Raw genomic sequence first — 72,089 nt, 5'->3', positions numbered from 1 at the left:
CTGGGTTTCTGAAAACTTGATGTAGCTTGGTTGGTTTTGTGTAATCTCTGGATTTTTAAGTTCCCTTTCGTACATCTTGTGCTAGAGGGGTTTACTTTAGTTTTTTAATATATTCGTTCGATTAGGCTTTTCAAAAAAATAATCAAAAGACAAAGCTAAATATTTTCATGAACCAAATTATGTTAAAATTAAATTTGATTTTAATTAATTCTACCAAAAACATATTAGAATTTATTTTTTAAAATTAAATAAAATATTTAGTGGATAGATCAAACTAATATATATGTAGTTTGTTGAGATGCTTATTCCAAATAAAATATTGTTTTAAAAAACAGGAAAAGAATAAAATGAACTAAGAAAATAAAATCAGGAATGAAAAAAATTTGTTAGATATAATGTAAATTTATGTCTAGTTTGTAGAGATATTTATACTACCTAAAAAACATTTTTTTTTACTTTAAAAATGGTTAATGTGTTATTAGCACATATCAGACATTATAAAAAAACAATTAAATAATTTGTGAAAAACTATAAAAATAAAAACCTATTGAGTCAAATTATGTTAAAATTTAATTAGACATTAATTATTTCTATGAAAAAAATTAGAAATGAATTAAAATAATTAAATAATATATTTAGTGGATAAGATCAAAGTAATATATGTAGTTTTTTTTGGAGATATTTATGCCAAAATAATTAAAAATAGAAAGAATAAAAACATTTAAAATTAGAAAAATAAAATCAGAGTTTTTGACAATTGTCTGTTATGGGAGAGAGATGACCCATTAATTTTATTGAAGAGATAGCGTATGTAAAAATATAGGAGCTTATTGAAGAGAAGAATAATGCATGACAATTTTTGTTACAGGAGAAAAAAATTAGAATAATGCTTATTGAGTTTGAGGGATTTTATCCTTTATCAAACGAATGAATTTTTTTGAAATCACATTGTAATACTGAATAAATGGATATCTTCTAATGAATGGATGGATGATTTGGGGAGGAGAAAATTATAGATTTAAAAAAAGCTTTATATGATTATTAATATTTGTTGTGAAAATGTTTTTTTTTTTAATTGGAGGGAAGTTAGGTGCATAAGAGGATATCACTTGTTTTGTATTGTCAAAAGAAAAAAGAAAAAACAAAGATGATATTACCTGTGAATTGTTGTACTAAGAATAATCTTACTTTACAATGGAAGTGTTTTTTTTTTAAAATTTATTTCTACGAATAATTTTTATAGGAATATAAGGAGGACAATTTTATTAGAAGGTATTTTAAAGAAAAAAAAATGTTAGGTTAGCATTATAATATTTCTGAAAATCTATAATATAGGGAGGTTCATAAGTAATTTTTTTTTTACTAAAGGTTAATATGTAGCTCTATATAAATTTATTTTTCATCTTCATGGAATATTATTCTCATCCGGAAATAAAATTTACTAATTGTAACAAACATGAAAATATATATCACTATTTTGTTCCTAAAAATTTACTAACACTTTGTTGAGAGTTTGGAGGGGAGGGTAAAGGAATGAAAGACTTTGGGGGTGAGAAATACATAGAAAAATGGAGAAATCTTTCACATTTTTTTAAAGAGTATTTTTTTTAGAGAATGATAAATCAGTGTTAATGATTCATATATTTTTAATTTTTTTTTTTTGAAGAAGCTAAACAAAATTTTATTAAAGAAACAGACAGCTCCTCAAGCACAAGGTGTGCTTACGAGAAGTTGTTAAATAGAAATTACACCAATGTTAAGTCAGAACCAGCCAAGAACAGAATAAAAAATTACAGTAAAGCTTGAATACAACATAAAGGATTTAGCCTCCAATAGGAATACTCAAAATCGAACAAGGCATAGTGCAATTTCAGCCACCAGAACGTTTGGAGTTTCACCTTTTCTGCAAGAGTCTCAAGCTGACCGGATTTGTTTTGGAAAATCCTATTATTACGGTCTTTCCAAACAACAAAAATCACCGAAATCCATAAAATAGTATACACTGTCTTTGAATTTTTGGAAAAACCTCCAAGACTACAAAACTGATGAGAGTGAGTACAAGTGGTGCCATTAAAAACTGAATCAATTCCTAACCATTTTGAAACCGAAAGCCAAATGCGACCGTACACATCACACAGAAATAACAAGTGATCTATGTCTTCTAAATCACCACACAGGGCCACACATGATAGTTGAGCAGCATCAATAGCACCACGCCTATACAGATTATCCTTGGTAGGTAGTCTGTTCAAGAAGAGTCACCAAACAAAAAGATTCACCTTCAAAGGAACTGCTTTAAGCCACAATAAACTATCAAAACATTCATTTAGATTGACATCAGACGCCGTGAAAAAAGAGTATGCTGATTTAACTGTGTAACACTACGATGTATGGAGTTTCCACACCCACCTATCGACCGTGCCAACCTGCAAAATATAAGAAGACACCCGCTCCACACACTCCAAGACCATCCCCTCCTCCCACACAAATAACCTCCTACGCCACTTCCACGCTTCACCTCCAACCCCCCACCCTAACTCAAACATCTCTGACACCGTAGCTAATTTATTGTCCGCAAGAGCGTAAAGACGACCAAAAGTTCTTGCTAGAGGACAAGCCACGGGTCCAACCAAAACAAAGTATCCCGACCATCACCCACCCTACGAGTAATGTTATCTACCAACCACCTAGAATCGACAAGACCCACACCCGACCTGATTTGGTTTAGGTTGCGCCACCAAACCGATCCTACTCCCTCCCTAAATCGAACCCTGCCCCCTCCTCACCATACTTTGCTCGCATAACAACATTCCACAAACTCTCCCTCTCCTCCAACAACCTCCACACCCACTTACCTAAAAGAGAAATATTAAATTCCTTCAACCTCTTTACCCCCAGACCTCCATTCTCTGTTTGTAAACAAATTTTATCCCATTTAATCCAAGAAATTTTCCTCACCTCCTCACTACCCCCTCAAAAAAAAAATAGAAAAAATAGAATCAAGTGAAGAAATAATACCTGAGGGAGCCTTGAAGAAGGAAAGGAAATAAACCAGAACGGACTTGAGCAGAACCAACCGACCACCCAAACATAAATGTTTACACTTCCATCCAGACAACCGTTTATGGATCCTATCAACCAACGTATACCAAAACTGAAGCTTCCACGGATCACCACCAATAGGCAGCCCCAGATAAACAAATGGTAGGCGCCCATGCTTACACCTCAAAACTGAAGATGCTTCATGCAGCCAAGATTCATTCACATTAACACCAAAAAGCATACTTTTATTAAAATTGACTTTCAGTCCCGAGATGGATTCAAATAAAACTAACACCGCCTTCAAAGCTCGGACATTAGATGAACTATTAACCCCAACCAACAAGGTATCGTCGGCAAACTGAAGATGAGAAACAGGCACAACAAACTGCATCCCAATGCTATACGGAGAAAAAATACGATTTGCCACCATAGCATTCATCATAACATTAAGACCCTCGGAGGCCAACAGAAACAAAAAAGGGGAGAGAGGGTCCCCTTGACGCAAGCCTCTTTCAAAACAAAACTCGTCTGTCGGACACCCATTTACCAACACTGAAGTTGTTGCTGTCGTTACGCACTCCATAATCCAGGAACGCCATAATATCGGAAATTCATTTTAGACATCACTTCATCAAGGTACCCCCAATCCACCGAGTCGTATGCCTTCTCAAAATCAACTTTAAAAAGAAGAATATCTTTATTAGACTTTTTAGCATCATCAACAATCTCATTTGCTATCAATATGCCATCCAAAATTTTCATACCCTTAATGAATGCCGACTGAGTTGTGGATACAACATTACCGACCACATTTCTCAACCTGTTAGCCAGCACTTTGGAAAGAATTTTATAAACACTGCTCACTAGAGAAATTGTACGAAAATCAGCCACCCGTTGCGGATTATCAACCTTTGGAATTAATGCTATAAAAGTTGAGTTGAGACCTTTAGTAAGCTTACCGTGATGGTAAAACTACGCAAAAAAATTCATCAAATCAATCTTCAACAAATCCCAAAACTCTTTAAAAAATACAAAATTAATACCATCAGGTCCCGGACATTTGAAGCTATCACAGTCCCAGATTGCTGCCTTTATTTCTTCCAACAAAAAGGGTTTAATTAGGTCTGCCCCTTCCACCGCAGATAACGTTATGAACATCAACCTGTAACGCCCTATTTTATTATTTATTTATTTTATTGAGTTTAGAGTCTTTTTTATAATTTAATCGATTTATTTTGATAAGTGATATTTTTGTTGTGCAATAATATTTATTAGTAGCCTTATTTTATTATTTAGTGGAGAAATATAATTAAAATAGAATTATAAGGCTTTGGGGCAGAATTGGAAATAAGGGAAAATAAGTAGGTTAACGATTTATATAAAGGGAAGAGTCAGAATTGGAAAAATTAGAATACGTGCAAACTGTTTTTTTGGGAGAAAAGGGAGAAAGAGGGGTTTAACATGTTGTTGTTTTGTTAGTTTTGATGTTATAGAAATTAGGGTTAATTGCAAAATTGGTTGTTGAAAGAGTAGGTAAACAATCGAATTAACGTAAGGGTGGGATTAACTTTCTCTAATTTTTGGTTGTATAATTTTGAAATTGAGTTTAGCATGTTGTTGTTTGTGAATTTGCGAATTTGAGAATTAGGTTTTCAAGTCGTAATTGAAGTCGTAATTGGTTGTTAATAGAGCAGAAAATCCAATGAATTTGTGGTTATTGAAACTTGAATTTTTCTATACATTATGATAGTGCTAAGTGCCAGAAACATGTGGGTGAAAACGGCATCGAAAACAGATTAACGGATTGATTTTTATGTGCGAAAACGTGAAGGTTGAAAATCTGATGCTGTCTATCAAGCTATGATCGTGCCACGATGCGGGACCAACGTGCCACGATTTTGATCAGGATTTTAGTTTTTCTGATCCTGGAAAAATTGTGCCACGATGGGAGACCAACGTGCCACGATTATATCAGACAAGAAACCTTAAAAATGCAATTTTCTTTAATCCAATTGTTTCCAAACTTATTCCTAAGTGTCGGGACTTTATCCTAACCATCTAGGGGGTGATTTTATGAAAGAAATAATTTGTACAAAGGGTCTAATGAGTTCTTGTGTTGCTTGACTCTAAATAAAGTAATTATGATACGAATCTTGCAAAACTTTGAAATTTAAGTGAGTTGGCCTATGAGACATTGATGTATACACTACTGCACTCATATGTGATTTGTGTATATACTTAGTTGAGATATGATGAAAATACTCCAAGGAGGTCTTAGTGAAATTTTATGAAAATTCCGCATAACTATTTCTAAGTCAACCCAAAACTTATGGATTGTCTCCAAACTTCAAAGCTTGTGTACTGTGAGTTCTATTAAGGTGTTTAAGAGTATTTAACCTATGTTGTGATGAATATAACTTGGTTTGACGTGAATATCTTTGATTGATGAATTATGATATTATGATGCAAAGTCGTTGTTGTTGTCGTTGTCGCTGTTGTCGTCAATGTCGTTAAAGTTGTAAGTTGTTGTCGATGTCGTTGAAGTTGTTGGTTGTTGTTGTATTTGTTGCTGAGTCCATGCATGATCATTCATATAAAGTTGGGGGCTTGAAGCCCTGTTGAATGTATAATCATTCATATAAAGTTGGGGGCTTGATGCCCTGTTGAATGCTTGATCATTCATACCACGTTGAGAGCATATGCTCTATAAGTTGGGGGCTTGATGCCCTGATTGGTACCACATGCATAGTGCATTGTCAAGTTGATGTTGTTGTCGTTGCATTGTCGTTGATGTCAAGTTGTCGGTGTTGTCGTCGTATTGTCAAGTTGTCGAAATAATTAATGAGTTGTTATTGAGAAATTATGTGAAGCATTAACATTGTTTAATTGTTGTTGTTTATGTTGTTAAATTCTGTTGATGAATTATATGCTTATTATTATTGAATTTGAATCTCGCCCCTTCTGTTTGAATGTTGCCACTACGTGGGTAACGTGCAGATAACCAGGATTAGCTGCTGATGTGAGTTGCCTCTCTCACGCGTCGTCTTAGGGTCGCTCTGATACGTAACGGGATGGGGATATTTGTATTGTTTTCTATTTGTTACGTATTATTATGAATTATGTTGATGAACCATTTGAAATGTAATTTTTAAGAAGTTGTTTATGTTGAGGCCGTAGTGTCATTTTGTTGAATAATGAAATGTTTTTCCGCTGCGATGTAATTTGAATTATTGATAAAAGATGTTTAAATAAATAGTAATTTTACTCTATTTATCTTTTAAAGAAGTGTGACATCCTGTTTAAGTTGAATACTCTGATTATTATGTATTATTTTGCATGTTGGGAAATCGGGGTGTTACACCAATGTCTAGTCGCTGATTAGATGTCCTTTTAAAATGATCTCTAAAATGTTGGTAAACTGTATGACGCACCTCAGATACTCCTTCAATTGAAACCCCGTCAACAGATAAAGAAACTAGCGCATTAGAGCGCCTACGAGAAGACATGATACCGTGAAAAAATTATGTGTTTGCATCACCTTCTGTCAACCAGGTGACTCGCGACTTCTGCCACATAATACTAGCTTGTAATTTTGAGAAAGCCAAGATGTCTGCAGGTAAACAATGTAACTCGATCTCCTCTTCACTGCCCAAACCGTGGCTCTCCCGAATCACATCTAACTCCGCCAACCGATTTTTTGCTTCCCAAATTTTGCTATCAAGGTTCGAAGTGTGATTCAAATGCCAACTCCTCAACTCCGCCTTCAACCTCTTCAATTTTTCCTTAAGAATAAAGCTACTCCAGCCATGTACTTTAATAGATTTCCATTTCTCTTTTACAAAATCAGAATACCCATGAATATCTGACCAATATTTCAGCATTTTAAGAGGTTTTGGTCCCCGATTTTGATCATCGAGTGTTAGCATGATCGGGAAATGATCTGACAGCCTCCTTGGAAGAGCCGATTGAATACAATTAGGAAACAACAAAAACCAAGCTTCTGATAATAAAAAACGGTCTAGACGGTGTAACACCCCGTTTTCCCAACATAAAAATTTCATAAACATTTATCAGAGTAAACAACGTATAACGGAATGTCACACTCCTTTTCTTAAAATCATAAACTGAATAAATAACTATTTATCCTTTAAAATTCAATAACAAAATTTTTAATACTTCGCAGCGGAATTTATTCAATAATTAAAACAGTCTTTGGCACAAAGGCCTCATCAATAAATATCTCATAAAATCCAATCTAAAAACATAGTCATAAATCTTCTTAAAACAATACGTAAGGAATAGAAAGACAACAATAAAATTCTCATCCCGTTACGTATCAGAGCACCTAAAGACACACATGAGAGCTAATCCACTCACGACAGCAATCTAACAACAACTTAAACTCGATCACCTGCAAGTTACTCATATGAAGAGCAACATCTCCAAGCAGAAGGGGTGAGATTTCACAAAACAATAATATCAAGCATATAATTCAATAATTATATTTAACAACATAAATAACTTCATCTATTAGTAATAATAATTCTTCATGTAATAATTCTTAATAGTTCAACCAACTTCTAATTTATCATTTACTTCATATTCATCACATTATAAACATCATCATATAACACATAATAACCAAATCATAACCAACATAGATCATCACATCATAATCATAGTTCATATACAACATAACAACATCTTAATCATAATTCATATACAACATAACAACATCTTAATCCTAATTCATATACAACATAACAACATCATTAATTCGTAATAACATTTCTCCACCAAGCATCTCATTAGCAACTCATGAATAGAAGACAACTTAGCAACTATACGTAACATCATCAATTCATAATAATAATTATTCATCAAACATCTCATTATCAATTCATGAATAAAAGACAACTTATCAATTATACGTAACATCATCAAGTACATTTAACAACTCATAGATAACATCATGTAATCATCATCACTAATAACTTAAACAACACAATAGAATCATCATCTCATAATAACTTAGACCACACAATATAATCATCACTTAATAATAATAATAATAATCATATATAATACAACATAATAATAATCATATACAATACAACATAATCATCACTTAATAATAATAATTATATACATCACAACATAAACATCATCTTATAACAACATATTCATCATTTTATAATAATATAACAACAACATATTCATCATCTTATAAAAATATAACAACAACATATTCATCATTTTATAATAATATAACAACAACATAACATAACCATCACTTATAAACAACATCATAAACAACCTGACAACGTCATGAACATCGTATAATCTTCATAGGTACTTCTTTAACAACACATGGGTAGAAGACAACTCAACAACTCATAGATGATAATTCATCAACAACGACTTTGACTCGACAAATGCGACTCCAACTCGACTATGCAACTTAGACCTCTTATATGCATGTGGTACCAATTCAGGGCATGAGCCCCCATCGTTATTTGAGTATTAATATACTTCCAGGGCATAAGCCCCCATCGCTAATTTGAGCTAATGCTCCATCGTGGTGAGTACAAAGCTCCAGGGCATGAGCCCCCAACAAATGTATGTTAATGCATAGACTCGACTTCTTAAACAACTTAATTCGACAACCTCTTATATTAGTCCAATAATTTGGAACATCATTATCTTCAAAAACTTAGACAACATCAACAACTTAAGACTCCAATACTTTGGAACGACAACTTACAACTTTACAACTTAGACCAACACCTGCAACTTGATCAATATTCAACAGCAACAGAAACAGCACAAGCAATTCACAACATAACAATATTAATGAGAAGCATCAACAACTTAAACATCATACATTTTCCACATAAGGCATATAAATATTTGACATAACCAACAACAGCAACATAGGCAGCACCTAAACATCTCAAGATATAACAACATCAAATGATAATCAACAACAACTTAAACATCTTATATAATTCACATAATGCATATACAAATATATTACATTACCATCAAATCATATCATATTCAAGTACCATTCAAGTAATGCATAATATATTATATCACATCATAATCAACAACAACACACCTTAAACAGCTTCACAGATTATAATTAACCTCTTCATTAAGTCTTAATACTACTCAAAGGTTCATCTCTCAACAACTCGTGCAACAAAGGTCGCAAAGTATCACAAGGCACTCTATTTCCGGGTCACTCGCGAGGCGAGAGCCTCTGCTCGCCATGGTGAGTTCAGGTCAGAATCCCACAAGTTTAATTTCAGGTTCAATCTCGTCCTACATTCTTTCCTAATCAATATTAGACATGTTCAGGCACTCAAACGCATCTAAAGTTCAACTCAAAAGTCAAAAATACGAAATTTTGCATGCTCTCTGGTCTAGCTCGCTAGGCGAGTTCATCTGTTCGTTGTGGCGAGCTGCGACGTGCACCTCGCGAGGCGAGGGAAAATGGTTCGCGTGGCGAGCGATGAACTTCATCACTCACGAGGCGAGGATCATCGTTCGCGAGGGCGAGCAATGAGTGTAGGCTCGGGCAGAAGTGCAGTTTCTACGAAAATTCATCTTTTCTCATGGTTTTAAGCCTAACATCGATTCCAGAATTCATCCTACACATTATCTAAGGTCTAGGATCAGTCTCTATATCAATCTAACAACTTTTCACCGTTTAATCATCAATTCACTCAATTTGACCTAATTTTCGATTCTTCTTAAACTCATCTTAATTCATGTTAAATGTAACCATTGATTCATAGACTTAATAAGATTGCAAAGTTAGTCTCACCCTTACCTTAATAATCAAAATCGCAGCTTCCTAGGTCTTCTCCCTAAACTAGGTCTCTCCTATTTATAAAAATCCTTAATCTACTTATTTTTCTCTTAAATCCAAATCTTAATATTCTATTCTAATATATATATATATATAATATTTATATAACAAATAACAAATATATCTCTATAACATATATATATTTCCACACTAAATAAAATATATTTCTACAACAAATCATATATATTTCTATAACAGATCATATATATTTCTATAACAAATTATATATATTTATACAACAAATAATATATATATATATATATATTATACTGATAAATATATATTATACTAATAAATATTAACATATAACATAACAAAATACCACTCATCAAAATAAATCATATAAATCATACAAATCATATAAGTATATTCTAAACTCATTAAAATAATCAAATAATTAGAGAGGGCGTTATAGACGGCTCATTGACAAACCATCTCCACGACACCAAGTAAAATTGCGACCACAGAGAGGCAAATCGACAAGAAAATTACCATCAATAAAGTGATTGAAAGGAGCAAAATCATCATTATTATTGTTCACTGACCGACTTCTCCGCTCTACATTAGATCGAATAGCGCTGAAATCACCAAGAACACACCATGCACTCGAATTATGCATCTGAAGAATACCTCCAAACGCATGTCATAAGCCCTGAGGACCTCTATTATCACACGGAGCATAAACATTTGCCAACCCAAAATCAACATTATTTGTAAGAAACTTCCCTTTAACAATCAAAGAGTTAGGTAAAACCATCCACATCCATATATCAACCACATTAGGATTCCACATCGTAAGAACACCCCCCCGAGGCTCCAACTAACGGTTTAAAAGAATAAGCTACATCAACAGACCCCCATAAAGACCGACACAAAACATCATCCACAACCTCCATTTTTGTTTCTTGAATACAAAACACATCCGGACTCTTCTCCAAAATCAACCTCCTAATCTCTGTCCTCTTCTCTACTGACCTTAACCCACGAATATTAAAAAAAAAAAATCTTCATTTCAAACCCCCACCCCTTCCACCTCCCTCCTGACACCCTCACTCTCTATTTTTTTTCCTCCGTTCCTCGTCTCCAACATCCTCTCACCCCCACTCTCTACCGCCCCTCCTTTAACACCCCTTCTAGATAACACTTGAAAACTATTTTTACACTTAACATCGATAATCTTACCCACATCTAAAATATCAGCCTCCACCCCCTTAGCATCACCATGAACAGACACCCAATTTTTCCAATCATTAGAATTAGTAGAAGGTCCCGATCCTGCAGACAAAGATACACCTTCTTCTTCTTTTTTGAACTCTTCAGAGAGCGAATTAAATCATTTCTATCCGTTGCTGATAATCTTGCAATTCTTTTTAAACCAGTCATCGAAGGAACTACCTTTCTCCTCTTTTTAGAATGTTGGCTATTGATTGAGATGTTGCACGGATTTGACTTTGTTGTTCCCTCAATGCATTTGGCCACATGTTGTACAATAGGGTTACTAGAATTTTCTTTCACCTCCCTTTCAAACGAAACTGGCTGACATGACGAAGAGTGTTGATGAACAGTAACACTATTAGCCTTCTGATCTTCTTTTGCTTTCGTAACCCAATCATCTTGCAACTGTTGAACAAGAGTATCCACAATTGGATCCTCTTCTTGGAAACCTTCCGAAACTGAACACTGAGAATTATTATCATCTTCGGCAAAACCAAACTCGAAATCTTCAATAATACGAATAGGAAACATCCGACCGTCAATCCACACCTTTTCAATAACATTAATTTCTTTCAAAGAAGGAGTAGAGATTAACAAACAAGCATAATCCAACCTATCCTTATTAGTAGTACAATCATCAATTTTTAAAAGTCGGCCTTGTGTTGCCGCCAACTCCAGAAAGAAAATGTCATTCCATACATGAAGAGGCACTCCATAACATCTCACCCATGCTCCCCTCTCATAGTTCACAATAGAATCCAACATCCAGGGTCTACAATCATCCAAAAAATTACCAATAAAATCAGCCGCCGCCTTGAAAAGTTCCATAGCATCACCTTCGACACCCGGATGCAAAACAACATTGTCTTCACCCAAAGAAATAAGCTTGAAATCCACAAACCCCACATCAACGAAAGCTTGTTGAACAATATACAAGCAAAAGTCATTTTTAAGTCTTGCTAAAATACTCTTGGATGCCCAAGTAATGTCATCTGTGAACGGCATGAATTTACACATCACTTTCTTTTCAACATCAGCGCCATTAACTAGCTCCTTCACCATCACTTTCTTTGAATTTATACATCAATCTATTAGGAAAATTTGTAATGTAATACACAGCAGATACCTGAGTTGACACTGCTGGAGCGTTGCCACTCTCATCTTCAGCAGTTGTGGTTTTTGACAGTTTTGAGCCTATGCCTGCATTGCTTATACACGAGTCTCCCTCTTGCCTGTACTGATCCTCCCTCGATTCGATAACACCCTCCCTCGTACCCAAAAACGGACGATCACGACGGTGTGTCAATGACCATCCACGTCCATACTCATGCAAAACCCTAACCCTGGGCAATTGATCAACACGCAAACTGACCCTACTGCGAGGCCTGCTGTCAAACCTGTCGGTGCCATACCTCTGAAATCACCGTCCATTGAAATGCTTGAACCTCCGTATCCGTTGCCCTGCCGCTGTCCGTTATGTCCGCTCCCCCCCCCCCCCCCCCCCCCCCCCCCCCCAATTTGTGCCTCCCTGGCATATGGCCCCACCCCACCCTGATGACTCTCTACCGGCGAAAGGATCCGGCACGGTGGTTTCCAGCTGAACCGTTTGCCACCGCCTCTCTCAGTTCTCACAATCGCTCTCGCGCTCATCCCTCTATATCTCAGTTCTTATCATATATTTTTAATATTAAGAATATTATAACGACATATATTAAATTTGAAGAATTATGTAACCAATTTTTTTTATTTTTAAGAATTTATATAAACCATCCAAATACTCTCATTCAATACAATTTTTAGTTCCCCGAATGATGAGGGTTTTGTATTATGAAGAAAAATTAACCCCCAAATCATTCCGTTTAAATGTCTTTTATTTCTTCCACTTCCTCATTCATTTTTCCAAAACTCTACTTACTTTCTCCTCAAACTCGCAAACAAAGTATTAGGTAATAACTTTAATGTGATAATTTGATTTTTTTTTTTTTTCTTCCTGAAGGGATATGCGATAATTTGACTTAACGAAGATATTTGATGGTTGCCTGATTCCCTACCGACGTGGAAAGTGATCCAGCCTTTATGTTCCAACCATGTGATAGTATAAATTTGTACCATACAAGTCACCCTAAGCCCATGTTTAGTGTGATAATTATCTCCATAACATAAATTATTCCCATGAGTGATTAATTTAACCCTTGTTGATGTTGATTAAATAATAACTGACTCAGATCATACAATGACATAATCATGTACGCAAGTCTGATTTCAATCTTAAACTGATTTTTTTTCTAATCAGCAAAATTTTATTCAAAAGCTACATCAACACATAAGGTGTGCAATCGTTGTATTTAGGTTCAAGAGGTTTAAATTATAAACTAACAATAAGTTGAGTACATACAAATGAATTTCTTACTCGAATTGAACGATCAAAGAGTATATTATGAATTTGCACAATCAACAATTCTTTTAGAATCAAGAGTGAAATCTACATTGTCGAGAGATTTGGCACCCATTCCAAAGTTGTACGTAACCCGGTAGTCCCCCTCACATCTATGTAACACAAAGGAGCAAACGAGTCCGTTTTTGCAAGAAAAAATTACCAGCATCATCTCTAAGACACATTCTCAAACCAACCCTATTAACTGCTCGATTATATTTAATATTTGACTTCATATCTTAAAAAAAAAAGTATAAATGTAATTAGTAATTTGAATGAACACAAATATTTAGAAGAAAAAAACTTTTTTTTCCCAAATTTTTTATAATTAGGGATGGAGGGAGAGTAATAATCCAAACTAGTTTCATACATATATATCACAAGCTCCACCATTTCTGGCGGTATACATTTCCAGTTAATGGGTAGGTATATGAGCATGCAACAATCCTTTAAAAAGTGAGACAAAGAATTGGCCAATGAAAGCTTTAATATCTTGGAGTTCATCATAGGAAGGTTCTATTTCTATTCGATTCCAATTGGAGTAAACAAATGAAAACAGAAAACAAAAGCATACAATACAGCTGTTGAAATGCATTGTGTTTATAAAGCAACCAATAGCAAGTGACATATACCAATCTAGTCATCATGAAAGCATATAATTGGCAAGTAGCAGCTACTTAGTGATATTATAGGGTCACCCCCTCTCATGTAACTATCACGTAGTAGTCCCTCCCTTCCTCCTCAGGTCATAAGTCATAAGTTGCTTTTGTTGACTAAATTACTAGTAGTAATCTATGCATCCAATTGGAATTGGTCACCATTTAGCCAATTTGGCTTCACAAAATACTCCCTCCGATCATATTTATAAGAAATATTTGACTTTTTTGATTTATTGTATAAATAATGTATTTGATCTATATTTTAGACAAGATACATTAATTACACAATGAATCTAAAAAATCAAATTTTTCTTATAAATAAAACTGGAAGAAATATCATATAATTGGGCCCGTTGTACCCTGTGTGCCACATAACTACTGCAATTGGTTGAGAGGACTATGTCGGATACAGCTGGCCTTTATGGGGTGGGGTTATTACTATTAGCCATTAGGGTTATAATAACAAATGTCCCTGTAACGATGAAACTTAAAGGATCTATCTGAAACGTTAAAAATTTAAAGGACCTATCTAAAATAAATATAAAACTTAAAGTATCTGGGGATGTATTTGGCCTATATTAAATATACAATTTTAAGATAAAATTTTCATTTTAAACTTTTTAACAAGTATCCTTAGCCCTAATGACATTATTAGTATTTCCCTTACTATTAATATAATAGAATGAAGAGGCAAGGCGAGTATTTTCTCCGTTTTCTTTCAACAAAGACGGAGGAAAATGTGTGAATTATATAACTTCATAAGGGACCTAGATATTCTCTTCTTTTTTTTCAATGGACACTTTTCAAGTTTCCATGGTTTTAGACTTTAATCCATAGATTTCATTTGATAGGGTCTCAATTTGTTTGACTTTATCAAAGGGAATCATTCTCCATCTTCAATTGACTGTCAGAAACAGCAAGACATTCATTTACTAATGTTAATGTACAGAATATGGAAGAAAAAAAGTTACATGTGTGTAGTGTAAAAGCATTTCATGGAAGTATATATGATTTCCTCTTCTTTTTCAATTGTTGTTTGACGTTTTTTTACACAAGGCAACAAATAAACTTTGTTACTTTTAAGAGTGATATTTATCTTTTTCCTATAATATTCTTAATTATTTATTGTATTATTTCATCTACTTCTCTATACAATAAATAACCAAACGTAGTATTGACAAAACAATGATTAATGTTGTTTTATATTTTGAATACGACAAGTAATATATGAACAATTTTTTCTTATGTAGTAAGGACAATAAAAAAGGAACACATAGAGAGTATCTTTTTTGTTTCACATAGGTTTCCTCTACTCGAGTCCGGAGGTAATCATATTCCTCGTTTGTTCAGCACTAAATTGTTGATGCATCTTTCAAGCTGGTTTGAAATATTGGTTTTCTATTTTGTGGGAGTTTAGTTCATTCGACTAAACTCAACGCCGTTGGTTTTCGTTGAAGTATTTAATTGACTAAAATATCCAAGTATGTAAATAAAAATTGGACGTATATAAATGAAGAAAAAAAAAGTATTATTTAAGAAACTATCCATTATTTGTAATTTTCCTGACAACAATTTATTTTAATTTTATTGAAATTCTTATTGATGTAGAAAAATATGATTCTGCAATAAGTTTCCACAGTGTTTTTGTTCGTTCTAAGAAGTTTCATATACATAGGAATACGTGGCTAAGATATTTGAACACATCAAGCTAATTTTTTTTTTTAACAAGCAAAAATGAATTATAGTAACTTGCTGAAGCAGTCTCCTCAGCACAAGATGTACCAAAAATACCATTAAAAATTACAAGCAGTCAAGAAGTATGTACCAAAAGTGGATTAGCCAATGCCTAAACACGACAAAGGACTCATCCACCACAAATGATCACTAATTACAAAAGTAGTTTTTTAGCTTTCGGCCACCACATGGAATAAAACTTTACTTTGTCTGGAAGTTGAATGATGCTTTCTTTGTTATTAAATAACATGTTATTACGTTCATTCCACAAAATTCAAACAGCAAGGAGCCAAAAAAGCTGGAGAAAAGACCGACGCGATTTTAGATCACCATGTGGAAAAAATAAACTGAGTAAAGTGATCTGAAATATTCTGATGGTTTGCCCCGTCGAGTCCAATCCACGACCGCAATAAAGGCCAAAGAGAGACAAATAAGGTGCATGATAGAAACAAACGTCGAGCGTCCTCCACCTGACCACAACTAGACACGCACATACACGCTTATGAGGAGAGGATACCTCGATTCGCAAAATTTGATTTTGTAGGTAGACGGTCTCGAAGCAGGCGCCACGCATAAATGAAAACCTTCAACGATACCTATTTATGCCAAATCAGATCTAAATCATACCGAACCTACTAACTCTCCTGGGATGTCAGCATCTCAAAAACACCCCGAACTGAATAACCACCTGAAGGGTCCGGAAGCCATTGCCACACATCAGAAGAAGAAATCTGCAAAGAAACATCATTGAGTAATAACCTACAATCCTCTAATAACTCCTCCTCCTGCACCCACAAACTCCTACGCCACTTCCACGCCTCCCCCCTCTTCCTCCCAACTTTGGGAAAACATGGTATTAACCGTAACTTATTTATTCTCAGCTAAGTCAAATATCTGACTAAAGCGCACACGAAAAGGAACATCACCACATCATGGGTCATGCAAAATAAAGTGTCAGTCCCGTCACCTATCTGTCGCGCCACACACCCCTCGAACCAGCAGCGAAGCTAGAAAAAGTTTATGCGTGGGCCCACTATAAAAAATAATAATTTAAAACCAACATATTAAATTGAAAGATAAGTATGTTTTTAGTCTCATAGATTATAATTTTTAAGGTTTAGTACATTTTGTGCAATTTTTGTCTCAATTTTTTAAAATTTTACAAAAAAAAAAGTTTTAGTCTTGCATTTAATTTCTATAGCAAAAAAATTAAAGACTAAAATCAAACAAAACCTTTTAATTTGATTATGACTATTGTCTTGATAACTTTTATTGTTGAAAAGTTTTCTCTATAATTGTTTTTTTTTTAAGAAATCAAAATGGAATTAAATCACCATAGGTGATTCATCTCGCACAAGGTGTGCAAAAGAGAATCACCAAACAAATTACAAGGTTAAAGTCTGGTGCCAAAACTCTATAATTGTTATTGAGATTGAAAGTATCAAACCAATATAAATATATCTATCAATCATGTAGTAATATTTTTACTTTCTTATTTATCTTAATTTTCGACAACTAAACTTGTTTGGGGTAGCTCAATATTTTTTATTTGGGGTAGCCGAATATAAATACATACCGACCGATTGAAAAATATTTATTTTTTTGGGTAGCCAAAGCTACCGCTCCTATATACAAGGAACCGCCCCTGCTTTGAACCACCCATCATCCCTCCACCATGAAGAACAACTCGTGGAAGTCGTCTGAAAAATTGTGGAAGAACATTGTTTTTGCAAATAGTTTTAAATGAGATGATTTTTTTAGCAGACTTGAAGTCTGGGTCAAATCGCAAAAGTCAACAAGCTATAAAATAATCCTTAGGATTTTTCAACAAAAATATAATCCAACTGGGTTTGCAATAAATAAAGATGTAATAATAAGTTTTTCTAACAAGAAGATGTAATAATAATATGTTAATGACTTGAAATTTAAGGGAGGCTTGTGTTGGAAATCAATTATTATTTGCAAACAACATAATCAATATTAATCAAATGGTGTAAAAAAAAAATAAGATACACATTTCAATTGGTGAAATGATGTGTTTTGATGGTGTTGTGAATGGTATAAAAATTGAGTAGTGTTATTTGAACATCAATTTGCTTGATAATTAAATGGACAACCACATTTTTACAAAGAAAAGTATGTATTGGCACAAATATCAAAGTAATAGAGAGAGAAAGTAAAAATATAATGTGAGTATGAGAGAGAAAGTTGTCACAAAAGTTGTTAGAAAATGGTTGTACAAATATCATTTCTCATTAAAATTTAAGATACACATTTCAATTGGTGAAATGATGTGTTTTGATTGTGTTGTGAATTTGATCTCTAATACCACATCAATGTGTGACACAATGTATCAATGACAACCGATAACCAAAACATTTTAAGTAACAACAATAAATTTAACAACAGCGTAACACATTCACAATCGAAGCAAAAAACATCAAGGTAAAAGAGTAAAGGAACAACGCATTAATATTTGTTTACTCAATTCAATCCAAATTTGACCTATATTTGGGGGAGAGAACACCTCTCTAATCCACTATCAATGAGTTTTTTACAAATAGATACAAGGGTTATAAGAAATTAACTTCAACAAATTCTCCAAGAACAACCCTAATTTCTACCCTTTTTCGGACTCGTGACCAAGAGACTCGATGATTTCTATACCCCTAATTTCTACCCTTAGGGATCTCCTCTTTTGGTCTCCAAAATTCACCCAAGTTGCATACAAATCTCTCATCGTCTCATGTGTTTCCACCCCATGAATCCCTCCTCAAAAGTCACCAACTCTTTTTTCAAAAGTCTCCACTTTTGGTTTCCAAATATTTGTATTTTTTGCTCGGAAAACTAATGCAGAATACATACTTTATAGAACAGGTCACAGTCGTGCACCTTGAAATCCTTTTATGTGCATTTATACTTACTTAATTTTATGGATAATTACTCATATACATGTCCTCATACTCGGGTAGCACTTGAATGACATTGTAGTTGGTGACATTGGTCAACTACAATGTCACAAATAACTTTTCTTCTTTATCTTTTACATGATTTTTTTATTTTTTATACACTTGTAACACCAACCAGAATATCACCTAAGTATTATCCCCTCGTACTCAAACTCAGGTTTCTAACTCTTTTTTATGAGGTTATTGTTTACAAATATATATATATTAGGTATGCGTTGAATTTTCATCCCTAAATTTGTTAGATAATATCTACTCAATCTATTATTATTCAAGTGCATGGTTGAGATATGAGAGAGAGGAATATGAGCACCTTGCTCGGTACGTGTTGCATTCACCATAGCACACTCATTTTTCGCATTCAAACGTTCACGTACTCGCCATCTATTATTATGATCAAATAATTGTTCAAATTGCAATTATATTATTTTATGAAATAAAATAAAGTTAAATAAACCATTGATATATTTCATCTATGAAGAAAAAAATTATGTATAATGTATTTTGGAGGAGACTTTTTGGAGGGCAACTTGAACTGGCCATGGAAATCGAGGTCAACCAAGTCAACTTATTTGTCCATTTCTAACATTACAATCGACTTGAGATTGATGCGATATATGAATATGAATTAATTAGTATAAAAATATAGGGTGATTAATTTATCAGAGACTTTCTTGATCATCTTATGCAAATTTGAATCCATGTGTATTATTAAATAAAAGACGAATTCTATAAGTCCTAACTCAACTGATTAAAATGTCAAAATTGTTAGATCAGATATCATGATCGGATTCGAATCTTGATATCTTCACTTTGTGTTTGAGGTTTATAATGATTTTGCCATCTCATCTATCTAAATAAAAAAGACAAATAATTAAACTTCAACAATTTTGATGGCTTTTGTTGATGTAATAAAACAAAGTTGATATAATAAAACAAAATAAATGGTCAAAATTTAAAATTATTATACTAGTGGTGATGTGATCATGTGTTAACATCTGCAACAAAGTTTGTCAGTTGAAATAGTCGTTGTTATTTTGTTTCCTCTCGATCATTACATCACTAATGACATATGCAACCATTATTATGTTTTCCATAGCAACGTGTCATTAAAATTAAGTATTCGGTCGACCAAAATTTTCATGCTAAATTATTTCATACAAATTATGAAAAAATATATGACAAATGTTAGTTCTAATGTTAATGAATTTAACTGAGAAAAATTGTTAAAAGTCATACGTTAAAACTAGTGAAAATCAAAACCTTATTTTTTTCTTTCAATACAAAATTACTAATTTTAGTTTCATTAACGTATCTTAGGGTATAAATGAACAAAAATATATTATAAATGAATGTAAGAAAATTATAATTATATTAAATTAACTTTATATTAACCTTATTCAAAAAAATTTACCTTATTTATTACTAATTTATTTTTAGTATCAAAAAGGTAATGTGGGAAAACATATTTTTGAAATAATGTTCATAGTATTGATTAGAGTATGCAAAAAAAAAAAAAAAAAAAAACCTTTTTGCAAACGCTTAGGGTGTGTTTGTTTCAAGGCAATAAATTATATTTCTTTTTTTTTGAACAATCAAAAATGGAATTATATAAACAACCAGAGTCTCATTAGCACAAGGCGTGCCACCCAGACTACTAATCTTTGTTGTTTCTTGAGGAGTACTCCTCAAGAAACAACAAAGATCAGTAGTCTATACACCAACAAAACCAAATTAGCCAATACCCAGACATTGTAAAGGGCTTGACCACCAACTATTAGTGTCAAACAAAAGAGTAGCTTTTCTAGCTTTCAACCAACCTAAAGACAAATATTTTACTTTGTCGAGCAACCTGGACAAAGGAATAATAGAATTATTGAAACACCTATTGTTACGTTCAGTCCATAAAACCCAAACACAAAGAAGCCAAATAAGCTGGAGAAAAGACTTTGTAGCCTTACTGCCACCTGTTGAATGAACAAACTGAACAAAGTGGTCAGACAAAACATTAGTGTCCACTCCAACAAAACCAATCGAATCACGAACCATTGGCCAAAGTGAAGCAAACGAAGAGCACGAAAGAAACAAATGTTGCGCCGATTCCAAAGCACCGCAACCAGAAATACACAAACCAGCTTCTGGTGAAATGACACCTCTGTAAATCAGATTCGATTTGGTAGGCAAACGGTCACGAAGAAGCCGCCAAGCGAAAACTGAAACCTTCATAGGAACCCGTCTGTGCCAAATCATCTCCGTCGCTGAGTCCACCAGAGGTAAATCTTTAGAAGTCAACACGAAATACGCCCCCCGAACAGAGTAACCCTGCGTGGGGTCCGGGATCCACAACCACTGATCTGAAACATTAACATGTAAAGAAACATCAAGCAGAAGAGCCCTAAACTCCTCTAACAACTCCTCCTCCCACGCCCACAATCTCCGCCTCCACAGCCACGCCTCACCCCCCCCCCCCCCCCCCCCCCCCTCTATACCAAGAGAAAACAACTCTGCCACTGTAACATATTTATTTTCATAAAGCTCAAACAACCTACGAAAACGAACACAAAAAGGGACCGAACCCAACCAAGTATCAAACCAAAAAAGAGTATCACTCCCATCCCCCACCTTCTTAGCAACACATTCCTGAAACCAAACTCCCCCATCACCGACGTCCCCATCCCTAATTCTCCCCACCTCCCGCCACCACGAAGAACAACTTCGGCCCCCATCCTCCAACCTCCCACAAACCTCGCCATAACGAGCGACTAAAACTCTATACCAAAAACCACCCCTATCCACTAACATCCTCCAACACCACTTCCCTAGTAAAGCAATATTAAACTCCTTCAACTGTCTAACCCCTAACCCTCCAAACTCCTTTTGGAGACAAACAGAAGACCAGCCTATCCAAGATATTTTCCTGTGTTCCTCACCCCCACCCCAAAAAAAAATTATTAAATAAAGATTCAATGGCAGAGATTATACCTGACGGAGCTTTGAAGAAGGAAAGAGCATAGACAGGCAAAGAAGTCAAGACAGCTTTGAGAAGAACCAAATGGCCACCAAAAGAGAGGAAACGACTATTCCAACCCGACAGTCTAGCTTTAATACGATTCACAACAGGATCCCAGAAACACAAACGTCGAGGATTACCACCAATCGGCATACCCAAGTATAAGAAAGGAACCTTACCCACTTTACAATTTAGCACCGACGCAACCTCATTTAACCATGAAGGGGCGATGTTAACCCCAACCACCGAGCTCTTATGGAATTTTACTTTCAAACCTGACATTGCCTCAAAGATAACAAGAGCCGCCCTCATAGCCCGCACATTGGCCCAACTTTTCGTACCCAACAGTAAAGTATCATCAGCAAATTGGAGGTGAGACACAACCACCGGATTGACTTCCCCAATGCTATAACCCGCAAACAACTGAGTCTCAACAAGTGACCTCATCAAAACATTAAGGCCCTCTGCCGCCAATAAAAACTGGAAAGGAGACAACGGGTCCCCTTGCCTCAAACCTCTCTTTAACAGAAACTCATCAGTGGGGCTGCCATTCACCAGGACAGAAGCTGAATTCTTGGAGTGACATTCCTATGAATAACATTCATACCTTGGGTAAAAATTTAAATTTCCTTTGAATGTTTTAGAAATTAATTAATTAAAAAAATAAAAATGAAAATAAATGTTAGTGGTAGTAAGAATTTATAGCAAGTTGAGTTTTATTCCGATGGGAATGTCAGATTCTCATCCTTTAAGCATGAGAATAACAATAGGAAAAAAAATCATGTTTAAACAACATTCCTGAGAATATAACATTCATGGGAACAAATTTTCAAAACTTGAAAAAAACATGGAAATATTGTATTTTCAATCTCACATTCCCGGGAATAATATTACAAACCTTGAAACAAACACACATCTAAGATAGTGTATACTTTTGAAGTAATGTTCTTACTTTTTTTTTTGCTTATCATTGTGAGAAGATGAAGTATTTTTCATTAGTCAAATTATGTTAAGATTAAAATACTCGTTTTAATTAGAATGAATTATGATAAAAGTATTAATATGATTAGGTAAACTATAAATAAATAAGATTATTGATGAAAAATGTCGATAGATAATTTCTTGATAATAAACAATGCCTAATAATTTGAGATGAACAAGTATTTTAAATATGATACTTATAATATAATGAGACAAAATGTAACACTGGTAAGTAGTATGTTATAATGTCCTATTTTTTTTTTTTTTTATAAAAGTATCTAATAATGTCCTTTCAACCGAGAGCAGAAAAATAATTCACAATTTTTTAGAGTCCACATTTATTTTGTTTAATGATGTTCTTTTTTAGCTTTTATTTCATCTATATATAATGCTAAAAAAAAAAAAAAAAAATCATCTATATCTAAATGCTTATGTGCATGCGCGTAAATATGATTCAACTTGATTAGAGATATTGCATGCGGAAGATCAAATGTATACAAAAAAATAAAAAATTAGTTGACAAATTATTTTAAGTTAGGTAATCGTTGAATTAATTATTAGTTGACCCTTACTTCTATTTAGGTAGTGGTTCAAATAACTTGATAATTTATTTTTTGTAAATTAACCAGATATTGCATTAAAAGGCTTCCGCTACTTTTCCACATTCATATGAGATAATGAATTGTTAAAAGGCTTATAGTATAGTTTGAAATGATTCTCTAAAGTTTATTGCTAATGTATATGGTTTTGTATCTACCATGTACCATCCCACAAACCATGAAATGAAATTGGTCAACATGAATTTTTTTTTTTTTTTATCCTCATCGTCATTTTTCACTGCTGTAGGATTCCCTCAACTAATTAGTTTGTTTTATAGCTGGCTTCCAAGCTGTCCATTTTTACGTATCATAGCTGACTGACTCACTTGCCTTTTGTGGCCTTTCAAGCTCTTGGTCAAATTAAAAGATCAATATGGTCCAATAATAATAATAAGAAAAAAAAAATATTCACTTTTTAGATTCATTTATTATATATTTAAGGCTATGTTAAATATTAGACAAAAACATTATATCAAAACAAATCCAATACATTACTACATTTCGTAACACGACTGTAAAGAAGCATAGAAAGTTTATGTTATAGTGTAAACGAAAAAAAAAAAAAAAAAATTGAAATACAATGTACATACAATAGGGTCCAATCACAGTATCTATATAAATCAGTACACAGTTAAAGATTCGGGCATAACTGATGTGCAAGGAAAAATATGTACACTAAACTGTGTCTAAAATCAATTTTCAATTTTTCATATATTGATGGATTGATGGATTGTTGTCATCACATTCAGCAAAAGCTGCGGCCAATGCTTTTGTTTGATAGGTCAAGAAATAAGTAACAACGAACATGCATGGTAATAAGTGGCTTCAAGAATCCTTGACAAGAGAAAGTTGTATGAGAATGACAGGCCACAATCATTTTTCTCCTCCTAAAGATTGGTATTGTCACATCTTTGTTTGGTATTGGCGCAGAAACAATTGAAATCCTTTCTCTAAGCTGTGTGAGTATATATGTTTAGCCGAAAACTATGACAATCAATATTCCATTTCCATTGAAGAATAATATGGTATGGCTATTGTGTGGCAGATGGTGAAGGTAGTCCCTTAGCGTGTTGACTCTCCATCTCAAGAACCATCAAAGATTTTTGCCTCTGATATCGGTTTCTCTTGGCAGCTAATGCTGCAAATGAAACAAGAAAAAGGTCAACAGATAACAGAGGGATCAAAACATGAAAGAATAAGAGATCTAAGTCTACGAAAATAAACATTTCTGTATCATCTCTCCATTTTCCTTTGTCCAAATTATTTCCTCTCATTTGTCACATCATTTCTCTTAAATTATAGGATTACAGCGAATGTAAATTTTGAGTCCTTACCTTTTCATCTTGGTCACAAATACACTTCCTAACTCAAGGAATTTAGGTTGTAAACTTAATCCCACATGTTAATTAAAAAAGCTCAAGTCTTATAGGAACTAATTTGACTATTCCCTTCGACCACTTTTATAAGCACCCGAGAAAAAAATTTGTTCCTATATACAAAAGCCCTTTTCAAACTACTAGATACATTTATAGTTTTTTTCCACAATAAACCCCGATATACCAACAAGTGTCTTGGAATATGAGTAGTCAATGTTAACCATATACATATGAAAAGGGTATTTTAGGTACATCAATACATAATTAGTATTAGTGGACAATGGGTCTGCTTTGTTAAGATGAATTTGGGTTTCTCGTTAGGTTTTCATTCCATGTTGGAATTTGGTTTTAGATCTAACTCAACCTCAAAAGCTAGCTAATTATGCAGGGATTATGGAACATTATAAATACTAACTTGGTCATATCTCTAGTCCATGTGGTAGCTCAATACCAACCCCATCCAAGAGCCAGGGCCTTAATGCATGCATTTACTGAGGATATATTATTAGAGGAAGAATGAAGAGGGAATATTTCGTAAACTACAGTTATGGAGAGAAGCTTTTGAATGATGTGATTTCTATTCGAGTACATGTAATATGCTTATTAAAAACAAGTACATGTAATATGACAAGTATGAGATGTAAACTTGGCAAGATGCATCCTAACACTGACTTGTTGGTGAAATTTAGAGATTATAGCATAAAACAGGTCAAACAGAAGATATCTATGGGAGATAAGTGATAATAATGTTTTATTGTATTTGTATTGAATGTTGGGAAATAACTTACGAATAAGATTGAAAGCAATGTTTTGCAGAGAGGAGAATGTTGGAATGGAAAAATAATCACACAAAAATGGATAAATTTAAGAGTGACTGTAATAAGAGAAAAAGTGTTAAGGTTTACAAGGCTTGGTATTAAAGATTAGTGGGGAAGTTGCTTTGTTTGGCTCACACCAGGCCAGATTCAGCATATGCAATTAGTGTTGTGACAATAAATCGACTATCAGTATTGCTCATAATCGAGTCCAGCATAGACCATTGAGATAGACCGACATAAGCTGGATTGTGGATTGATAACTAAAACCTACATTCCTTCTTGGCATATAGGCTTACAAATTTGTTTACAAAGAGCTTACCAATCCAAAGATTCAGCCAACTTACTTCTAAGTTGGGAATGATAGATCTCAATTCACCAACTTGAGGAGGGGACTGTTGTAATTATCATCTTATATTTTGTAATTATTTGTACAGATTGTATTTGACCCGTTAATCAGGCCTGTTTAGTATAGCATAGTTTATTTAAACAATTAGTGATTGTACTCTCAATATATTTTTGAAATAAAATTCAGAAAAATATTTTCCGTTTCCACATTAATCTTCTTGAATTCATAATTACCTGTTAATTCATGAGGCAGAGCAAAGTCATAATCATTCCTTCTCCTCCTGATATAGATATAGACCAGCAGAACTATCAAACAGAAAACAAAAAGACTAGACACGCCTATTGCAATTTTCCCCTCGGTAGATAATTTGCCATTCTTCCAAAACATAGGACAAGCTGGCAGAGATGGTACACCGCACAAACCTTTGTTGCCAGAGAGACTGCAAAAAAAACAAAACACAACAAATTGAAGACAAGAGAGATTATTTTTCAATGAAGAACAAAATTAAATTTAATTGCACCGTAAATAAAACAACCCTAGGAACGTATGTAACAACTTCTACTGTTCAACAATTCCCCAACATCTGCATAAAGCTGACAAGTTTGCAATGGTAATCATTTGATTTGTTCACTTCATAAAATATTTTCCAATAAAACAGGCAAAATCACAACTATGCATGAGGCTGGGTTTAGCGTTAAATGCTGATGACATATGATACAATGAGTCTAGGAGGGTGTGGCACCGCATATTTAAGATAAGTGCACACCAATAGACAGACCATCTCACACAAATACAAGAAAAACATAACAATGTCTATAAAGCATGGGGAAGGTAAGTCATCAAATATTTCCATCAGAACACATTGCACAGCAGACATAGTAAAACTATCAGATAAAAGTGACATACTCAATGGCTCCGCCATGCACGCCAATTGAATAGAGTTCATCCGGCACTTGTCCTTCCAACAAGTTACCATTCAATAGCCTGGCATAACAAAATGTATTAAAAAACAGAACGAAATAAGCAAAAATGAAAGGATAAAAGGAACGCGTGCTCAAGACTTGCTAGAGTTTAAGTGTTATCTACCAATTCTTTTCTACAATGTCAAGAAAATAGAATGGTCTGTTTTAAATAGAGAAACAAACAGAATGATAAGTTGAAACTGATGAGAATGGAATAAATGACAAACACAGGATTCATTCACTATACAAATGAATGAAACAGTACTACCTCTGTCCCAACTTAAGTGTCTTTTTTAGTTAAGAAATAATGTCCGAACACAAATGTCGTTTTATTTTATCAATGTAACATTAGTTCCTTTTTCCAAGTACAACCCAAAATTAATATTGAGTTCCTTGCTCCCAAGCAATTATACTCCACTATACATTTACGACAAATGATATCGATTAATACCCATTAGGTAACTTGGATAATTTTGGAAAAATGCACCAAATTTATTCATTATTGTTTTTCTTAATCTGTGTGAAAAAACCTTAAGGAACTCATATTATGGGATGAAGAGAGTATATGACATCTCCTTGCAAAATTATGGAAAGATAAATAATACTAGCAAAGTAACTTAGATTATCTATAACACATGCAAAGTAACATGGCAAAAATAACCCATATCCAAGATGAAGTTCAGTAAAATAGAGCGTACGAGTCTTATTTTTTACTAGCAAGCAACCATACACATTGCCCTTAATTTATGAGCAGATGCCACACAGAATTATTGTCATTTTATCTAGAAGAAAGTTCTCGATGGAAAAAGTGTTGCATCATTTGTGAATTCCAACCACCAACTAGAAATAATTGTTACCAAGTCACTTTGAAGTCCATAAATAAGTTATGGGTCTTGCTAACAAGTGCCCTAAGGGCATTGTTTAAGGAACCCACAAAAAGAAGGACAATGCAGTGACTTCCCTCTTTCGTTGTATTCAAGATGATTGTTTTTATTAGTTGTTCATATCTTATATTAGGACACTGTTGTAATTCAATGCCTTAAAAAATGTGATCCACCAGTTTGTATGTATTGACTAATAAATATAATTTCGGAAGCTAAGAGTCGATCTCTCAAACAATTCAGTTTCATCTCACAATTCACTTATCTCAATAAAAAACAATTGTGATAAATATAAGGCTTTTCTTGTTGGTGTTAACTCTCCGGGTCTCAGAGGAAAGGGGCCCTGGTAATCCGGATTTCGGCCGGGAGGTAAGTCTAACCAATAATTGCTCCACCCAAGAATCAAACTCGGGTTTTCCCGAAGGATTTGTCCTTTGGGGGAGCTCATTAACCACTTGAGTCTAATCACTTGGTTATATAAGGCTTTTGTGAACATCTATCCTAAGAAATTAAAATGGTATTTACTACTTGCCTTGATTAATTAAAAAGAAAGTATTAAATGATTTTATTTTTCATATAATAATTTCTATTTTTTATTGATTAATCTATCTCGTAACTCTTAAGGTCACATTTTAACCGAACCCTTAATATAATGCAGTTGGTACTTACACAAGCTGCAAACTTGAAGAAGTTATACTATCCGGAATGGAACCTGTTAACTGATTGTTGGACAAGTCCCTGCGATATAAATTACAAATGAAACACATAAAATATCAAATAAATTACATCATAGTATTTTTACAAATTATACTTTGTTCAAATAGTGGCTCCATAATTTACATATGCAAGAAAAACATACAGAATGTGGAAATATTATATATAATTATATATCCATTTTGGTCTTCCATTTATAAATGAATGAAAAATCAAATGGATCAGTCAATTCATATTATGCCATGAAATTTTGCTTCAAAATGGCATCAAACTGATTCCAAAAGAATAGTATAGTACTTAATTATCAACCGAAGACCAATATAAAATTTCTAGTAAATGGATGACTGATGTCGTGTGGCATATACCTTATAAAATAACATAATCAACATTTTTAACTTCAGTATATATAGTATAATGGGAAGAGTTAATGAAAGAAATATCATATGAAATATAAATTTTCAGTGTATGAAAAGACCGATGAAGCATTTTATGAACTAATCAAATAAAGGACTCTAATCAGTTGGGATTTGTGAAGCATTTTGCATATCATCTAAGAGAACCCTGAACTTACAGGTGTATCAGGGATTTTTGACCGAGGCCAGGCGGTACTTCACCCACCAACAAATTAGAGCTCAAGTTCCTGTAAAATTAAAATAGAAATTAGTGGATAATAGAAACCAATATAAATGCGGCTGAAGTTTGTCTAGGAAAACACATGATGACTACATAATCTTGATGAATTACAATCTACTACATATGTATATAGGCATCATGATCCAAAATTGAGGTCAACATGAATGGCATTGTGCCGAGAAACATTACTATAAAAAATGAATGCAGCTATGAGATTGAGACAAACACTTGAATATTCAAGGAGGTCTAATGGTTATTAAGAATTGAAACAAATCGTTAATATTGTTCATTCCTCAATTATAATGCAGAAAGTGATGATTCTGTTAATGCAATTAACCATATCAAAATGTAACCACTGGAGCCATCATAATGAAAGAACAAGTCTGATTGAAAGCATAAAAACCTTATCATTTGAAAATTGATATAATTCATTCTTTTCTGGTTATTGTAGTAAAAACTTGTAAGTGAACTTAGAATTGTATGAGTTTATGATTATAGCAAGGCATATCAAGTTGACTCATTCAGAGTCACTCAAACACGTATCACGAGTCTAAAAAAAAGTGTTAAGAGTCTGATATGAAGGTAGAGTTCTGTCACCAAATTTTCCAAAGTGACTGTTGTTGCTGCTCATCTTCCCTTACTAATGCACCGTTTCAACACCAAAGAAAACACAACTCATGATACACCAAAGAAACCCACACTACCAAAGTGATATCTGTCCAGCAGATACATTCATAAACCCAGTTGCATGACAAAATCATTTTCAGAAAATGTGAGTCATGACCCAGCAATTCCAGGTTGTGATCCACAAAGGACGAAATCGTGTTGTCTGCAAACGCAGATCATAACTCAAATGAAGGCCGAATGATCAATTTTTTCTCTGCAATCTGATCTGGTATAGTGTTTTATGCGCTCGAGTTTTAAAGATAACTAAGTATTATGTGTTCTGTTCCATTTCGACTTCCAAGTGTTCCGTTTGTGCTCCAGTCATATTTCTGTTGTGTTCAATGCATTTTCACACTCCCTGATCTGTTATGTTTGTTGCATGGGGATGATAATCAAAACAATTGAGCAAAATCCTGTTGTTTGTGTATCTTCCTCGCTATTGAGTTTCATCCTGTTGTTTGTGTATCTTCCTCGCTATTGAGTTTCAACTTGTCCCCATTACAGAATGTCTCGGTAAGTTCTGTTTGTGTCTGTTCTTTCAATTCACGTGCTTCAATTCTATTTTCACTTGCCGTTACAAGGTTTATGTGCCTGAGCATGTGAAAGGATAAGGACTACCATGTTGTTCTTTGATATGGAATATTTTCCTAATGAAACACCCTTTTAAAAGCTATTTTGGTACTAAGTGAACTCTTATGAGCTTATGGAAGTTCTATGAATACTCTCAAGTTCAAAACCTTAGTTCATACGGAAGCAACTGAAATACAAAATAATAATGGCAAACTAGGACTACTGCAAGAACATAAAAAACACAGCGAAATTCAAATCAAGGGGAAATGTTATAGATCTTGACTAATAAGCATACAACCACACATATTACTACATGTAACCTCAAAAAACATCTAACAATGAGAAAGATTACAAGCATATGTTAACATTTTGGCTACTGATACTTACAGGCTTACCAAGTCCGACAAAAGACTAATCTGGTCACTTATGAACCCTTTCAAACCTTGACTGCCCAAATCTCTGAGAATGAAAATTGATATAAAGTCAAGGCTTAGGAGATGAAAATAAATTATAAAAGTTGTTGTCTGAACAAGAAAAAAAATTGCAATTTCCACCTTTTTATTTGTTTATTTACTTATGTTTCAAAAATTCAAATATGCATTTGTGGAATGGAAAGAAAATAAACCCATATTCATACCTAACAAAACTTTTTAGGAAAACAGAGCTGCTGATAGGTTGATTGCAGAATAGGAAAATAATATTTGTAGTTTTGTATAAAAAAGAATAAGAACCATTTCTGATATTGACAACAAGATATCACGGAGTCTTTTAGATTCACCCACAATCTGTAAATTTAGCACATGGGACCTACCTAACTACTAACCTCACACATAAAAAAGTTTAGCAATTATTAAGAGACTTTTAAGTGAGATTCCTACCATACATAGCACTACTAATCATCTTAATAAAACCAATTACAAGCTCAATTGCGTAATTAAGCAGAATTAATGCAAAGGAATACTTACATTTGACTTATGACAAGAGCAGTATTATCCTTACTCATACGACATGTAACTCCCTCCCAAGCATCCCAATTAGTAGGTGCACAAGGATCACCATTCCAACCCATTCTTTCAGGAACCCTAAGTGAATCCTTCAAAGCTTTCATTGCAATCACTGCACCCAAAAATTTAAATTGAAGGAACAAAAATGATTACCCAAAAAACACTAAATAATCGGTAACTATATTTGTACAAAATTCATAATCATGATTCCCTTACAAAAATTCCCATTTCTATTAATAAACAAATTGATGGCATCAATTCAAAATCACACGCATACAAACCATTATTATCATGTTACCAAAAGAAGAAATAAAAAATCAAGAATAATTTTAAGCAATAAAGTTTCCAAATTTGCATAAAATATATAGAAAAAGTAAACAATAATTCCTTTCCAAATATAATCATTCAACAAAGAACACACACCTTGTTGAGGAACAGTAGAAGGATCACCAGGAACCAAAGCATAATTCTCAATCCCACAAATTATGGGTGCACCAACAACCCCAACAAGCTTCACAATCAACGAACTGCTACTCAAATTCTTCACTGTATGATGCCAAGTAAACGCAGCTAAACCCCCAACTTGTTTGTAAATATCTACTCTAGTCAAATTATCACCATTGATGAACACATCAAACACCCTCTCCCCCGCTTTCCTCACTCGATCTTCGATCTCCGCGAAATGCAGCCACACAAGATAATCCAGCTTAGCATCCACGTTTAATTCAAACTCCAACACTCCACCACCTTCCTCTGCAGTCTCCGCTGTAGTTGCCGCCGTCTCGTAAAGCTTCGCCGGAAAGTAATTTGGTTTCTGATTAGTTCCAGCAATGTTTCTCCTTGTAGAAACCGCAACCACCTTGTTCCGTCGTGAACCCGAACCGGAGATTCGATAGTCTGAATCTGACTGCCAAGACCTACCGAACCGGTCATCATCGTTTGTGAAACCCGGACCCCACTGATTCGAACCGCAAGAGACTCTACCATAGTTAACAAGTATAGTATCATTGTTACCAATGGAAGCTGAATCGTAAGAAGCGGGATCAACTCCGAAAAGCTCTATGGAAGAAACAACGGGAGGATCAGTGGCGAAGCTGTAGAAGCAGATTAGTACATCTTCTTGTTCTTTAAACGAAGCGAATAAATCCGAGTAAGCACCGTCACGAGCAAGGTTCTGAGGCCAGGGAGAACGCCAGGAGAAGACGACGGTGCCGCTGACGGAGACGTCGAAGGAAGGAGGATGCGACTTGCCGTCGTAGTTGTCGTAGACGACGAAGGTGCGAATGAGGTAGCGTGAGGTGGTGGAGGAAGGGATGGAGTAGCAGTTTTTTTTGCCGGAGGAGATAGGGAAGAAGCGGAGAGTTTTTTCGTGGTGGTGGTGGAACTGGAGTGGTTCAGAGACGAAACCGGTGGTGCCGCCGGTGAAGAAACGGTCGGAGAGCCAAGTAGTGTTGAATGAGTCGGTGGTGTTAGTTGGAGTGCCGCAGTCAATGTGGTAAGAGATACCTGCGAATGAATGATGAATATGAGTATTTAAGTTAGTTAGAGGAGAGAGAAAGTTTATGAAGGTGGTTACTTACCGTATGGGAGAGCGGTGGAAACGGTGGTGAGTATGGAGAAGAAGAGAATGAGAGGGAGAGGCATTGTGTCTGTGGATTGGGAGTGTGGGTAGGGAGACATAAAGGGTAATTAGTGTGAAGTGAGTGGGGACCAAATTGTTAAAGAGAAACTGACAAGTTGGTAATGTAATAAAAATGGAAACATGAAGAAGTAGGATGGGAGAGTGTGTTCTGGCGTGAGAAAGGGAGAAGAAATGAATGAAGGGGTGGCAAATGAGCAAAGACACGTGACATAGAGTTTGGTGACATTAATGATATTGGTCAATTATAATTTCACAATGCATAACTACTAGCAATGAAAGAGAGAGAAACACAAGCTAAGCTACGTAAGATTGTGATTGGTCAATGTCATTAATGTCACACAACTCTATGTCACCCAATGCTACCCGCAAATAAGTTGTTTTTTTAGTTTCTTCTTGTGTGTTCAAGTCTGGTCTACTGTGGACTTAGACACGTGAGTGAATCACGGACGGTTGTATTAGTAAAGGTTTTTTTTTTTTTTTTTTTTTTTTTTTTTTTTATGATTGGTGTTAGCACAGTTGAGAATATAATAAGTAGGCCATTCATTCGATTTCAACCTCTGTTTTTTGTTTTTTTGTAAGGGGGTAAAGTTCCCGACAAAAAAATAAAGCAAGTAAAGGAATGAAAAAAAAAAAACAAGACTAATATTTTTCACCATGCAAATAGGTGTGTTTACAACTCATTTTGACTTAGTCTTAACTAAAGGGTATTATTTAAGAGTGATTTTAAGGATACTTTTTAAAATACGTAATTATTCTATAAAATATGTGTGTTCACAGCTTTGGTGTAGTACACATGAGTTTACAACTCAACATACAGTCATTAACATGTATCACAAACGACACAAGAAAGGTTCATAATAAAGGTACTAAATTTGCATCAACATGATACAAAAATAGAACACATGTAGACTCAAAACTCTAAAAGCTAAACTTTTTAGAATGACAGCTTGAATGCTCAATTAGGTTTTGAAGTCTCCCTTATATACTAAAGCAGCTCGGGTCAAATACTTTGTTGGACTCCAGAACAAAACAGATCGTCCAGCTGATATGCAAAACAAGAATCAGAGACAAATATGGAAAGTCTTAAAATGTCAGAACATCTTTAGGATCGTCCAAAACAATAACAAATATTTCCTAAAATATAAACACTACTTTAGGAATATTCCACAACTGATTATGTAAATATATGTGCGTTCCTTGGTCAATAAGATAGGGAAATATTGTTTCCTTAAACAATAAAGGGCGCACGTACAAACATGCATGAACTCAAGCACACTGAACCGTGCCAGGATGTTGGAACATCGTATCCAACATCTTACAGAGATGCCTGAAATATGTTGGAACATTGATTTCAACAACACAAACATGGATATTTGTTTTAACAACAATACAGCCAATACAAATACCCAACAATTAGGAACCACGTTTGGTAGCTTGGAAACCTCCAATAGGTGTAGCTGTTGAATTAAATGTGGATGGTAGCTCTCTTGGTAATCTTGGTCGCTCTGGGTTTAGAGGTTAAATTAGAGACGCTGATGGCAATTGGTTATTCAGTTTCTCTGCCAGTTGTGGTATTACTACCAATATGAATGCAGAGCTACAAGCTATCTTTCACGGCCTTCAGATGGCATGGAATAATAGCTTTCGACATGTTGAATGTGAATCTGATTGTCAATCAGCTTTGACTTTGATTAAGGAAGGAGTTCCGACAACTCACTCATATGCACCTGTTATTGACCTCATTCAAGAGATTTATTTATTATCCTTGGCTTTTGACTTTCCATCATTCGTTGAGGGAAGGTAATATCTGTGCAGATTAGTTAGCGAAATACATAGCAAGATTAGAGGATGACTCAATCGCTTGGAGGCAATGTTAAACTTCTCTTTCGACTACTCTTAGTGCTGACTCCATGGAGACAACTTTCCTCTGAGTTTAACTCGTATTAACTTTTTAGTGGTTTTTGTTTTTGTTTTTTGCTTTTCCATACATAAAAAAGAAATACATCAGTAAGAAACTACATTTTGCATGAGTACAGAAAAAAAAAACTACATTTTGTACTCATGATTAGAGATCACTTATTTAAAACATTCTCTAACACGAAATAATTTATTTAATAACTTTACGCTTAATCATATAGAAAATAATCTCTTATAATATAAGAAAGGAGTGCACACTCAAGCACAGCTTGACTTCTTGCAGCGTGTGTGTGTGACATTTGGCAGTGCCTTTGCTTGACAAGTGGGTAGCTTCTTTACATGACATGTGTGCAGTTGGGTTTTCAAAACTTGCTTCCAAAGAGAAAAGTGAAAGAAGGGCGTGAAGAGGGAAATGAGGGAAATCTGCAGAAAGATTTTCAAAAGGTTTTTGAAAAAGCATATGTCACTTCCTTGGGGGAAGTGGGTTGTACTTCTGCAGAGAAGGTCTACTGCCTAAACTTATTAACCTTGCAAACACACTTCAAGACTCAAAATTCATTCTCTCTCTTCACAAATCAAAATTTGGTCTCTCTCTTTCTCTCTCTTTTCATCTTTCTATTTTTCCATTTTATTTTCGATTTCACAGCTCAAGCATTTATTAATTGAATCTCATTTTGTTCCGTTTTTTTCCCATTTTTCAGGTTCCTTCAAGCATTCTTCATCCTGGTAAATTTGTTTTACATTTTTCCAGTTCCAATTTTTAGATCATTTCTTGCAATGTTTGTGTTTTAAATCTGTATTTAATCATGTTATACTTTCAGAGCATTTATACTTTTTTTTTCAACCTTTTTTTGTGAACAACACTTAAATAGATCGGTTTTCCTTCTTGCATTAAATCAGTTTTTCGAACTAAAATTGTTTGAGAAGTCATTTTAATGAAAGACGTATCAAAGATCTATTGAACTGCATTTCTGTTTTGTATTTGATGATATTGTGTTTTAAATGGCTACTACTTTTTTTAAATAAATTACCATGTACAGGTTTGGTTGTTTCTGAGGAGTTTTTGTTCTTCACATGTTTAGAATTTATAGTTTGGTTGTGTTACATGTTTATCTTCCAAATATTTTGCAAATAAACTTACTAATCACAATGTCTAAGTCAAAGTTTCGTTGTTTTACATGTTTTTCTTTCAAAACTTTTGAGTTGTGTGTCTAACATTATGTTTTTGTCATAATTTTTAGTTGTGTTAGCATATTTTTTAGGTTGGTGTTTTTGTCAACTGAAAAACATTATGTATTTTAGATGGTTATTTTTTAAACTATATCCAACATGTTCTTTTAGTTCCAACATTTTTTGATGTAGTCTTAGTGATGTGATTCCCTATTACTATTGCTGTTGATAAAAAACTTTTTTTCCAGCAACAATGGCCAGGCCTTTGCAAAAGATCAAGAACATCAATGATTTCAAATCTCTGTGGAAAATTGCTGTTCGAGTTGTTGACATGTGGACTGTTGCAAATTCAAAGAACAAACAACATATTGAGATGGTGTTGTGTGACAAAGAGGTGGGTTTCAAAGCACATATCAATGATGGTTACAACATCACTCATCTATAATTAATTTTAATAGAAACTAATGTTTTAAAAAGTATGTATAATTCACTTCTAATTTCCATCAGGTTGATCGTATTCAAATAATTCTGCCATTTGAACTCAAAGATCAGTTTAAGGGTAGAATTGTTGAGAACACTACCTTTACTCTGCAAAACTTTGATGTCGAGAAAAATGAAATGAGTATAAAAGCAACTGATCATCCATTTTGGTTGGTGTTTAATGGTGGAACAAGTGTTGACAACATTGACAAGCATGACATTCCCAAACCATCTTTCAACTTTAAGGACTTTGATGAGATCAAGAAGGGAGCACTAAGGCCAGATGTCCTAATAGGTAAATTGGACTACTTTTTCCTTTTCAATTTGTAAGTCTTTTGACCTAAAGATCTATTATGTGTTTGATAGATGTCATTGGAGCCTTTCATGAATTAGGATACAATCAGACTCAAGCTGGATCTAGGAAAATACAAATCAACTTTTGGATGAAAGACTTAAAGTACATTATTAATCTCTTTAATGAAATTAGAAGTCATTTTCAATTTATAACATTTCTTAACCATATTTTATCTATCTACAGGGGAACATTACTAAGTTGTACATTGTGGGAGGATTTTGGTCTTCAATTCCTTAATTTTTGCAACAATTCTGAGTTTGGACCAACTATCATTCTTCTTCACAATGCTAAGATTAAGGAAGCCACATGTTATTAATAATGAAGTACTTAATAATTATTATTTGGGCATCTAACAGAATAATATGCTTTATTCTTCATCTACTTTTCATTGTATAGATAAATATGAACTCGGGGTCTCTAATGCATGGAATGCTACCAAGCTGTTTATCAATCCTGAATTCCTCGAGGTCCTTGAATTCAAACAAGGGTAATAAAAATTATCTATGTAGTGGTTGCATAATTGATTCGGCAAAGTACTTACTCTTACTGTTTATTGACTTAATATTTTGTTTATAACCTGTATAGGTTGCCTCTTGATCACCCAACATTCACACAGAGTCAGCAACTAAGTCTCTCTTCTCAATTTGCAAGCCCTTCTTCATCAAGTATGACGCAGTACTCATCTATTGAAAGGTTCATTGGTAGTGCTGTTGTTCTACCACTGAAAGAGATTATGCAACTGACTGAGGTATGTCATATTCTTGCTTAATTCATAGTGGTTTCACAAGTTAGAAATGATATAATGTTTATTATAACTGAATTTGCTGCTTTTTATATTTTTGATATATTCCATAGACAACTGTGTGTGTGACTGTTGTGAAGATCAATCAAGTGAAACCATCCAAGAATGGGTGGTACTACAAAGCATGCACCAAGTGCAACAGAGTTGCAAAGGGTGATACTTTACCACTGTTGTGTGACCAAAAACACGAGACCAATGCTATCAATCTAAGGTTTAAATTTCGACATTAGTAGTACTTAAACTCCATTTACAAGAGTTTTAAATAGACATGTTTATTTTGGTATTTCATTTGCATATTTCAGGTTTAAGTTGGAAGTGGAAGTCGAATATAATGAAGTTGCAACTAAATTTTTCCTATGGGATCGTGAGTGCAATGAATTGCTTGGAACTACAGCTGCTGATCTTCAAAGGGTCATGGCTGAGGTATTGATATGCACATCTGTACAATATATCTTTTGAAAACATGAATACTGATTGTATGTTATGTATATATTGATTATAGGCTGGTGTCACAAATCCTCTGGAATACCAACACACTTGGACCAATTGGAAAACAGAGAGTTTATTTGTAAAGTTAAATGGCAGCCAACTTGGGACAGCTGTTCGGTTCAAGCAATCAAGGAAGATGAAGGTTTAATTGAAAAGATCAAAGCATTGTTCCCAAAAAATGAGGTAGTCTCCTATTAGAAGTCTTATTTCAATTAGTAAAAAAAGAGGTCATGAGCAATGAATGATCATGACAATTGAAATATTTTCCATTAGAAGGATGATTTTCTGCCTGTTGAGAATGTTCAAACTGCTGAGGTACTATATTCACAGCTGCCAGACACAACCACTATTTCTCAGCTTCAGACCCTATCAACTTTCCCAACTGTGAGTTGCCATAATTATGTATATAGTATAAAGATCTTTAAAGTATATATCAATTTTGTCGCTTTTTTATTAAATATGTCATGCTGAATATATCAATGTTTGCGGAAGTATATATCAATGTTTACAAAAGATCTTTAAAGTATATATAAATGTTGTTGTAGCAAACACCAACTGCTTTATGTGACACTGAACCTGAAAGTCAATCTTCCCTCACACCAGGCAAGAGAGTTGCAGATCCTCTTCCTATCAACAATGATTTCGAAAGCCCAGATATGTGCTCAACCAAACAATCTTCAACTAAGATTAGGAGAAATATCAAGACAGAAAAGAAAGATTGAATTCTGCTAATGTCGTGCACACTTCTTTATAACTACATTGCCACTTCTTATTATCTAATTAATAGCCGTATGTGGCTATAAGTATTATATTATTTTGATTGAATATCAGTTCATCCGATATTTAAGCAACCTCAAACATTGTTGCATTTGGTCCCATCTTACCTCAGAACAACTTCTGTTTAACATATATGTATCTATCGCAGAACTTATGCTTATTTATCATATCAACCTTCTTTCTAAGTTATTAGTTTACTTTTTATAATCATCATTTATGGAAAAATAAGTTGCTAGAGATAACATATATGTATCTCTGGCAGAACCTATGCTTATTTATCATATCAACCTTCTTTCTAAGTGAATAGTCTACTTTTTATAATCATCATTTATGCAAAAATTGGCATACAAAACCTTCTTCATCGTTGCTAATACCTGTCAAACTCATTTCATCAAGGAAATTATTTTTTTTATCGTCATTATTTAGAGGAATAGGTCACATATCATAACTGTTTTTAGTTATTAATTGAAAATGGTCTATATAATTTGGATGTAAAATGGTCCATGAACCAATTGTCAATACAAAAGTACTTTTTTTGAATATCATTTCAAGATTATGACATGATAAGCATATTTATCTATACATGTTGTCCTTGCCAGCAATATATGTTTTTTCAAAAATTATATTCAAGACTATAAACAACTTCATTCATTCATATTTCAAACTTCATATATATCACCTATTGAGAAAGTTATTATTCATACTTCACTTTATTAGCAAATATACCTATTCCTTTAAAGAGCTTATTTAATTCATAATTGGTTCTGCATCTTTAGTTGCTGGATACAATTAGGTTAATTGGATTCTAACTATGTCTCCAAAACCATGACCAAAGATCTTTTATAGAAATGATGACATAGTACAATGAAAGATACAATACTATCAACATATCAAATCAAAAGTATGTGAAGCAATATAAATAATATAGTTCATCATCATCAATTTACCTGCTTGAACAGTAATGTCAAATTCCACTTTCTCCTACATTAGCCCCTCTACCAAAAATTAACGGTCCTTTGTAACGCTCTCTTTAATTATTTGATTATTTTAATGAGTTTAGAATATACTTATATGATTTGTGTGAGTTATATGATTTATTTTGATGAGTGATATTTTGTTATGTTATATGTTGGTATTTATTAGTATAATATATATGCTATTTGGTTTAGAAATATATATGTTATAGAAATATATTTGTTATAGAGATATATTTGTTATTTGTTATAGAAATATTTTATATTATATAGATATATATATATATATATATATATATATATATATATATTAGAATAGAATATTGAGTTTAGGGGTTGTTATGAGATTTTAGAAAGTTTGGGGGGAGAAAGAGAAATAAGATAAGATAGATGGTGGAGTTATAAGTAGGAAAGACCTAATTTAGAAAAACAGTACGTACGACCAATTTTGGAAAAAAGGGAGAAAAAGCCAAGAGAAGGGAGAAACACCTAGAAGCTGCGATTTTAATATTCCAAGGTAAGGGTGAGACTAACTTTGCAATTCTATTAAGTTTATGAATTAACGGTTACATTAACATGAATTAGGATAAGTTTAAGAGGAATCGGAAATTAGGTCAAATTGATAGAATTGATGATTAAACGGTGAAAAGTTGTTAGATTGATGTAGAAATTGTTCCTAGACCTTAGATAATGATTATGATGAATTCTGGAATCGAGATTAGGCTTAAAACCATGAGAATTGATGATTTTTAGGTGGAAACTGCATTCTGCCCGTAGCGACATTCATCGCTCGCCACGCGAGTAACCTTTCCCCGCCTTGCGAGTTGCACGTTGCAGCTCGCCATGGCGAACACTTGAACTCGCCTAGTGAGCTTGACCAGAGAGCATGCAAGATTTCGTGATTTTGACTTTTGAGTTGAACCTTAGATGCTTTTGAGTGCCTGAACATGTCTAATAATGATTAGGTAAGAATGTAGGATGAAAATGAACCTGGAATGAAACTTGTGAGGTTCTGACCTGAACTCGCCACGGCGAGCAGAGGCTCTCGCCTCGCGAGTGACCCAGAAAACAGAGTGACTTGTTAGTTTTGCGACCTTTGTTGCACGAGTTGTTGAGGATTAAACCTTTGGGTAGCATTAAGACTTAATGAAGAGGTTAATTATAATATGTGAAGCTGTTTAAGATGTGTTGTTGTTGATTATGATGTGATATAATGTTTTATGCATTACTTGAGAATTATTTGAATATTTAAGATGTTGTTGAATTGCAATTGATATTATTATGTCATGTTGATTTTGTATACTTCCTATGTTGCTGTTGTTATTTAACTAAGCTGAATGAGTCGGTCTAAGTTGTTGAAGAATGATGATGTTCCAAATTATTGGACTAATATAAGAGGTTGTCGAATAGATGCTTAAGAGGTCGAGTCCATGCATTAGCATTCATTGTTGGGGGCTTGATGCCCTGGAGCTTTGTACTCACCACGTTTGAGTATTAGCTCAAATTAGCGATGGGGGCTTGATGCCCTGGAAGTATATTAATACTCAGATAGTGATGGGGGCTTGATGCCCTGTATTGCTACCACATGCATATAAGAGGTCTAAGTTGCATAGTCAAGTTAGAGTCACATTTGTCGAGTCTAAGATGTTTAAGTTACCAAGTTGTAGAAGCTGTGATTCTTTATTTGAACTATTAAAGATGTGATATATGATATATTAATGTCTATGATGAATATTATGATGATTTTAGGTTGTTAAATATAAATGTTGAATTATATGCTTAATATTATTGTTTTGTGAAATCTCACCCCTTCTGCTTGGAAATGTTGCTCTTCGTATGAGTAACTTGCAGGTGATCGTTAGTAGGTTGCTGGTGTTGCTGTCGTGAGTGAGTTATTCCTCACTGAGTCTTAGGATGCTCTGATACGTAACGAGATGGGATCTTTTGTGGCTATTTTCTATTCCTTTACGTATTACTTATGTTTTAATAAGGCCTGCGTGCCAAAGACTTATCTATGTTAATGAATTTAATCCGCTGCAAAGTTTGAATTAATATGTTTTAAGATTTTTGGAAAGATAATTAGTTAATTATCTCATTTATGATTGTAGTATTCCGTTATGTGTCGAATACTCTGATATTTATTATGAAATTTTTATGTTGGGAAAACGGGGTGTTACATCCTTTCCTTCTATTACTCTTTTCAATAAGATAGCAGAGTACAATTGAGACCATGCATGGAAAAATGTCAAACTATATCTTTTCCCCTTCCAAAAGCGTGGTTAACTTCATTTATAGAAAAACATAAAAAAAACTCTCTCATCACTTTTATTAACTAAATACAAGTTCTAAAACTAACCTATGTCATGGATCCTCTTCAACTTAGGCAAAAAGAACAACAGTCAACTTCAAGAAAGAGAAGGAAATTAGTGTTAGAAGGCAAGAAAGTATGTGTGTCTACTAACATTAACACACCAATTTCTAAAGTCAAACCAAAACTCAAAGTCATTAAACCTATTAATTTTAATGAAACAGTGCTTCAACATGAAAATGCAGCAGCAGGAAGAGAAAACAGGAAAAGAATTCTCTACCAAAGTAAGGCACTTGCTGCATCAAAAAAAGTTTGTGTTCATTCTCCTCAACTGCCCAATCCAAAACAATTTAATGGAAGCAGAATCCAACCAGAGGTCGCAGTTCTAAGCAGAGAAAAAAGAAAAAGAATTTTGCAAAATAACAAGTTAGATGTGCCATTAACAGGTCATGCTGAATCTTCATCTATATCCAGACGCTTAAACCGAACCAATGTTGTACACCCACAAAAAGAAAACTCTACTGCTTCCAGAGATAATAGAAAAAGAGTTCTTTCTGAAGAAAAAAAAATTCACCATCTGATTCCATCCATAATACTCCCACTACATCAAAAAAAACCAATGCATACACCACTCCTTTAGCAGATATTTCAAATCGTCAAAATTTGTTCTACCCTAACCAGACTCATGTTAAAAGAACTGTGTCACAGGAAAAATGGACTCAACCCAACGATCAAATTCATAGTAAAATGCCTCGGCATTCTAAGAGTGGGATCAACCTTCTCAGCAAATTTGTAGCTACAGCAAATCCTATTATATTGTCACATGTCGAACCAAATGTTTCAGATGCGAATGCAGAAAGTCCAGAACCTACAATTCCATGTACCAGTTCAGGTTCAACACATGAGTCATTTGAGTCCAATATCTCCTCTGAATCAGACACAGATGAGGACCTTGATTCCGAGGAACACACGGATTCAGATTCAGATTCTGAAGATGATATAGCTGAACAAAATACAAATGCCACAAACATACAAGTAGGAGAACCTGCATTACAAGGTAATATAATCTTCACAAGAGATGTACATTCTTCATTTTATGTTATGCATATCCACTTATTTTCAATTGTAATTTGTTTCTTTATTTAGTAAAATTTTAAGGATGTTATAAATCTCTGTCAATGTTTGTGTTGAAGTTATGTTCTTTTTTTTGTTTTCATCTTTTCAAATTGTGTTGGTTTATGTTTCATATCTATAAACAACTTCAAATTTCCTACCAACATATACTGTATTACACATTTAACATTATAAACAAAATTTATTTCTTATAAAATTAAATTCTCTTATGTTTAATTTCCTTCATTTATTTTAAACCATATAGTCAAATAATAATCACATAATTACTATTTTTTATAGCTAAATAAATTAGGACAATTCGTCTTATTATTGGTTCACTATCTACTTCCGTTATTATAGTATCTAATAATTACATGTTAGTTCATGAACTAACAATTATCTACTTCCAATTATTTTCATGTGTAATTGTAGATTATTTTGATATCGGAGATCCTGATTGCATTTGTCAACAATGTGGAGCAGAAATGTGGTATTTAGAAAGGAAACATAAATCTAAGTTTACAACAACACCTTTATTTCAACTGTGTTGCGGGAATGGAAAAGTCCAACTTCCTCTTCTAAGACAACCTCCTTCTGTACTTCAACATCTACTCTTTGATCATCAATCAGAAGATTCCAAAAATTTCCAGCAAAACACAAGAATGTATAATTCAATGTTTTCATTTAGTTCACCAGGCATGAAATTTGATGATAAGGTTACTAAAGGTAGAGGTCCACCAACCATGAGGATACAAGGACAGACATGTCACCGAATTGGTAGTCTGTTGCCTCCAGATGGAGAACTACCTAAATATGCTCAACTTTACATATATGACACAGAGAATGAGATACAGAACAAAATTAAAGGATTCGAGTATATATTTATAATTAATATAGAATCAAACTTATTATTACATATTGAATAAATACAAATCATAAACCTCTAGATCATTGCATTTCTAACCATACAAAGGATCATTTGCTTTTTTCAACAGGAATACCAAAAATATATCTGAAGACATTGTTGTACGATTGTGCAAAATGTTGGATGAGCATAATGTTCATGCAAAGTCTTTCAGGATGGCACGTGATATCTTAAAGGGAGGACACATGAATGATTTGAAATTAAGACTTATATCGGAAAGTAAATCTGATGATAGGATTTACAATGAACCTACGGTCTCCGAAGTTGCTGCTTTCATAGTAGGTGATGTTGATACTGCCGATAAAAGAGATATCATTTTGCATCAAACTAATGGTCAGCTCCAAATGATTGATGAATTTCATGCTGCATATTTAAGTTACCAGTATCCCTTGATTTTCCCTTATGGTGAAGATGGTTATAGAGATGGTATATTGCATAAGTATAGAGCTGAAGTGATAGTCACAAAAAAAAAAATCGTCTCATTATAAAAGAGTGGTTTTCATTCCGCATTCAAAGCAGGAAAGGAGAGGCTCGGACTCTCCTGTGTAGTAGGAGATTGTTACACCAATTCATGGTTGATGGTTTTACAATGATTGAAGCAGAAAGACTCAATTGGTTGAGGAGAAACCAATCAAAACTAAGAGTTTCCAAATATCATCGGTTGAGTAACAAAACTGCCATTGATGGACAGACATCTCAAAAAAAAAAAAGGTAAGCGGATTGTTCTTCCATCTACCTTTGTTGGAAGCCAAAGATATTTGGATCAGCTCTATTTTGATGGTATGGCTATATCTAGCAATGTTGGTTTCCCAGACATCTTTATCACATTCACTTGCAATCTTAATTGGCCAGAAATTCAAAGGTGTCTCCTAAAGAATAATTTGAAACCTCACGATCGACCTGATATCATATCAAGGATTTTCAAGATGAAATTCGATGCTCTAATGAAGGACTTAACAAAAAATCATATTCTTGGAAAAGTATTGGCATGTAAGTGAAAAATTACATTCACATTTTTTCAATTAACTTTCCATTAATGATATTAATTCATATAACTGATAAACACCATATGTTTTATTATTTTACAGATTTGTATACTATTGAATTTCAAAAGAGAGGGTTGCCACATGCTCACATTCAAATTTTCCTACATCCATCTAGCAAGTATCCAAACCCTGCAGATATCAATCGAATCATTTCGGCTGAAATCCCAAATCCAGAAACTCAGAAAGAGCTGTATCATTTAGTCAAAACTCATATGATACATGGTCCTTGTGGATTATCAAAGCTGTCATCACCTTGCATGAAGAATAACAAATGCTCTAAATTTTTCCCAAAAAATTGGCAAGAAGAGACAATTGTCGACCATGTGGTTTTCCGGTTTATAGGCGAAGAAGTTCAAATGCTCACACTGTTAAAAAATGTGGGATTACCCTTGATAACCGGCATGTTGTACCTTACAACCCTATGTTGTTGTTAAAGTACCAAGCTCATATCAATATGGAGTGGTGTAACCAGCGTACATCAATCAAATACTTATTTAAGTATATCCATAAAGGTTATGATCGTATCAGTGCCCGGGTTGTTCCATGCAATCCTAATCAAGAACTTGAAATTGATGAGATCAAGCAGTATTTAGATTGCAGCACTACAAGAAATTTAGCATTTTGCGACACTTATTGCGACCTTTATGCCCAACTGCCGCAGGTTTTAAGCCAAAAAATATTCAGCGCTTTGTCAATTTCTCAAAAATTCATTTGGCCCAAGTATTTTCGTCTCCCTCTTTCTCAATATCATTCTCCCTCCCACAACTTCAAACCCTAAAACCTAATTTTTTTTTTTCAATCTCACTTTCTCTCAATCTGAAACCTATAGATCTTCATCACTCTCACACTCAATCTCAAGATCTTCATCACTCTCACACTCAATCTCACTTTCCTTTAATATCACTCTTACCCTCGGTTTTGTCAATTTCACCGGCGCTCAATCTCACTCTCACCCTCGGTTCCCTCAATATCACTCTCAATCGACGAAGATTCATCGTTAATCTGACTCTCTCACTACCACCCTCGCCTATCACCACCAATTTGTTCATTTCATCCTCGCCTATCACCCTCAATCGCAGAAATTCAATCAACTCACATTTTTACTAGTTAATTTCTTAATTTGAGTATTTTTTTCTGTTAATTTCTAAATTCTTTTAATTGTGCGTAATTTCTTATTTCAGTTTCGCGATCTCAGTTCTGTGCAATTGGGGTTCTTCGTGGGTTTCACCGTGGTTCACAGTTCTTCAGCTCTCCTACTTCAGTTTATCAAGGTAAAATTTATTAATTTGAATCTTTATTATTGGTACATAAAGAATCAGGACATTACTTGAAATAGAAAGGGCACTTTTGTTTAATGTTGTTTGGATTGTTGGGCTTATAAGGTTTTTGTATTGTTTGAATGATGAAGCTACAAGGATTCTGACAAGATCGAAACGCAACTCAGTATCACTGCAGTGCTGGTTGTGCTTCAATTCAAACTGCTTATGGTATGGTTTTGGTTTTGCTTATGGTATGGTATGGTATAGATTCTATAGAAGCCATTGGGACATAGAGCGTTCTTAGATTATGTGTTAGGAGTTTAAAATGATTTTTGTTATTCTAACTCTCTTACAATTCAGTATTTATAGACTAACTATGACTGTTATTTAATTAACGACAGTTTGACACATGAATGACACGGTAATTGATAAAATACAGAACAACCAATCAAATGAAGCACAACATTCCAATAGTGACAGCCTGCTTGCTTGTATCTTTGTAACTTAACCTATGATATGGAGGGACATACATATATAGCAGCAAATATTGGTAGGTAGTGCTTTTCACTCTTCAAGCACAATTGAGAACGCATCATCCAATATAGGCTCTAAAGTTATAAGGTATGGACAATTCAAAGAATGAATATGTGAATGTGATCCACCTCACATTTTATATCCTTGTTTATGTAGTTTTCAAATTTTGTTTAGAGGACAAATAGGAGAATCCATTCTAAATATTCATGTTTATGCAATTTATAAACATTCACAGTCAATTTTCTTCAACATGGAACTGATTTCGTTAAACACTCACAATCAACTTTAACTGTTGTCTTTCTTATATAGTAAGCTCTTAAATATGAAGGCCCTGAATCCTATTAAAGAATTGTCATGCCTTCTCTTTTTCTCATTCATGCTGGTGAATAATGTTAAGTTTTATTTAATTTGGTTGCTTTGCATATCCTTGCAGGTACAGCAAGATATTTGACGACATCATTTTGGCTAATGATGTCGACTCACTTCTCAGGTTAGTTAGTTAATTAATCAATATGGTTTGTGTTGGTTATTTTTAGAGCAAAAGGTAGTGAAACTTATGCATGATACTATTCTTGAACTCTTGTTGTATCCTTTTTCACCTATACTCCTGGTTTTGCACCTACAGTTTCGTTATGGCAAGTGACAAGATCATGGAATGAAAGATTGTTCTAGAGGTTAGTAACAATATGCATAATGATCTTCTCTTTTCTTAACATTGTTCTAGTTGCTTTATCTTTTAATAGGCTTAGTTATTTTTAATGCAAACTAGTTGATAATTAGTTAAGATTGGCTTAGTTAGTCTGTTACATAACTTACGGTTTTGCTGAGTTGTACTTAATAATACTTGTTTTCTCCATTAGTACCATTAAGTCAGTCTTGGCACATTCTATTGGTTTCATTATCTGAAATAGAATCCATAGGAATTAAGAATGTCTATTTGCAACAAAGTGTTGAAGGAAAGTGGAAAAAAAGAAGTGAAAGTGAGTAGCTTTTGTTGTGAAGTAATGTCTATTAAATTTCAAATGAGAGAGATAATAAACATCCATAGTTACAAGCTTAAATTCTTTCCTGCTTATTTTATGAGTAGCTACTGTGTTTTTATTTTGGAGTGTTGATGCATTTCACGTTGTTCTGTTTCAGCTGTAGGTCTCTTTGACTTTTTCGGATCTGCATTAATATTAAAGGAAGGATCCATATTCTATGGGATTTCAGTTTCACTCATTTAACTCTTCTTTCTCTTTTTTTTTTTTGTCTTCATATTCTTTTGTTCATTTTTTGTTATGTTATCCATTTTTATTTGTTTAGATTGACAAACTGACTTATTATGGACATGGATGAAAGAGCACAAAAGGCAGATTATACACAAAAGAGAAAACTGATGCAAATGAAACTAAGCAGGTGCTTTTGTTTTTTTAATTTTATTTGATTTTGAAAAATACATTATTTTTTGACCTCTTGCTTATATGTATCTCATGAATTTGGTGGTTTCTAGCTTTCTATACAAGTGCATGAATTATTGCATAGTGTGTTTTGGAACAAGGTTAACCCTTGTGATATGTCCATGTTACAGGTTAAGAATGTACCTATTCCAAATGGTGAACCTCAAAAACCATTAGCATGTAGCCAAGTCTCTAACAATAAGACTCTAGGTATGTCACTTGAACCTTTTGTTCTAGATTTTTAGAGTCTTCAATATCAACTTCATCAAAACTATTTGCTGAGTTATAAATTGTCAATTAAATCATAAGCTTTTGTTGTAAGTTAAACCCCACTGAGTGAAGGTCAGACTATACGCAAATGTTGGTTTCTAAGTGTATGATATTAAAACATGATAGCGATTTTTGATGAAGAACATAAAATCTGATTGGTAGGCATGTTTTCTTTTTCAGATCGGAAATCTTATTTCCTTCAAATTTTCTGATGCATTAAAATATGATAGCAATTATTCTGTTTCTAAATGTATGATATCTTTTTCAGGTCATGAAAGTGAAGTTAATTTAGGAGGAGGTTTTAGGGATCTTTCAAAACTTCCAACGCTGTTTCAGAGGTAGTTATTCCCTTCAATTTCATTTTTTAATCATTTTTTGGTTTGTATGTCAAAACTGAACCAGCCGGTTTTATACAAAAACTGGATTTGTTTTGGTGAATTAGTTAAGCTTGTTTTGAACCATTGCATGTATTAAACCAGTCTCAACTTTTGGTTTTGGTTGTAGTCAATTTATGAATCTTCCATTCAAAACTTGTTTTGATTTTGGTGTTGTTTGATTACATAATATATATGTTGAGTATTAATTATTGTTACGTGGCACAATTGATCTTTATATTGATATAAGAGTAGTAGTGTTGAATTGATCTAGTTATGTCCTCTTTTTTCTACTTTTTGCTAGGGGGTATATTATTTGTTGAGAAAACATAGGCCGAGGTTATCAGGTTTCAGTAGTCCTTAAGTAGCACTTTGAGTTGACATAGTTTATCACTTTGAGTTGACATAGTTTATCTGAGCTTAACTCCGTTACAAGGTACCATAGACCTCATAAACCTATCTGATCTAACATAGACAAAAGCAAGTCAAAAAGAAAAGCTTAGTACATTGCAACTTGGAACCAAAGGTAGGTTCTGTTTTGTGAATTAGATTCTTGTCTTATCATTTTTTCTTTCGAATGGAACACAAACTAGAGGACTGTGATAGGTGTTGTGTTGTGTTGTGCTACGGCTGCTGCCTGTTGTGTTGGAGATTTTGCGGGTTTTTGTGGGTCTGCAGGCTGCGTTTTTACAATATGTGCAGTGCAGTTTTTTCTTTGTTGCGTGGGGGCTGTGTCCAGCAGGTTGTGGGGTGATCAATAGGCGTAATTACGGTGGCTGTATTTTGCTTTATTTTTTGGGTCTGTGTTCAGAAACAAACAATAGAAATAAAAATTGATGTAAAATATTCATGGATGTATGGCTATTAGTATTGCTAAGAGTTCTATGTCTTTAGGCAATATGTTTAGTGTGTTTCATATCAGTTGATTGGAATTTCATATTGATTTATAAAGATAATAGAGATGATGACCATTGATTGATTAAATAAGGTGTTTTTTGTAGGTTATATTGGAGGGTTACAACGGTTGAGTATTAGTTGATTCTGCTACAAGTTTGCAAATAAGGTTCATGTAGCAGTGTGTGTGGCAGAAATTCTCCCGAAGTTAGGATACTCAACTGATAAAGATCTTAAAGATGGGAGTCTGTTTCATAAAATCTTATGTTTTCCTTGTTTGATTTTGTAACATTTTTGTGGATTCATATGAATGGGATTTAGATATTTTTAGTTATATATTTATGTATTTTAAGTATTCATTAATATATTTGTTTAGATCGTCAACAAAAATTGCACCATTTAAATTTTTTTTTTTTTTTAAAAACTAAACATTTGCGACTGTTCTGAAGGGTCGCAAGCCCATTTAAATTAAATTAAAGTGCCTACTTTGCGATAGTTGTGAAGGGTCGCAAGTCCCTTCAAAACCTAGTGAAACCTCTACATCTGCGACTGTTTGGAACTGTCGCAGTACCTTTTGCGGCAGTTGGTGCGACTGTTCTCTGAACTGTCGCAAAAGACAGTTGCGACCCCAACATCCGCGTCTGTTGGGGAACTGTCGCAAATGTACATTTGCGACCCTTCTAACAGTCGCAAACTGTTATTTTAAATGTCGCAAAATGCATTTTTTCTTGTAGTGCAGGTATGTTTCTCCAAGTGAAGCAAGTTGGAGAATGTTTTCATTTCCAATTCATGGTAGAAGACCAGCTGTCGAACGCATGTTCTTTCATCTCATTGGCGAAAATCCAGTGGTGTTCGCAGATAATCAGAGAATGGAACATGTTCTTGAAAAACCAAGTGTTACCGAATCAATGTTCACTTCATGGTTTAAAGCAAATGCAAACTATTCAGAAGCGAGGAAGTTGACATACGGTCAATTTGTTTCTAAATTTGTGTATCATAAGAAAAACAGATGTTGGACTCCAAGAAAGAGAGAGTTCACGATTCGCAGATTGATTTGGGTTCCTCCATGTACTGGAGAGTTGTTTTACTTAAGAATGATGCTCACGGTTGTCAAAGGTCCCCTCACCTATGAACAATTAAAAAATGTGGCTGGCGTACAGTTACTTACTTTCAGAGAAGCTTGCTTTGCACTTGGCTTTTTAGGAGATGATCAAGAGTTCATTTCAGCCATTCAAGAGGCCAATAACTGGGGATCAGGTCATGCATTACGATATCTATTTGTCGTGTTGTTATTGTCTAATATCATGGATAGACCTAAGCATGTATGGGAAAAAACATGGCATTGGTTGGCAGATGGAATACTATATATTCAGAGAAGGATAGCAAATAATCCAAGTAAGTTTATACTACAATGTATTTAAGTAATTGAGTTTATAGCTCTATAATTTAATATTCTTCTTAAGTTTATCATATATTGGAACTTTGTTTTCGTGTTACTTTCATAGTAACAATCTATTATTCAAATAGGTTTACAGTTAACAGAAGAAGAATTACAAAATTTAACTCTTCTTGAAATTGAGAAGATTTTGGAACGGAACAGAAGGAGTTTGGCAGATTTCAAAAGATTTTGGAACGGAACAGAAGGAGTTTGGCAGATTTCAAACCTATGCCTTATCCAAAGGATTATATCACAGCTCAATTAGGAAACAGACTTATATACGATGAGAGAAACTATAATGCTCAGAAGTTGAAGCAAGAATTCGACAATCTTTACAAAATGCTTACAGGTGGCAATTTAAATCAAACTTAATATCTTTTTAAATTCTCTTTTTGTCAAATACATGTTGGTACTCAGTAATGAAACTAATTGATATTGTTGTTGTAAATAGATGAACAAAGGATGATATTCAATAAGATAATGAAAGCTGTTGAAGACCAAAAAGGTGGAGTGTTCTTTCTTCATGGATATGGTGGAACAGGAAAGACTTTCATGTGGCAAACTCTTGCCAGTGCATTAAGATGCAAACTGAAAATTGTCTTGACAGTTGCATCAAGTGGTATAACATCACTTCTACTTCCAGGAGGTAGAACTGCTCATTCAAAGTTTAAAATACCTGTTCCAACGGACGACAATTCAACCTGCAATATTGAATTTGATAGTGATCATGCTGAGTTACTACAACAAACAAAATTCATAATATGGGACGAAGCTCCAATGACTCACAAATTTTTCTTTCAGGCTTTAGACAGAACTTTGAAGGATGTTATGAGTGAATACAGTGACTCTGATAAAAATTTTGGTGGCAAAGTTTTTGTTTTTGGTGGCGATTTCCGACATATATTACCTGTCATTCCAAGAAGGAATAGGTCTGAAATTGTTCATGCTTCCATTAATGCTTCAGACATTTGGGACCATTGTCAAGTACTCACTTTAACAAGAAACATGCGTTTAACGTGTGGATGAAGTGTGTAACACCCCGTTTTCCCAATATACAAATTTCTTAAACAATTATCAGAGTAAAAACCATAAACGGGATATCACATAGAAACGTAATCCAAAACAGTTAAATAATGATTTAACCTTCACAAATTATCTTTAACATAGCAGCGGAAAATCATAATCATAATTCGTAAAACGATTTTGGCACGCAGGCCCAACAAGTATCTCAAAAGAGTTTATCAAAACATAAGCAGTTCACGTAAAAGAATGAAGCATGTTATAGCATATAACCCCATCCCGTTACGTATCAGAGCGACCTAGACGACAGAGTGAAGGCAAGGCCAACTCACGAAGCAACTGCACACTAAGCACGATCACCTGCAAGTTACCCATACGAAGGGCAACATTTCCAAGCAGAAGGGGTGAGATTTCATAATAAAATAACATTAATCAATGTAATTGCGAATCATAATTAACATCATAATCATTCCATTATTAACTTTGCATAAATGCTAAACAGTTATCACGTAATCATATATCCAATTCATTATCAACAAGGCATCTTAATCATGACAATGTGACAATGCTCCTAGACTCCTTATATGCATGTGGTACCAATCGTCATCATAAGTATTAATATACTTTAATCGTGCGGAGGACAAAGCTCCTATAAAACGTGCGGAGGACAAAGCTCCTAATTTTCGTGGTGAGGACTAAGCTCAATGATATGCTATGCATGGACTCTTAACAACAAAACACGTAATCAACGTAATCAACATGCATCCAATAATTTGGAGCTAAACTTTATCATATACTTATGCACTTAGTTAAACAACGGAAGCAGCATAAACAAGTCACATATCAAGATGATATTATTATATCAATAGCACATAAATTGCATTATTATCAAACCTTCATATCTTGCATGAATATACAATACATTAGTTCATATTCAATTAATATCAATATAACTTAAACAACTCTACAGGCTGCATTAAACGTCATCACTAGGTCTCATTACCAGTTAGGGGTTCACTCTTGATCAACAAGTGCGACACAGATCGCATAAACACATAAACAAGTTCATCCTGGTTGTACTCGCGAGGCGAGAGTACTTACTCGCCATGGCGAGCACCACTCAACTCCCAAACTAAGCTTGTTCTGGGTTCCCTCTGATCCTACATTCATTCCTAATCAATACTAGGTATGTTCAGGTACTCAAAGGCATACAAGATTCAACTAAAAAGGTCGAAACACGAAATATGACATGCACTCTGCCTAAGCTCGCGAGGCGAGGAAAGGTTGCTCGCCATGGCGAGTTGCACCAAACAACTTGCGAGGCGAAGGAAAGGGGCTCGCGTGGCGAGCGATGAAGATCATCACTCGCGAGGCGAGAATCATCACTCGCCGTGGCGAGCGATGAACAGAAGCATGGGCAGACTAGGGTTTTTCTCAAAAATCCATCACACAACATGGTTCAAAGCCTAATTTTGATTCAATAATCCATCCTAAACATGTTCTAAGGTTAAAGGACGGTTTCTACATCAATCTAAACAAGTTTTACCGTTTGATCATCAATTTTTAGGGTTTTGACCTAATTCCAAAACTTCTCTAAATCAATCCTAACTTTGTCAACTAATCATCAGAATTACAGTAATTAACATTATTGAATTATTAGTCTCACCCTTACCTTGTATGAAGAAAATCGCAGCACTCTACCTTGGTTCCTCTAGACTTGGCTTTTTCTCCCTTTTTCCAAAAGTTTTCACGTACAAAGAGTTTCTAAAATATTAGGTCCTCTCCTATTTATATCTCTTCCAAATTACTTATCTTATCTCACTTCCACCCCCAAAACTATCTAAAATATCAAAACAGCCCTCAACTAAATATTTTTCAAATCTTTATTTTATTTAACAATAAAATAATTCTCATATCCTTATCAAATCCTCCAAAACTCATAACTTAACACGTCATCAATCAAATCATCAAAATCACCACAAATCATCAAAACATATCAAAATCATGTATATATTATATAATTATAACATAATGGCCTAAACTCGATTAAATAACGATTAAACGAAAGTGGGCGTTACAAAGTGAGTCGGAGAAACATGAAATGGCTGAATTCTCGAAATGGATTTTAAATGTAGGTGAAGGAAAAATAAATGAACCAAATGATGGTGTAGCTGATATAGAAATCCCAGATGAATTGCTAATCAAGGTTTTTGAAGATCCAATAACTGCAATTGTTAACAGCACATACCCAAATTTATTGGTTCATTATCAAGATTACGATTTTCTGAGTTCCCGAGCAATTTTAGCTTCAACTATTGAAGTTATAGAAGAAATCAATCAATATGTTCTTGGATTAATACCAGGTGCGCTATTCTTCATTTCCATTTGCTACAACATCATTGCCTTTTCCATTTGCTACAACATCATTGCCTATTAATGATGTTCATATACTAATATATCAACCATATTTTTAGAGGAGGAAGCTGAATACTTAAGCGCAGATTCTGTTGATAGATCAGAAGCTAATGATTGTAATTTCGAAGAAGTATTTACACCTGAATTTTTAAATTCATTTCGTACTTCAGGTTTACCAAGTCACAGAATTGTACTAAAAGTTGGAACTCCAATTATGCTTTTGAGGAATATAGACCAGGCACAAGGGTTGTGCAATGGTACCAGATTGATCATTGCTAAGCTTGGAAGGCATGTTTTAGCTGCAAAGGTTATGTCTGGTAAACAAAAGGGGAATTTGGTCTATATTCCGCGTATGGAATTGTCACCTTCACAGTCTCCATGGCCTTTTAAATTGATTAGGAGGCAATTTCCCATTATTGTTTCCTATGCAATGACCATTAACAAATCACAAGGTCAGTCTTTGGACTGTGTTGGTCTATATTTGCCTAAACCTGTGTTTAGTCATGGGCAGTTATATGTTGCTATTTCAAGAGTTAAAACAAAGAAAGGTTTGAAGATATTAATTCTTGATGAAGAAAAGAAAGCTACCAATATTACAACTAATGTTGTGTTCAAAGAAGTGTTCCAGAATGTTATGTAAGTAATATTTTGATAAGAGCAACTACCTCACTTTCATGATGTTTATTCAGAGCATGTTGTAATAACATTTTTTCAAATGTGCAGCAGCTAAAACAGTCAGACATCAAGCTTTAATTTCAATAATATGAGACATATCATTTTCTGGACAGTTAACCAATGTTATGGATGTGGAAAACTTCAGTGATGTTATTACACAAGAATATGTATCATTATCATAGGATTTCATCTATTATGTATTATATAATTAGAGACCATTACAACCACCTCCTGCTTATTATTATATAATCAGTCATTACTCTAAAGGTAATTATCATGTGCAATATATTTTAATATTATATTGGCTTTTCTTTCTGATTGGAGTATAATATAAACAAATACAGACATAATACCATTAATTCATGTTGTCAATATAACTAACATTTGGCATTTGGAGAGAACTTATAAACTATTCACTTACATACGTTTATAGAATAGCCATCCACCTCACCTTGCCTGGTAATAAAATCTATGCAACACCATCATTCACTTTATGGTTATATCTCCTTATTATCCAACTGCTTCACAACTTTTGATTTATACAACAAAGAACTTTTCCTCAAGAGTACAACATGTCTTTTACCAGGCAACAAAGGAACTTAGGTAGCTTCTTCACTGCTCATATATATGATGAGGTATATATCATGCTACATCATTTGTTTCATTTCCATTTTTTTTTCAAAACTTTTGCATTATGTATTATATCATGCTAAACAACACCTCCCTAACTTCGTTTCAGCCATACGGTGAGCTTGATCCAACTTTTGTGCAAAAACATTATCACGAACTTGGAGTTAACTTTATTGTGATGTATAGAAGATGCCGAATTATGACTGTCAAGTTCAACCTGAGCTACCATCATCCACTTATCACCGAAGGATGGTCTGAATTAAGAATTTTTTTGCAAATTGATGGCAACAAGATACTTTTAATGACATACCATGGAAACAATCGTTTTCTTATAGATATAGCTCAACCAACCGAACTAAACCCCTTAGAATTACCACCTTATCATACCTATCGGAATGTTGCACTGGAGCCTGAACCATTTGAAGTTAAACTCACATCATTTTCTGTTGGAAAATATAAATTAGTAAGTTTGTTTTTATATGTCATTTATATTCATTTTCAAGAAAAATATAATTGACATACCATAATCCTTAAATTCTGTTTTCTTTATAATGGTGTAAGACATTGAAGACAGATTTCGCAAACTATGTGAGAAACACCGGATATGACTCTGTGCGAATATATGGACCAACAGGAATTGCAATAACATGCAATGTTCTGAAAAGGAACAAAGGCAGAAAATCATGGACTTAATTTGGAAGCGACTGGAATTTGGTTGCTGCAGTAAATAACTTTGCAGATGGTGATGTTTTGAAGTTCCGATTTGTCGATCATAATCGTTCAAATCTAATAAAACTTACCAAGATGTAATTTCTTTGTGTATTTCGTTCAAGTTAATTAGTTTGAGTTTGCTACCGTACTTATGTGGTTATCCTCTTAAACCGAAATATGTCTCTAAATTCCGCACTTCTGATAGTCATTTCCAGGTCTGTATGCTAAGTTAGTCACGTTAAGTCCTTCTTGAATATGTCATAAACAAGTATTAAGTGTTGCAAATAGGATAGCTGTTCAAAATAAAATGTTTAAGTTGCATATATAAAAAAAATGACTATCACAACAATTTGGGTTCATCATTATAACTTTCATTTCTTATTATCACAATTATAAGAAATAACAATATAATTAGTTCAAGATATGAATTCGTGAGAATTTTATATTAATGAATGTGTAAGTTATTTAAAAGATCACCTATATTAATTCAACGCAATATAACGTTATTAATACCTACAAGTAAAATGTAGGTGTGCCATTTGGCTGCGGCTTTGGTAGAAAAGTGGAGAGGTCCTTTAATTGACACGTGTGAAGTTTAGTTTTTCACATTGGCTTTGAAAGGAGGAAGTACTTTCCCTGTAGAAGTCATTTTAAATAATTATATTAAATTTTAGCAAAAAAAACTTACCATTTGCAAATAACATTTTAATAATTCTATATTTTGCAAACCTTGCTTTATTAATTTTGGAATCGAAATTTCATATTTCAGCTTAATCAGATTTATGTAGAGAGCTTTATTAATTGAACAACCTAATTGATTTCTCAATTGAAAATTGACGACATTTTAATAATTATATACACCATATAATGCTATTGAACTTATTATTTTTACATTGAACTTATTATTCTATGGTCGAAGTACAAAGAAGGACGCTTAACTAATTAAATCCTCCAATCGCACCTTCATTATATCAAACTCCTACATTTTTTTTAATAAATTATATTAGCCTCACACTATAGAGTTTTTTTTCCTTCTTATTTCATATTCTCTGAAAGGAAAGCAGATTGGTTAGTTCCAATGCAATTAATGGAGAGTCATGCTATAGGGAATATCACTTACAATAGGACTTACTGATGACAAGTTTGTCCATATACTTCAATCATCTCTTTTTATGAGATGTGATCTCATAGAAAATTTGATATAGTCACATCAAAGTTTCTTGTAAGTTTTATATGTACTTTGCTTTTGTCCAATCCATCACTTAATGTTTCACATTATCTTAATTTCAAATGTAACGAATCAGAGAATGCATTGCTATGTCTATCACTTCTATCGTATAATTTTTTCCTACAAATAAAAAGTTCCATTTTTACAACAGACATCCAATATATAATTACATTAGACATTGAGAAAATAAATTTTTTTTTTCAATTGAAATTTATTTTATTCCTAATTTGAAAAATCATTTTACAAAATAGTCATTTATACCGCTATTATAATCCAAAAGCATTAATTTTTGGCTTATTTGGCCTTTCTCTTTGTTACCCATCTCACTGTGGTGGGTATTTGTACCCATGACCTTTTAAGTCGGATAAAATGTTAACCGACGTCATAAGATTTTATTTTTTTTTAATTTTTTTTAGTTTTTTAATTTTTTTTTAGGAACGAGGTTTCCTCTAATACCATAGTTTTAGCAGAGTGCGGAAGATATTTTCTATAGACAAATTTAAATTATTTTGTCTAGTTTTTCGAGTTGTAGAGACAACTTGAGCTTTGTAATTTATTTATCTCTTTTTGTTTTGAGATTTCAAAATCTCTTTTGGGTGGTGTTACTCTAAGGCTTTAATTCCTGATCAATGGTTTTTCTGTTTCTTCGAATAGATATTTCTCAGCTTCTATCAAGGAAAAATTATTTCTTGCTAAATTTCTAAATATAGGTGACTTTAGGGTAACTAAAGGTGTAAATAATTCATCAATATGAATTGTATTTTTTCCTATAAATTCTATGCTATGGTGTGAATTACTCAAAGCATAATTAATTCTATAACATATTGTAAAAGGATGATTACCCTTTTTCATAAAATTCGAGTTTTCCAACTTATAATGAAAAACTATAGATCTATCTAGATCTTTATCTTTTAGGGATAATCCCATTTGTAAATTTATATCAAATTTTATTTTTCCATATTTTAAATTACACTTTACTGGTGCAATTGTTGCTTGTCTTTTGTCTAAAATCCTAGAGTCTTATAGGGCTATTTCTAGAGGTGAATCAATACCTTTCATAAAGGTACTTTTGATTAAAATTTGAATAGTTGATATATGAATATAACCAATTTTGCTTTTTTCTTTTTCAGAAAATGTTTCAATTCTTTTTTCAATTTGAGTTTTATTTATGGTAGATGTGACTATATTTCCTTGAGTATTTTCAATTGAAATTGCTTCTTCTCCTATCATTATTTCAAATTTCAAAATATTTTTTCCTTAGAAAAATTCTTTGAATTTATTAAACTTTCTTTTGAAATTTTCTTCAGCAGTTAAAGATAAATCTGCTTCTTCTATCTTATTATCTATTATGTCATCAGCATAATAACTAGATGTTCCTTCAAAGTATGAAACCTCAGTCATATTCTATGTTGTTTATTATGTCAATACTATGATACTGAAAAGTAAATTTTGAATTTAATAAAGATATATTCATACCTGATTTGACCTTCTTTGAGATTTTGTTGATATTTTTGGTTTCGTTGTAGCTAGATATAATCTTCGAATGATTATATTTTGATTTCTGTGATACCTCTAGAGTATCCTCAAGGATCTAGCTCCTCCAGAGTCTTGTCTCAAGATCTACTTCTATAAAAAAAACAAGTTTTTATAGGAACGAAATACTTAGTAGTATTGAACTTCAATATTCATTGATTACAAATGAGAAACAAGGCTCTTATTTATAGTGAAAAAGGGCTAACAAATTGTTCGCATGTCCCTTTCTCGACAGCTAATAAAGATAAACACCTAAAGAAAAAGATACACAATAATGTACATAATTATCTCCTAAGTGGTCCCTATCTGCAATATCATAATTATCTTCTAATTATTATGTTGTAGAATAATTACAGTGGTACCTTATCATATCTGAGTCAGATAGGGACCACTTAGGAGATAATTATGTATATTATTGTGTGTCTTTTTCTTTAGGGGTTTATTGTAACGCCCTATTTCTATTAAAGCAATAAAACATGCGAATAATAAAATATTCAAGAAATAGATGCTACTTTCACGAATCGAAAATCCAAAGATCGAAAACCAACATGCATGCATATAAAATCTCATCAGTCGCAGCGGATACAAAATCATATACATCAAGCATACATGTCACATGATCTCAAAAATGCATAAGCATAAAAATCTCCAAGTCCGACACGTGGACAAAATCTCAAAGTGTAAAATAATCCAACAAAGATCTAGAGCTATCAAACAAAATCCCTAGATCAGAGCCTACTCTACTATAAGACCCGATAGTGGAGAAAACTCCCACTATCCATGCATCACCGATCAATTCACCGAGCAACTACTCCTGCATAACGTCTACTCACCCATACAGGCAAGTAGGTGGTTAAAACCACCGGGGGTGAGCATTACATCAACATAATCATATAACAGATAAGCAGGAATAATCAATTCAAATATCATGTAATGAATTAAGAATAGGTAAGTTTCCAAAAACATACATTCATACCAACAACTATCATTATCCATAATTTCATCACCAAACATAAACAATAACCACCAATGTACATCTATACAATCCACATAGTTCACATCATTCAACAAATTCACCAATGTACAAGTTCATCCATCCATGTAGTCAATCATGATACAATCAGTTAATCAACCATTCAATCAATCAATTCATCAATGCATGCAATGTTCTAGACTCCTCTAGATGCATGTGGATCCAAGTTCACCAACGTCTAGGTCGTTACCCATGATGCCAAAATGATACATCAATGTAAGAGTACACCTCCTCTTACACAATCTCCGAAATAAAAGAATCATCTCTTTTACACCAACCAAATGAATGCATGGACATAGCAAAGACCCAACAATGCAATTACTCAACTTACATACATCAACACAATGTAAAAGTACACATCCAATTACATTGCACAACTCCAACAACAATTGCATTATCAAGTAATTACGTCCACACAAATCAACATAGCACATATCAATCAAGTGTCATCACAACAACTACAATGATCATCAATATCATTTCAACATCTTCAACATTATGTAATCACATCATTACAATATTTCTCACATACCAAGTAAGAAAACATACAACATCTCGTAATTCATTCATACATCTCCATTTAGTCATACAAAACTAAACAAGAAAGATTCGTAAGGTGATTGGCTTAAAAGGATATTTTCATCAATGTTCGTCTCTCTTGACATTTACCAAGAATTCCCATTTTCAAAACCCAAACCAATTAAGACTCAAGGAAACCAATCACAACCATTTTCAGTAATCATATAATCATTGTACTATCTTAATCCCATTTCATTTCCTTGAAGATCCAATTTCCGAAAAATTCAACGTTCTTGGACAATTTTCAAAGTTTGATTCAATTTCACAAAACAAGTCCAAATCTCATTCAAGGAGATGTTCCAGTAGGATTAATTGTACAAACAGTGATTATACAAGTTAAAAAAAGTGTTTAAAGAAGTTCGGATTGGCCCTAGGAAGCTCGGAACCAAAAATTCAAAGTGCTGGAAAATGAATTGCTCGCTTAAGCGACCACCTGGTTCGCTTAAGCAAACGAGTTACAGAAGCTACAGAAATATACGCTTCCCAGCTCGCTTGCAGCTCGCTTAAGCGACCACCTGGTTCGCTTAAGCGAACGAGTTACAGAAGCTACAGAAATGTACGCTTTCCCGCTCGCTCGCAGCTCGTTTAAGCGACCAATACCCAAAAAACACTATGAGTGTTCGCTTAGGAGCTCGCTTAAGCGACCATGCATATTTTTCCAGAAAAAGTTACGGGTTCCAACCCATTTTCACCCAAAACTCCCCATTTTAATCCCCTAATGCCCAAATGTGTTTTCAGAAATTGTTTATAGGTCACATAACTCATAAGAGTACTCAAAAACACATTGAACATGAAAATCAACCTCACTTTTAGCCAATTCACCAAACTCTTCAAAATATACCAAAACACCAACAACAATTCAAATTTTCATCATCAATTCATGAATATGTAGACCCAAGCAATGATTCATCAACAACAACATCAATTAACAGCAATAACATCAATTGAACATGAATCATATCTCAATTCAACAACAACTTAGCAAAATTCACCAATTGAGCACAATTTTCACAACTTCACATTTTTACATAATTGAACATGTAATTTCACCAACAATCATACAACTATCATCAATTCATACATACAAACATATCATCACAGTTGGAGCACGAATTTAGCAACAATTATCCAATTATGAAAAATTCATACCACATTTGAAAAATTTCAAAAATGATGATGATGATTATGATGAAGACTAACCCCCTTACCTTAGATTATGATTAACCTCAACTTAGACTTCACTTTAGCTCCTAAGCTCACTTCAATTCTTGATTCTTCAAGTTTCTCCTTCTCTAACCCTTTTTCTCCTCTTCACCACTTTCTCTCTCTACCTCTCTCTAGAATGATCTTATCAAATGAAATGAATGATATTTTCTAAGACAAACTCATAAGGTATATTCCTCTAAATGGGCTTAACCTAGTTTCTAGTGGACTTAACCCATTCTAACACAATTCTAAAATGTTACTACTATTCTCAACGGTAAAATGCTATTAATGATCACTTAGCGGTAAAATACTATTAACAGTCACTAAACGGTAAAATACTAATTACTACACAAATAACTTAGTAAAACGATACTTCTCACTAACACTAAGATTAATCCTCCTCCAAATTACTAATTTACCCTCTCTAGTGAAATGACCAAAATACCCTTCTAATACGAAAATCTACCAAAATGCACCAATGACAATTAATCACATAGGAGCACATATAAACACGTAATAAAGCAATTAAAATAAATATAGCGAAAAATCGGGCTGTTACATTTATCTTTATTAGCTGTCGAAAAAGGGACATGTGAACAATTTGTGAGCCCTTTTTCACTATAAATAAGAGCCTCGTTGCTCATTTGTAATCAATGAATATTGAAGTTCAATACTACTAAGTATTTTGTTCCTATAAAAACTTGTTTTTTTATAGAAGTAGATCTTGAGACAAGACTCTGGAGGAGCTAGATCCTTGAGGTAATACTCTGGAGGGATCACCGAAATCAAAATATAATCATTCGAAGATTATATCTAGTTACAACAAAACCAAAAATATCAACAAAATCTCAAAGAAGATCAAATCAGGTATGAATATATCTTTATTAAATTCAAAATTTACTTTTCAGTATCATAGTATTGACATAAAAAACATTATAGAATATGACTGAGGTTTCATACTTTGAAGGAACATCTAGTTATTATGCTAATGACATAATAGATAATAGGCTTAATTGCAATTTTGGACCCCTATCTTTCCAAAAGTTGCGGTTATGGACCCCTAACTAATTTAAATACAAAATAGCCCCCTATGTTTTGATTCTTTGGCAGTTTTGGCCCCCCAAGGCAAAAATAAATAAAAAATTTGACACGTGGCACCTCACTTAGGGTGCCACGTCAGCGTTGATCGAGTCAACAATGGACTGAGGGTTCAAAACTGCCAAAGAATCAAAACTTAGGGGGTTGTTTTGTATTTAAATTAGTTAGGGGTCCATAACCGCAACTTTTGGAAAGATAGGGGGCCAAAAGTGCAATTAAGCCTAGATAATAAGATAGAAGAAGCAGATTTATCTTTAACTGCTGAAGAAAATTTCAAAAGAAAGTTTAATAAATTCAAAGAATTTTTCTAAAGAAAAAATATTTTGAAATTTGAAATAATGATAGGAGAAGAAGCAATTTCAATTGAAAATACTCAAGGAAATATAGTCATATCTACCATAAATAAAACTCAAATTGAAAAAAGAATTGAAACATTTTCTGAAAAAGAAAAAAGCAAAATTGGTTATATTCATATATCAACTATTCAAATTTTAATCAAAAGTACCTTTATGAAAGGTATTGATTGACCTCTAGAAATAGCCCTAGAAGACTCTAGAATTTTAGACAAAAGACAAGCAACAATTGCACAAGTAAACTGTAATTTAAAATATGGAAAAATAAAATTTGATATAAATTTACAAATGGGATTATCCCTAAAAGATAAAGATCTAGATAGATCTATAGTTTTTCAATATAAGTTGGAAAACTCAAATTTTATGAAAAAGGGTAATCATCCTTTTACAATCAGTTATAGAATTAATTATGCTTTGAGTAATTCACACCATAGCATAGAATTTATAGGAAAAAATACAATTCATATTGATGAATTATTTACACCTTTAGTTACCCTAAAGTCGCATATATTTAGAAATTTAGCAAGAAATAGTTGTTCCTTCATAGAAGCTAAGAAATATCTATTCGAAGAAACAGAAAAACCATTGATCAGGAATTAGAGCCTTAGAGTAACACCACCCAAAAGAGATTTTGAAATCTCACAACAAAAAGAGATAAATAAATTACAAAGCTCAAGTTGTCTCTACAACTCGAAAAACTAAACAAAAGAATTTAAATTTGTCTATAGAAAAAGTCTTCCGCTCTATGCTAAAACTCTGGTATCAAAGCAAACCTCGTTCCTAAATAAATAAATAAAATATAAAAAAAATTCATGACGTCAGTTAACATTTTAACCGATTTAAAAGGTCATGGATACAAATACCCACCATAGTGAGATGGGTACACAAGTTGTCACCAATTTATTTTATTCCTAATTTGAAAAATTATTTTACAAAATAGTCATTTATACCGCTATTATAATCCAAAAGCATTAATTTTTGGCTTATTTGGCCTTTCTCTTTTTTAAGTATATATTACTATATTCACACAAGTGGTTTTCAGCTAATGGTTATTTTTCAAAATTATTGTACAAACCAAAACACTTTAGTATATAATTGGAAGAATATTTATATCAAATATGCATGAAAAATAAATATTGGTTTATTAAATTATCCTCGCATTTCAAAGCAAAATAACCATATTATAGAATACTATATATAACATCAATCATTAGCACATTATTTACTACTAATGTCAATTTTAGTATTAATAAGTTTAATAAAACTGCTCTAAAAACATATTCAATGTAGCTTAATTTTAACTTTTTTATTTGAGAATTTTACACCTCTTTCTTATAATATTGTATCCAATATTATATAATATAACTTCAATATATTGATATAAAAACACACCTCACATCAACAGATTTGTGGTTATAAATTCTGCTTATTCTACATCTACTTCTCAAACTTTATATTTTCTCAAATCAACCTTTTCACTTCAATACTGCAATATGTATTCAACAAGACAACCAAGGAACTTTGGATGTTTTTTAACTGCTCACATCATTGATGAGGTAAATGCAATTTTTTTTTTCATATATGCTTAATTTATATTCATCTTTTACATATGAATCTTATTTTTTTCCTTCTTGCAAACACTAGAAACTGACCTATGATTTTTTTTTATTGGTCCATTAAACACAAATAAATGCCAGCCTTACGGTGAGATCGATCCAACTTTTCTTCAGGAATATTTTCCTAAACTTGGTACCACCTTAACTATCATGGATACCATCGGCCGTTGCATGAATGTCGAGTTCAATCAAAACTACAATCATCCATTAATCACAAAAGGATGGATTGAGTTGAGAGCTTTTTTTGGTATCAATGGCAACAGGTTTCTTTTACTCACATATCATGGAGAAAATCTATTTGGTATTGATGTAGGACAACGTCAATTCAATCCTTTGGAATTATGAAATTATCATAGCTATCGATACAGTGCGCTTGAGCCGGCACCATTTCAAGTTACCCTCACAAAGTTTTCAGCCGAAAAATTTAAATTAGTAAGTTCCTTTATATCTTACTTGAACACAAATTGGAATTCATTTGTTGTTTTCAACATAACAAGTATCAATCTAACATATTTTTATTACTTTATTTAGTCATTGAAGACTGACTTTGCAAACTTTGTGAGAAGCACTGGATATGACTACGTGCGAATTGTTGGACCTGACGGATTTGAATTCAGTTGCAAAGTTCTAAAGAGGAAGAAAGGCAAAAAATCATGGACTGAATTCGGAAGGGACTGGAATTTGTTTACACTATTGAACAAATGTAAGGAAGGAGATGTTTTGAAGTTTCGATTTGTCAATCATAATCACTCAAATCTTATAATGGTTGCAAAAATGTGATTTGGTTATGAATCTATGTCAATTAGTATCTTTGTGTTGAAGTGCAATAATATGTTATCTGTCATATAAGTTTGGATCTATCTACCATTATGTCTGTAACAAATCTCATGTCATCATCAATTATATGTAATTTGTTTAGTATTATAATGCCATTTTCAACTAATCCTAGGATATGTTATCTTTCTTATTTCTTTTGCTATTATCCCACACCAACATGAATCTGTTTATTATGTAATTCAACTTTTTTATTTAAAATTTAATTTTAACAGTAATAATGACCTTTGTATATGAAAGATTATTTGACAAACTCATTTTTTTCATCATAAAATATGATGAAAAAGGATACTGCACTATACTTAGACTAAATATTCTTTTATTCATTCATAAGATTAACTCCACCATTTATATATTCCAAAGTCAACAAATATAATAATAAAGGACGTATAAGATTAACTACACCATTTATACATCCTTTGCTAAATAAATAATCCTACGTATAAGATTACACTAAAAAGGACGTATAGTTATCTTACAAATTATCATATAATTATCCTCAATAATTTTCTCATTAGGTATGTTCTTCAATATAGTATCTATTATCAAATTTAATTACAAATAAAAAAAAATATTAGTTTTTTATATTGTTAATTTATTTTTGGCTTATTTGAACCATTAGTCCCCTAAATAATTTCAAGTTTTCATTTTGGTCCCATAATTAATAAAACGTACGTTTTGGTCCCTCACTTTTTCCTCTGTTTGGCAAATAAATCCCTGCTGTTAAGTTTAACCCCAAATGTCTATTGTAGACTACCATTTTAGAAGGTCTAGCGTAGACCATATTAATTTTTCAATTTTAACGGTTGATTTTTTTTTCTTCTTAAAAGACAATCATTGGATTACGCATGTCTATTTTATCTTACAGTGAACCAACATCAGCTAATTTATTTTCCCTCTCTTCATCTTCTTCCTTGCTCTTGTTCATCATCTTCAATATCACATTCATGAACACCATCATCATCTTCATCATCTATCCAGGAATAGTCAGAAACAACAACCATTTTTATTTTCCTTTGATTTTGCAACAATATTCAAATGCTTCATATTTTCTATTGATTTCAAAATAGAGAAATTAAATAAATAAATCATGATTTTAGATCTAAGAAAAAGGGATTTTCGAAAAAACAGAAAAAGAAATAAAAACCCACCATTGGATTCAGGATGAAAAAAGGCAAGAATGAAGGGATCAATTAATTGAAGATCTAGGATGAAGGAACGTGATTGATAAAAACTCAAAACTGGGATGAAATTAATCACGCCATGTTTTTTTTCTTCTAAACTCAATCCTTCCTCATTCGAACACTTTTAATCTTCAACAACAATTCTAGAATCAATTTTAGAAACACCCATTTCAACAATGATTCACAAATACTTTGAGTACATACTCGTGATTCGTAATTCTATAATCCAATTTCCCCTTTCAATTTCGACAAAGATGATGATGAGTGGGTGATTCTGGATTTATGTTTTTTCCCTTGTTCAACCCTAATTTCTTTCTTTTTATTTGATAATGACGAGAACATTTATGGGTTTATCATAATAGTTTATGATTTTATTGGTATTTTGAAAACATTGGCTTTGACCGAAAATTTGAAAATATCACAGATTTCCGCACTACGCATTTGATTTTAATGTCGATACTAGTCTACAACTGTGTTGTTTTCTACAGCATTGAATCCAAATCCAAGGAAGAAGAGGAAAAAAAAGAGATGAGAATCGTGTTTTTTTTGTTTTAATTTATTTTTTTGGTTTTTTTTATCCATTATTTTTCTGGGTTTGTTTGTTTGTATGAATATGATTTATGAAGATGAAAATATAGAAGATGAAGAAAAGGAAAAAATTAGGTGTTGATGGTACATTGTAAGATAAAATAGACCTTTCTAATTCAATGGTTCTCTTTTCAAAAAAAAAAATCAAACGGTTTAAATTAAAATAATTCATAGGATTTATGGTGGACCACTCTTAAGGTTGATCCACCATAGACATCATTTAGAGTTAAACTTAACAGCCAGGATTTATTTGGCAAACGGAGGAAAAAATGAGGGACCAAAACGTACGTTTTATTAATTGTGGGACCAAAATGAAAACTTGAAATTAATTAAGGGACCATTGGATCAAATAAGCCTTTATTTTTTTAACTTACATTAGGTATGGTTAATTTATTTTTTTAACTTACTCCATCAATTAAAGACATTTCATTAATAGTATGTATTCATTATCATCCTCCACAATATCTTTATAAACCTTATCACCTAACTTCCTCTTAAGCTTTCCAAACTAACTATCAAGACCCTATACACATTACTTCAAAATGTCTTCAACAATCCAACCAACAATCAATGATACTTTTTTGACTGCTCACATTCTTGATGAGGTTACACTGCTTCTATCTACTTTTTCTATCATATTCTACTATCAAAGTTGCATTTTCATAATATACATCTTCATGTTAAACTACACTTACACTTTGATATATTGAAACCATAGGTTGATTCATGTTCATTCTCTTTTACCACAATAAAGTATTTATCTTTTTACATCATGTACATTGAATTTATGTAGTTACATTTCGATCATATACATCCTCATATTAAAACCAACTTACATTTGCATGTTGCAGCCATATGGAGAGTTCGACCCTAAATTTGTTAAAGAACATTATTATGAGCTTGGTCTAAGATTAACTATCATCGATAGGAGAGGCAACATAGGATGTGGATTTCAACTTAAGTTTTCATTTTCCTCTAATCACTAAAGGATGGACTGAATTGAGACAATTATTTGGAATTAATGGTAACAAACTTCTTTTAATGACATACCTTGGTGACAATCGTTTTGGCCTTGATGTCCAGCTAGATGAATTCAGCCCATTGAAGTTACCATATTATCATACATATCGATATATTGGACTTGAACTAGAACCTTTTGAAGTGAAACTTACAAAGTATTATGCTGAGAAGTATAAATTGGTTAGTTAGTTTTTATATCTCAAACTGGTAATTTTACATTCACAATTCTTCATTTTATTTTTCGTTTATGCTTCTATTTGCAGACATTGAAGAAGGAATTTGCAAACTATATTAGAACTTCTAAATATGATTATGTGGAAATGTATGGACCAGAAGGCATGGAAGTTGATGTCAAGATTCTTAAGAGAAAAAAAGGAAAAAGGTCATGGACTGAGTTTGGAGATCACTGGAATATTGTTTGTCATCTTAACAAATTTAAGGAAGGAGATGTGTTGAAATCTAGATTTGTCAATCAAAAACAATCCAACTTAATGAAAGTTACAAAAATGTAATTTGTTTCTTTATTTAGTAACATTTTAAGGATGTTATAAATCTCTGTCAATGTATATCTTTGTGTTGAAGTTATGTTCTTTTTTTTTGTGTTCATCTTTTCAAATTGTGTTGGTTTATGTATCATATCTATAAACAACTTCAAATTTCCTACCAGCATATATTGTATTGCACATTTAACAATATGAACAAAATTTAGTTCCTATAAAATTAAATTAGTGACATGTTTAATTTCCATAATTTATTTTAAACCATATAGTAAAATTATAATCACATAATTACTATTTTTATAGCTAAATAATAATCCATAATTTTTAATATAATTTGCAGACCATATAGATTAAATTTTGACATAATTTTTTCATCCATTTCACTATCTACTTCCATTATTATCGTATTTAATAATTACATATTAGTTCATGAACTTCCATTTTTCCTACCAAAATAATTAAATTCCTATAAAATAATCCACAATAGTAATTGATTTTTTTTTTCCAATTTTCATCCAATTTATGATCCGAATACTTCCTCTTCTTTATTCGTACAAAGTAATTCATGCCTTTGATACTCTTTTATGCTAAAATATAACACAAAGCTACTATCATATCAACCATCATACTCTTGATTTGTACTTAAGTTGAGAATATTCATGATGTTGTACTTTGTTGCATGTTTTGTTTTCCAATAAGAGATAACACCAGCACAAATACACGTCACATGCAAATTTGGTTTCTCAAGCAAACAAGTATTCCTTATCATTGCATTCTTTGATTTCCCTTACATAATCATGTGAATCTTTTGAAAGTTTAATTGTCCCAATGTTATCTTACCCAAAGTCATGTCAATATATCTCAGCCATATCAATCAATACTTTGCTTTTGTAATCTATCTATAAAGTATACATATATAATAACACCTATTCAATTCTTATAGTTGTCTACGTCCTCCTTATTTATTTTTTAACCTAATATTAATGATAGATAATGCTTCATCTGGTCCTATTTATATGAGAATATATCAACACCAAATGTTCATATATTTCGACAAAATTTATGTTTATATACATTTACTTTTGCTCATCAAAATTTCTCTTATAGATATGACCGAATGGAGTAGTCATTTTAAGTGGGTTTAAAGTTGATAATCAATTTATATAATGTGACATTTATATTTCAATTATCCCGTGTTTATTTATAATTCTTTCCATTTGTATATCAAAGCAAAATAATAATAATGTTTCTAATGTAAATACATAAATTCACTAAAAAAATAAAATAAACCATCTCTTATTTTCTTTATATAGGTTAATATGCAATTTCTTAGAAAATATGTAAACAAAATTTTCAAAGTATCAATATTGATGATTAAACAAGTCCAAGACAATTTCTTGATTCCATTATGACTATCAATCAATCTAAGTTCTTTCATTCATATTCTCCAAATCCAAGATACAATTTACTATACTCTTACACTCTAGCACACTCATTATTAAATCTATGACCATTGAAAGTATATTACAGGAATCTTATGCTTGCTAATTTCTTTCTCAATTAATTTACTATGTATGTAAACTTAGCTAACTTATAATCATTATTCTACATAGTACTTTTCCCTATTTTCCATTTGGTTCGGTCTGTAGTTCTCAAAGACTTATAATATATACAGATTCTTTAGTTTATTTAATAACCATTTATTATCCAAATCAAATCTATAATCTTCCCTACTTCTACACTCTAACACATTCATGATAAAATCTATGACCATTCAAAACATGTTACAGGAATCTTATGCTTACATAATACTTTTTCCTTTTTTCACTTTTCTCGGTTTAATGTGTATTTTTCAATGTCTATTAATATATAAATAATATTTTTTCCCAACAAAATGCTTAATTGGGAAGACAAAGATATCTGAACATGCTTTCAAATACACAAGTGTATGGAGACCAATTTTCTAAGACAATTAAATTCAATTTTATGAAGCCAATTTTCAAATACACAATGGGATGGAACCAATTTTATGAAGCAAATCGTTTTAAAGGCAAAGATGAAATTAGATTCAAGTTCTCAATTTACACAGATAATTGTGTATTTGCAGTCTTTAAGATTAACAAAAATTACAAGTAATATTCATGTACTGATTAAGCATATTACCATCCTTTTA

At 33.0% G+C, this 72,089-nt stretch overlaps 3 protein-coding genes and 2 long non-coding RNA genes across 7 annotated transcripts; 4 read left to right on the top strand and 1 right to left on the bottom strand.

Annotated features, from left to right (window-relative positions):
* Nucleotides 1-24,032: 24,032 nt before the first annotated feature.
* On the bottom strand, nt 24,033-33,304 carry LOC11433668 (receptor-like protein 4). The gene is made up of 9 exons (XM_003614389.3): nt 33,068-33,304; nt 31,911-32,993; nt 31,449-31,599; nt 30,871-30,942; nt 29,186-29,254; nt 28,570-28,638; nt 26,964-27,041; nt 26,291-26,496; nt 24,033-24,655 (listed from the first exon to the last, which is right to left on the bottom strand). Exons 1-9 carry the CDS (start codon nt 33,165-33,167, stop codon nt 24,549-24,551), a joined length of 1,935 nt encoding a protein of 644 aa, XP_003614437.2. The 5' UTR covers nt 33,168-33,304; the 3' UTR covers nt 24,033-24,548.
* Nucleotides 33,305-35,737: 2,433 nt separating this feature from the next.
* LOC11433667 (uncharacterized) lies at nt 35,738-39,286 on the top strand. Of its 3 annotated transcripts, none has more exons than XM_039834208.1 (11): nt 35,738-35,772; nt 36,465-36,610; nt 36,724-36,991; nt 37,063-37,153; nt 37,235-37,538; nt 37,637-37,799; nt 37,907-38,064; nt 38,156-38,276; nt 38,356-38,525; nt 38,619-38,726; nt 38,888-39,286. In XM_039834208.1, the coding sequence occupies exons 5-9, from the start codon at nt 37,414-37,416 to the stop codon at nt 38,488-38,490; spliced, it is 702 nt and encodes a 233-aa protein (XP_039690142.1). In that variant the 5' UTR covers nt 35,738-35,772; nt 36,465-36,610; nt 36,724-36,991; nt 37,063-37,153; nt 37,235-37,413; the 3' UTR covers nt 38,491-38,525; nt 38,619-38,726; nt 38,888-39,286. The 3 variants fall into 3 exon arrangements, with proteins under 3 accessions (XP_039690142.1, XP_039690143.1, XP_039690141.1); XM_039834209.1 differs by having other exon boundaries at nt 38,616-38,726; nt 38,946-39,286; XM_039834207.1 differs by having other exon boundaries at nt 38,616-38,726.
* Nucleotides 39,287-46,120: 6,834 nt separating this feature from the next.
* LOC112421818 (uncharacterized) lies at nt 46,121-47,986 on the top strand. The gene is made up of 4 exons (XR_003012129.2): nt 46,121-46,756; nt 47,299-47,365; nt 47,712-47,768; nt 47,904-47,986. It is a non-coding gene; the product is annotated as an uncharacterized lncRNA (long non-coding RNA).
* A 749-nt stretch (nt 47,987-48,735) lies between these two features.
* Nucleotides 48,736-50,670, top strand: LOC112421774 (uncharacterized). The gene is made up of 3 exons (XR_003012004.2): nt 48,736-48,927; nt 49,256-49,325; nt 50,363-50,670. It is a non-coding gene; the product is annotated as an uncharacterized lncRNA (long non-coding RNA).
* A 355-nt stretch (nt 50,671-51,025) lies between these two features.
* LOC11430106 (uncharacterized) lies at nt 51,026-52,719 on the top strand. Its single transcript, XM_003614386.2, has 3 exons — nt 51,026-51,650; nt 51,839-52,042; nt 52,145-52,719. Exons 1-3 carry the CDS (start codon nt 51,026-51,028, stop codon nt 52,717-52,719), a joined length of 1,404 nt encoding a protein of 467 aa, XP_003614434.2.
* Nucleotides 52,720-72,089: the final 19,370 nt, after the last annotated feature.

This window comes from Medicago truncatula, chromosome 5, assembly GCF_003473485.1.
Source record: "Medicago truncatula cultivar Jemalong A17 chromosome 5, MtrunA17r5.0-ANR, whole genome shotgun sequence".
NCBI classification, from domain to species: Eukaryota; Viridiplantae; Streptophyta; class Magnoliopsida; order Fabales; family Fabaceae; genus Medicago; species Medicago truncatula.
Note: the sequence above shows the minus strand (reverse complement) of the source record. Positions and strands in the feature narration are given on the sequence as shown.

Coding starts and splice junctions, on each gene's coding strand:
- LOC11433667 (XM_039834208.1), top strand. CDS start 37,414: ATGCTTTATTCTTCATCTACTTTTCATTGTATAGATAAATATGAACTC. Junction 37,539..37,636: donor GTCCTTGAATTCAAACAAGG/GTAATAAAAATT, acceptor TAACCTGTATAG/GTTGCCTCTTGATCACCCAA. Junction 38,277..38,355: donor TTCAAAGGGTCATGGCTGAG/GTATTGATATGC, acceptor TATTGATTATAG/GCTGGTGTCACAAATCCTCT.
- LOC11430106 (XM_003614386.2), top strand. CDS start 51,026: ATGTTTTCATTTCCAATTCATGGTAGAAGACCAGCTGTCGAACGCATG. Junction 51,651..51,838: donor AAGGATAGCAAATAATCCAA/GTAAGTTTATAC, acceptor GAAATTGAGAAG/ATTTTGGAACGGAACAGAAG. Junction 52,043..52,144: donor TCTTTACAAAATGCTTACAG/GTGGCAATTTAA, acceptor TGTTGTAAATAG/ATGAACAAAGGATGATATTC.
- LOC11433668 (XM_003614389.3), bottom strand. CDS start 33,167: ATGTCTCCCTACCCACACTCCCAATCCACAGACACAATGCCTCTCCCT. Junction 29,255..30,870: donor TTGTCGGACTTGGTAAGCCT/GTAAGTATCAGT, acceptor TTAATTTTACAG/GAACTTGAGCTCTAATTTGT. Junction 28,639..29,185: donor CAAAAATCCCTGATACACCT/GTAAGTTCAGGG, acceptor TTTATATCGCAG/GGACTTGTCCAACAATCAGT.